This window comes from Rana temporaria (genome assembly GCF_905171775.1).
Source record: "Rana temporaria chromosome 13 unlocalized genomic scaffold, aRanTem1.1 scaffold_625_arrow_ctg1, whole genome shotgun sequence".
Taxonomy (NCBI): domain Eukaryota; kingdom Metazoa; phylum Chordata; class Amphibia; order Anura; family Ranidae; genus Rana; species Rana temporaria.
In genome coordinates, this window is record NW_024404499.1 from 1 (window position 1) to 53,063 (window position 53,063).

At 55.3% G+C, this 53,063-nt stretch overlaps 1 protein-coding gene across 1 annotated transcript; it reads left to right on the forward strand.

The window, feature by feature from the left end:
- Positions 1-7,373: 7,373 nt before the first annotated feature.
- Positions 7,374-52,758, forward strand: LOC120922009 (disintegrin and metalloproteinase domain-containing protein 15-like; the record flags this gene model as incomplete). Its single annotated transcript, XM_040334540.1, is given in 20 exon segments — positions 7,374-7,516; positions 17,208-17,308; positions 26,069-26,142; positions 31,898-31,976; positions 32,090-32,166; positions 32,293-32,536; positions 32,627-32,692; positions 32,769-32,840; positions 36,793-36,962; positions 39,786-39,870; positions 47,073-47,221; positions 47,954-48,131; positions 48,903-48,995; positions 49,154-49,349; positions 50,721-50,829; positions 51,615-51,810; positions 51,991-52,068; positions 52,219-52,330; positions 52,416-52,560; positions 52,662-52,758. Coding segments are annotated over 20 exon segments (2,400 nt in total), but the record flags the coding sequence as incomplete, so codon positions are not given.
- Positions 52,759-53,063: the final 305 nt, after the last annotated feature.

A 53,063-nucleotide genomic window follows, 5' to 3' on the forward strand; every position in this document is an offset into this window, starting at 1 on the left:
CCCTCTACACCATGGATATTATATCATGAGGACCCCCCAATTCTCACCCCCCCCCCTCTACACCATGGATATTATATCATGAGGACCCCCCAATTCTCACCCCTCCCCCTCTACACCATGGATATTATATCATGAGGACCCCCCAATTCTCACCCCTCCCCCTCCACACCATGGATATTATATCATGAGGACCCCCCAATTCTCACCCCTCCCCCTCTACACCATGGATATTATATCATGAGGACCCCCCAATTCTCACCCCTCCCCCTCTACACCATGGATATTATATCATGAGGACCCCCCAATTCTCACCCCTCCCCCCTCTACACCATGGATATTATATCATGAGGACCCCCCAATTCTCACCCCTCCCCCTCTACACCATGGATATTATATCATGAGGACCCCCCAATTCTCACCCCCCCCCTCTACACCATGGATATTATATCATGAGGACCCCCCAATTCTCACCCCCCCCCTCTACACCATGGATATTATATCATGAGGACCCCCCAATTCTCACCCCTCCCCCCTCTACACCATGGATATTATATCATGAGGACCCCCCAATTCTCACCCCTCCCCCTCTACACCATGGATATTATATCATGAGGCCCCCCCAATTCTCACCCCTCCCCCCTCTACACCATGGATATTATATCATGAGGACCCCCCAATTCTCACCCCTCCCCCTCTACACCATGGATATTATATCATGAGGACCCCCCAATTCTCACCCCTCCCCCTCTACACCATGGATATTATATCATGAGGACCCCCCAATTCTCACCCCTCCCCCTCTACACCATGGATATTATATCATGAGGACCCCCCAATTCTCACCCCTCCCCCTCTACACCATGGATATTATATCATGAGGCCCCCCCAATTCTCACCCCTCCCCCTCTACACCATGGATATTATATCATGAGGACCCCCCAATTCTCACCCCTCCCCCTCTACACCATGGATATTATATCATGAGGACCCCCCAATTCTCACCCCTCCCCCCTCTACACCATGGATATTATATCATGAGGACCCCCCAATTCTCACCCCCCCCCCTCTACACCATGGATATTATATCATGAGGACCCCCCAATTCTCACCCCTCCCCCTCTACACCATGGATATTATATCATGAGGACCCCCCAATTCTCACCCCTCCCCCTCTACACCATGGATATTATATCATGAGGACCCCCCAATTCTCACCCCTCCCCCCTCTACACCATGGATATTATATCATGAGGACCCCCCAATTCTCACCCCCCCCCCCCTACACCATTATACATCGGGGGGGGGGGGCAGTAGATGCGACTCTCACTGATTGGCTGTGGGTGGATCTCCGGGGTCCCGGCGTGTGATTGGACGGGGGAGGAGTTGTGGAGTCCGGTGAGAGGGGGGGGGTATGAATAGAGCTGTGTACACCCCCCTCCCCCACACAAAGGGGCCCATTCACAATCACACCTCCAACATGATTGGCTGCTGCCGGGCCACAGAAACTCCGCCCCTAACAAACACTTTCCTACATCTGTCCTATCACACCCCTCCCCCCCAAACAGGAACCATAACTCCTCCCCGAGAACTCCACCCCAAACAGGAACCGTAACTCCTCCCCCGAGAACTCCACCCCAAACAGGAACCATAACTCCTCCCCGAGAACTCCACCCCAAACAGGAACCGTAACTCCTCCCCCCGAGAACTCCACCCCAAACAGGAACCATAACTCCTCCCCGAGAACTCCACCCCAAACAGGAACCGTAACTCCTCCCCCCGAGAACTCCACCCCAAACAGGAACTGTAACTCCTCCCACCGAGAACTCCACCCCAAACAGGAACCGTAACTCCTCCCCCCTAAACAGCAACCATAACTCCTCCCCCGAGAACTCCACCCCAAACAGGAACCGTAACTCCTCCCCCCTAAACAGCAACCGTAACTCCTCCCCCGAGAACTCCACCCCAAACAGGAACCGTAACTCCTCCCCCCCAAAGAACTCCACCCCAAAGAGGAACCGTAACTCCTCCCCCCCAAAGAACTCCACCCCAAACAGGAACCGTAACTCCTCCCCCCAGAGAACTCCACCCCAAAGAGGAACCGTAACTCCTCCCCCCCAGAACTCCACCCCAAACAGGAACAGTAACTCCTCCCCCCAGAGAACTCCACCCCAAACAGGAACCGTAACTCCTCCCCCCAGAGAACTCCACCCCAAACAGGAACCGTAACTCCTCCCCCCAGAGAACTCCACCCCAAACAGGAACCGTAACTCCTCCCCCCAGAGAACTCCACCCCAAACAGGAACCGTAACTCCTCCCCCCCAGAACTCCACCCCAAACAGGAACCGTAACTCCTCCCCCCAAACAGGAACCGTAACTCCTCCCCCCAGAGAACTCCACCCCAAACAGGAACCGTAACTCCTCCCCCCCAGAGAACTCCACCCCAAACAGGAACCGTAACCCCCCCCCCGAGAACTCCACCCCAAACAGGAACCGTAACTCCTCCCCCCTGAGAACTCCACCCCAAACAGGAACCGCAACTCCTCCCCCCAGAGAACTCCACCCCAAACAGAAACCGTAACTCCTCCCCAGAGAACTCCACCCCTAACAGGAACCGCAACTCCTCCCCCCAAACAGGAACCGTAACTCCTCCCCCCGAGAACTCCACCCCAAACAGGAACCGTAACTCCTCCCCCCAAACAGGAACCGTAACTCCTCCCCGAGAACTCCACCCCAAACAGGAACCGTAACTCCTCCCCCCTAAACAGCAACCGTAACTCCTCCCCGAGAACTCCACCCCAAACAGGAACCGTAACTCCTCCCCCCAAACAGGAACCGTAACTCCTCCCCGAGAACTCCACCCCAAACAGGAACCGTAACTCCTCCCCCCTAAACAGCAACCGTAACTCCTCCCCGAGAACTCCACCCCAAACAGGAACCGTAACTCCTCCCCCCCAAAGAACTCCACCCCAAAGAGGAACCGTAACTCCTCCCCCCCAAAGAACTCCACCCCAAACAGGAACCGTAACTCCTCCCCCCAGAGAACTCCACCCCAAAGAGGAACCGTAACTCCTCCCCCCCAAAGAACTCCACCCCAAACAGGAACAGTAACTCCTCCCCCCAGAGAACTCCACCCCAAACAGGAACCGTAACTCCTCCCCCCAGAGAACTCCACCCCAAACAGGAACCGTAACTCCTCCCCCCAGAGAACTCCACCCCAAACAGGAACCGTAACTCCTCCCCCCAGAGAACTCCACCCCAAACAGGAACCGTAACTCCCCCCCCCCAGAACTCCACCCCAAACAGGAACCGTAACTCCTCTACCCAAACAGGAACCGTAACTCCTCCCCCCAGAGAACTCCACCCCAAACAGGAACCGTAACTCCTCCCCCCCAGAACTCCACCCCAAACAGGAACCGTAACTCCTCCCCCCAGAGAACTCCACCCCAAACAGGAACTGTAACTCCTCCCCCCGAGAACTCCACCCCAAACAGGAACCGCAACTCCTCCCCCAAACAGGAACCGTAACTCCTCCCCCCTGAGAACTCCACCCCAAACAGGAACCGCAACTCCCCCCCCCCCCGAGAACTCCACCCCAAACAGGAACCGTAACTCCTCCCCCCAGAGAACTCCACCCCAAACAGAAACCGTAACTCCTCCCCAGAGAACTCCACCCCTAACAGGAACCGTAACTCCTCCCCCAAAGAACTCCACCCCAAAGAGGAACCGTAACTCCTCCCCCAAAGAACTCCACCCCAAACAGGAACTGTAACTCCTCCCCCCAAAGAACTCCACCCCAAAGAGGAATCGTAACTCCTCCCCCAAAGAACTCCACCCCAAACAGGAACTGTAACTCCTCCCCCCAAAGAACTCCACCCCAAACAGGAACTGTAACTCCTCCCCCAAGAGAACTCCACCCCAAACAGGAACCGTAACTCCTCCCCCACAGAGAACTCCACCCCAAACAGGAACCGTAACTCCTCCCCCCCAGAACTCCACCCAAACAGGAACCGTAACTCCTCCCCCCAGAGAACTCCACCCCAAACAGGAACCGTAACTCCTCCCCCAAGAGAACTCCACCCCAAACAGGAACAGTAACTCCACCCCCAAGAGAACTCCACCCCAAACAGGAACCGTAACTCCTCCCCCAGAGAACTCCACCCCAAACAGGAACCGTAACTCCTCCCCCAAGAGAACTCCACCCCAAACAGGAACCGTAACTCCTCCCCCAAGAGAACTCCACCCCAAACAGGAACCATAACTCCTCCCCCAAGAGAACTCCACCCCAAACAGGAACCGTGACTCCTCCCCCAAGAGAACTCCACCCCCGACAGGAACCGTAACTCCTCCCCCAAGAGAACTCCACCCCAAACAGGAACCGTAACCCCTCCCCCAAGAGAACTCCACCCCCGACAGGAACCGTAACCCCTCCCCCAAGAGAACTCCACCCCCGACAGGAACCGTAACTCCTCCCCCAAGAGAACTCCACCCCCGACAGGAACCGTAACTCCTCCTCCCGAGAACAGGAACTATAACTCCTCCCCCAAGAGAACTCCACCCCAAACAGGAACCGTAACTCCTCCCCCCAGAGAACTCCACCCCAAACAGGAACCGTAACTCCTCCCCCCAGAGAACTCCACCCCAAACAGCAACCATAACTCCTCCCCCCAAAGAACTCCACCCCAAACAGGAATCGGAACTCCTCCCCCGAGAGAACTCCACCCCAAACAGGAGCCGTAACTCCTCCCCCCGAGAACTCCACCCCAAACAGGAACTGTAACTCCTCCCCCAGAGAACTCCACCCCAAACAGGAACCATAACTCCTCCCCCCAAAGAACTCCACCCCAAACAGGAACCGTAACTCCTCCCCCCAGAGAACTCCACCCCAAACAGGAAACGTAACTCCTCCCCCACGAGAACTCCACCCCAAACAGGAACCGTAACTCCTCCCCCAAGAGAACTCCACCCCAAAGAGGAACCGTAACTCCTCCCCCCAGAGAACTCCACCCCAAACAGGAACCATAACTCCTCCCCCCGAGAACTCCACCCCAAAGAGGAACCATAACTCCTCCCCCCAGAGAACTCCACCCCAAAGAGAAACCGTAACTCCTCCCCCAGAGAACTCCACCCCAAAGAGGAACCGCAACTCCTCCCCCCGAGAACTCCACCCCAAACAGGAACCATAACTCCTCCCCCAAGAGAACTCCACCCCAAACAGCAACCGTAACTCCTCCCCCCGAGAACTCCACCCCAAACAGGAACCGTAACTCCTCCCCCCAAGAACTCCACCCCAAACAGGAACCGTAACTCCTCCCCCCGAGAACTCCACCCCAAACAGGAACCGTAACTCCTCCCCCCGAGAACTCCACCCCAAACAGGAACCGTAACTCCTCCCCCCGAGAACTCCACCCCAAACAGGAACCGTAACTCCTCCCCCCAAACAGGAACCATAACTCCTCCCCCCAGAGAACTCCACCCCAAACAGGAACCGTAACTCCTCCCCCCAGAGAACTCCACCCCAAACAGCAACCGTAACTCCTCCCCCCATAGAACTCCACCCCAAACAGGAACCATAACTCCTCCCCCAAGAGAACTCCACCCCAAACAGGAACCGTAACTCCTCCCCCCAGGGGCCCCAATACTGACCCCAGAGAACCCCACCCCAAACAGGAAACATAACTCCTCCCCCCAGGGGCCCCAATACTGACACCAGAGAACTCCACCCTAAACAGGAACCATAACTCCTCCCCCCAGGGGCCCCAATACTGACCCCAGAGAACTCCACCCCAAACAGGAACCATAACTCCTCCCCCCAGGGGCCCCAAACAGGAACCATAACTACTCCCCTCAGGGGCCCCAATACTGACCCCGGAGAACTCCACCCCAAACAGGAACCATAACTCCTCCCCCCGGGGGCCCCAATACTGACCCCAGAGAACTCCACCTCAAACAGGAACCATAACCCCTCCCTCCAGGGGCCCCAAACAGGAACCATAACTCCTCCCCCCGGGGGCCCCAATACTGACCCCGGAGAACTCCACCCCAAACAGGAACCATAACTCCTCCCCCCAGGGGCCCCAATACTGACCCCAGAGAACTCCACCCCAAACAGGAACCATAACCCCTCCCCCCAGGGGCCCCAAACAGGAACCATAACTCCTCCCCCCAGGGGCCCCAAACAGGAACCATAACTCCTTCCCCAGGGGCCCCAAACAGGAACCATAACTCCTCCCCCCAGGGGCCCCAAACAGGAACCATAACTACTCCCCTCAGGGGCCCCAATACTGACCCCAGAGAACTCCACCCCAAACAGGAACCATAACTCCTCCCCCCGGGGGCCCCAATACTGACCCCGGAGAACTCCACCCCAAACAGGAACCATAACTCCTCCCCCCAGGGGCCCCAATACTGACCCCAGAGAACTCCACCCCAAACAGGAACCGTAACTCCTCCCCCAAGAGAACTCCACCCCAAACAGGAACTATAACTCCTCCCCCCAGAGAACTCCACCCCAAACAGGAACCGTAACTCCTCCCCCAAGAAAACTCCACCCAAAGAGGAACCGTAACTCCTCCCCCCAGAGAACTCCACCCCAAACAGGAACCGTAACTCCTCCCCCAAGAAAACTCCACCCAAAGAGGAACCATAACTCCTCCCCCCAGGGGCCCCAATACTGACCCCCAGAGAACTCCACCCCAAACAGGAACCATAACTCCTCCCCCCAGGGGCCCCAAACAGGAACCATAATTCCTCCCCCAGGGGCCCCAAACAGGAACCATAACTCCTCCCCTCAGGGGCCCCAATACTGACCCCAGAGAACTCCACCCCAAACAGGAACCATAACTCCTCCCCCCAGGGGCCCCAATACTGACCCCAGAGAACTTCACTCTTCTCCATCTCTGAGGTAATGTGTTCCCGCCCTCTGCACTGTCACTCACCGCTGTTTAGACCCGCCCACCCGGCAAAGACTCCTCCCAGCTCTACTTTCTTAGTCATTAGAGAGACGTTTTACTCCGCCCACCCGTCCGAACTTCCTCACTTTTCAGGTCTAAGCTCCTCCTCTGGAAGGTCAGTAACCAGTCAGCGGTGTGGCTCCTCCCCGGTCAGTCAGTCAGCGGTGTGGCTCCTCCCCCGTGCAGTCAGTGAGCGGTGTAGCTCCTCCCCGGGGCGGGCAGTGTCTCGGTGTAGCTCCTCCCCCGTGCAGTCTGTGAGCGGTGTGGCTCCTCCCCGGGGCGGGCAGGGTATCGGTGTAGCTCCTCCCCCGTACAGTCAGTGAGCGGTGTGGCTCCTCCCCGGGGCGGGCAGTGTATCGGTGTAGCTCCTCCCCCGTACAGTCAGTGAGCGGTGTGGCTCCTCCCCGGGGCGGGTTGTGTATCGGTGTAGCTCCTCCCCCGTGCAGTCAGTCAGTCAGTGGGGTGTCGGTGGTGCAGAGCGGGGAGGATGGGGGGAGAGATCACATCTTCCATCTACTGCTCCGTCCTCATCATACTGATCACCACACCGAGGAGACACCCCACAGGTCAGTGCCGGGGGGAGGGGTGACAGTCTGGGGGTGACAGGGTGAGGGGTGACAGAGTGAGGGGTGAGGGGGTGACAGTCTGGGTGGTGGGGGGTGACAGTCTGGGGGTGACAGTCTGGGGGTGACAGAGTGAGGGGTGACAGTCTGGGGGTTGAGGGGTGACAGAGTGAGAGGTGACAGAATGGGGGTGACAGTCTGGGGGTGAGGGGTGACAGTCTGGGGGTTGAGGGGTGACAGTCTGGGGGTGAGGGGTGACAGTCTGGGGGTTGAGGGGTGACAGAGTGAGAGGTGACAGAATGGGGGTGACAGTCTGGGGGTTGAGGGGTGACAGTCTGGGTGGTGGGGGTGACAATGACAGTCTGGGGGTGACAGAGTGAGGGGTGACAGTCTGGGGGTGACAGGGTGAGGGGTGACAGTCTGGGGGTGACAGTCTGGGGGTGACAGGGTTAGGGGTCACAGTCTGGGTGGTGGGGGTGACAATCTGGGGTTGAGGGGTGACAATGACAGGCTGGGGGGTGAGTGTTGACAGCTGACATGTGATTGGTTCCCGCTCTCTGTGAAGGGTAAACATTTCCAGACCCCAACAGACAGAAATAAAGACCCGGCCGAGTGTCTCCCCCTTCCCCAGCTGTAGAGTTCTCCCCACTTCCTGTCTGATGAACCCGTTGTCACCGGGACAGGAAGTGAGGGGAAATCTCTCTATTGGAACCCCAGACTGCAGAGACAACCTGAAAGGAGATCCAAACCCCTCATGTCTTCTGTCCTGGTGACCCCCGTTCCCCTCATGTCTTCTGTCCTGGTGACCCCAGTTCTCCTCATGTCTTCTGTCCTGGTGACCCCAGTTCTCCTCATGTCTTCTGTCCTGGTGACCCCAGTTCTCCTCATGTCTTCTGTCCTGGTGACACTCGTTCTCCTCATGTCTTCTGTCCCGGTGACCCCAGTTCTCCTCATGTCTTCTGTCCTGGTGACACCCGTTCCCCTCATGTCTTCTGTCCTGGTGACCCCCGTTCTCCTCATGTCTTCTGTCCCGGTGACACTCGTTCCCCTCATGTCTTCTGTCCTGGTGACCCCAGTTCTCCTCATGTCTTCTGTCCTGGTGACCCCCGTTCTCCTCATGTCCTCTGTCCCGGTGACACTCGTTCTCCTCATGTCTTCTGTCCTGGTGACACTCGTTCTCCTCATGTCTTCTGTCCCGGTGACACTCGTTCTCCTCATGTCTTCTGTCCTGGTGACACTCGTTCTCCTCATGTCTTCTGTCCCGGTGACACTCGTTCCCCTCATGTCTTCTGTCCTGGTGACACTCGTTCCCCTCATGTCTTCTATCCTGGTGACACTCGTTCTCCTCATGTCTTCTATCCTGGTGACCCCCATTCTCCTCATGTCTTCTGTCCTGGTGACCCCCATTCTCCTCATGTCTTCTGTCCTGGTGACACTCGTTCTCCTCATGTCTTCTGTCCTGGTGACACTTGTTCTCCTCATGTCTTCTGTCCTGGTGACCCCCGTTCCCCTCATGTCTTCTGTCCCGGTGACACTTGTTCCCCTCATGTCTTCTGTCCTGGTGACACTCGTTCTCCTCATGTCTTCTGTCCTGGTGACACTTGTTCCCCTCATGTCTTCTGTCCTGGTGACCCCCGTTCCCCTCATGTCTTCTGTCCCGGTGACACTTGTTCCCCTCATGTCTTCTGTCCTGGTGACACTCGTTCTCCTCATGTCTTCTGTCCCGGTGACACTCGTTCCCCTCATGTCTTCTGTCCCGGTGACACTAGTTCCCCTCATGACTTCTGTCCAGGTGACACCCGTTCTCCTCATGTCTTCTGTCCCGGTGACATTCGTTCCCCTCATGTCTTCTGTGCTGGTGACTCTCGTTCTCCTCATGTCTTCTGTCCTGGTGACACTTGTTCTCCTCATGTCTTCTGTCCCGGTGACACTCGTTCTCCTCATGTCTTCTGTCCTGGTGACACTCGTTCCCCTCATGTCTTCTGTCCTGGTGACACTCGTTCTCCTCATGTCTTCTGTCCTGGTGACCCCCGTTCTCCTCATGTCTTCTGTCCTGGTGACACCCGTTCTCCTCATGTCTTCTATCCCGGTGACACTCGTTCTCCTCATGTCTTCTGTCCTGGTGACCCCAGTTCTCCTCATGTCTTCTGTCCTGGTGACACTCGTTCCCCTCATGTCTTCTGTCCTGGTGACACCCGTTCTCCTCATGTCTTCTGTCCTGGTGACACTCGTTCTCCTCATGTCTTCTGTCCCGGTGACCCCAGTTCTCCTCATGTCTTCTGTCCTGGTGACCCCAGTTCTCCTCATGTCTTCTGTCCTGGTGACACTCGTTCCCCTCATGTCTTCTGTCCTGGTGACACCCGTTCTCCTCATGTCTTCTGTCCTGGTGACACTCGTTCTCCTCATGTCTTCTGTCCCGGTGACCCCAGTTCTCCTCATGTCTTCTGTCCCGGTGACCCCAGTTCTCCTCATGTCTTCTGTCCCGGTGACACTCGTTCTCCTCATGTCTTCTGTCCCGGTGACACTCGTTCCCCTCATGTCTTCTGTCCTGGTGACACTCATTCTCCTCATGTCTTCTATCCTGGTGACACTCGTTCTCCTCATGTCTTCTATCCTGGTGACCCCCATTCTCCTCATGTCTTCTGTCCTGGTGACCCCCGTTCTCCTCATGTCTTCTGTCCTGGTGACCCCCGTTCTCCTCATGTCTTCTGTCCTGGTGACACCCGTTCTCCTCATGTCTTCTATCCCGGTGACACTCGTTCTCCTCATGTCTTCTGTCCTGGTGACACTCGTTCTCCTCATGTCTCTGTCCTGGTGACCCCCGTTCTCCTCATGTCTTCTGTCCTGGTGACACCCGTTCTCCTCATGTCTTCTGTCCTGGTGACACCCGTTCTCCTCATGTCTTCTGTCCTGGTGACACCCGTTCTCCTCATATCTTCTGTCCTGGTGACACTCGTTCCCCTCATGTCTTCTGTCCTGGTGACACCCGTTCCCCTCATGTCTTCTGTCCTGGTGACTCTCGTTCTCCTCATGTCTTCTGTCCCGGTGACACTCGTTCTCCTCATGTCTTCTGTCCCGGTGACACTCGTTCTCCTCATGTCTTCTGTCCTGGTACCCCCGTTCTCCTCATGTCTTCTGTCCTGGTGACCCCCGTTCTCCTCATGTCTTCTGTCCTGGTGACACTCGTTCCCCTCATGTCTTCTGTCCCGGTGACCCCTGTTCTCCTCATGTCTTCTGTCCCGGTGACCCCTGTTCTCCTCATGTCTTCTGTCCTGGTGACACCCGTTACCCTCATGTCTTCTGTCCGGGTGACCCCAGTTCTCCTCATGTCTTCTGTCCTGGTGACCCCCGTTCCCCTCATGTCTTCTGTCCGGGTGACACTCGTTCTCCTCATGTCTTCTGTCCCGGTGACACTCGTTCCCCTCATGTCTTCTGTCCTGGTGACTCTCGTTCTCCTCATGTCTTCTGTCCTGGTGACACTCGTTCTCCTCATGTCTTCTGTCCTGGTGACCCCCGTTCCCCTCATGTCTTCTGTCCTGGTGACCCCCGTTCTCCTTATGTCTTCTGTCCCGGTGACACTCGTTCTCCTCATGTCTTCTGTCCTGGTGACACTGGTTCCCCTCATGTCTTCTGTCCTGGTGACCTCCGTTCCCCTCATGTCTTCTGTCCTGGTGACACTCGTTCCCCTCATGTCTTCTGTCCCGGTGACCCCCGTTCCCCTCATGTCTTCTGTCCTGGAGACCCCCGTTCTCCTCATGTCTTCTGTCCTGGTGACCTCCGTTCCCCTCATGTCTTCTGTCCCGGTGATACTCGTTCTCCTCATGTCTTCTGTCCTGGTGACACTCGTTCTCCTCATGTCTTCTGTCCTGGTGACACTCGTTCTCCTCATGTCTTCTGTCCTGGTGACACTCGTTCTCCTAATGTCTTCTGTCCTGGTGACACCCGTTCTCCTCATATCTTCTGTCCTGGTGACACTCGTTCTCCTCATGTCTTCTGTCCTGGTGACACTCGTTCTCCTCATGTCTTCTGTCCTGGTGACACTCGTTCTCCTCATGTCTTCTGTCCTGGTGACCCCCGTTCCCCTCATGTCTTCTGTCCTGGTGACACTCGTTCTCCTCATGTCTTCTGTCCTGGTGACCCCCGTTCCCCTCATGTCTTCTGTCCTGGCGACACTCGTTCTCCTTATGTCTTCTGTCCCGGTGACACTCGTTCTCCTCATGTCTTCTGTCCTGGTGACACTGGTTCCCCTCATGTCTTCTGTCCTGGTGACCTCCGTTCCCCTCATGTCTTCTGTCCTGGTGACCTCCGTTCCCCTCATGTCTTCTGTCCTGGTGACACTCGTTCCCCTCATGTCTTCTGTCCCGGTGACCCCCGTTCCCCTCATGTCTTCTGTCCTGGAGACCCCCGTTCTCCTCATGTCTTCTGTCCTGGTGACCTCCGTTCCCCTCATGTCTTCTGTCCCGGTGATACTCGTTCTCCTCATGTCTTCTGTCCTGGTGACACTCGTTCTCCTCATGTCTTCTGTCCTGGTGACACTCGTTCTCCTCATGTCTTCTGTCCTGGTGACACTCGTTCTCCTAATGTCTTCTGTCCTGGTGACACCCGTTCTCCTCATATCTTCTGTCCTGGTGACACTCGTTCTCCTCATGTCTTCTGTCCTGGAGACGCCCGTTCTCCTCATGTCTTCTGTCCTGGTGACACCCGTTCTCCTCATGTCTTCTGTCCTGGAGACCCCCGTTCTCCTCATGTCTTCTGTCCTGGTGACACTCGTTCCCCTCATGTCTTGTGTCCTGGTGACACTTGTTCTCCTCATGTCTTCTGTCCTGGTGACACTCGTTCTCCTCATGTCTTCTGTCCTGGTGACCCCCATTCTCCTCATGTCTTCTGTCCTGGTGACACTCGTTCTCCTCATGTCTTCTGTCCTGGTGACACTTGTTCTCCTCATGTCTTCTGTCCTGGTGACACTCGTTCTCCTCATGTCTTCTGTCCTGGTGACACTCATGTCTTCTGTCCCGGTGACACCCGTTCTCCTCATGTCTTCTGTCCTGGTGACACTCATGTCTTCTGTCCCGGTGACACCCGTTCTCCTTATGTCTTCTGTCCTGGTGACACTCGTTCTCCTCATGTCTTCTGTCCTGGTGACACCCGTTACCCTCATGTCTTCTGTCCGGGTGACCCCAGTTCTCCTCATGTCTTCTGTCCTGGTGACCCCCGTTCCCCTCATGTCTTCTGTCCGGGTGACACTCGTTCTCCTCATGTCTTCTGTCCCGGTGACACTCGTTCCCCTCATGTCTTCTGTCCTGGTGACTCTCGTTCTCCTCATGTCTTCTGTCCTGGTGACACTCGTTCTCCTCATGTCTTCTGTCCTGGTGACCCCCGTTCCCCTCATGTCTTCTGTCCTGGCGACACTCGTTCTCCTTATGTCTTCTGTCCCGGTGACACTCGTTCTCCTCATGTCTTCTGTCCTGGTGACACTGGTTCCCCTCATGTCTTCTGTCCTGGTGACCTCCGTTCCCCTCATGTCTTCTGTCCTGGTGACCTCCGTTCCCCTCATGTCTTCTGTCCTGGTGACACTCGTTCCCCTCATGTCTTCTGTCCCGGTGACCCCCGTTCCCCTCATGTCTTCTGTCCTGGAGACCCCCGTTCTCCTCATGTCTTCTGTCCTGGTGACCTCCGTTCCCCTCATGTCTTCTGTCCCGGTGATACTCGTTCTCCTCATGTCTTCTGTCCTGGTGACACTCGTTCTCCTCATGTCTTCTGTCCTGGTGACACTCGTTCTCCTCATGTCTTCTGTCCTGGTGACACTCGTTCTCCTAATGTCTTCTGTCCTGGTGACACCCGTTCTCCTCATATCTTCTGTCCTGGTGACACTCGTTCTCCTCATGTCTTCTGTCCTGGTGACACTCGTTCTCCTCATGTCTTCTGTCCTGGTGACACTCGTTCTCCTCATGTCTTCTGTCCTGGTGACACTCGTTCTCATGTCTTCTGTCCCGGTGACACTCGTTCCCCTCATGTCTTCTGTCCTGGAGACGCCCGTTCTCCTCATGTCTTCTGTCCTGGTGACACCCGTTCTCCTCATGTCTTCTGTCCTGGAGACCCCCGTTCTCCTCATGTCTTCTGTCCTGGTGACACTCGTTCCCCTCATGTCTTGTGTCCTGGTGACACTTGTTCTCCTCATGTCTTCTGTCCTGGTGACACTCGTTCTCCTCATGTCTTCTGTCCTGGTGACCCCCATTCTCCTCATGTCTTCTGTCCTGGTGACACTCGTTCTCCTCATGTCTTCTGTCCTGGTGACACTCGTTCTCCTCATGTCTTCTGTCCTGGTGACACTCGTTCTCCTCATGTCTTCTGTCCTGGTGACACTCGTTCTCCTAATGTCTTCTGTCCTGGTGACACCCGTTCTCCTCATATCTTCTGTCCTGGTGACACTCGTTCTCCTCATGTCTTCTGTCCTGGTGACACTCGTTCTCCTCATGTCTTCTGTCCTGGTGACACTCGTTCTCCTCATGTCTTCTGTCCTGGTGACACTCGTTCTCATGTCTTCTGTCCCGGTGACACTCGTTCCCCTCATGTCTTCTGTCCTGGAGACGCCCGTTCTCCTCATGTCTTCTGTCCTGGTGACACCCGTTCTCCTCATGTCTTCTGTCCTGGAGACCCCCGTTCTCCTCATGTCTTCTGTCCTGGTGACACTCGTTCTCCTCATGTCTTCTGTCCTGGTGACACCCATTCTCCTCATGTCTTCTGTCCTGGTGACAATCGTTCCCCTCATGTCTTCTGTCCTGGTGACACTCGTTCTCCTCATGTCTTCTATCCTGGTGACCCCCATTCTCCTCATGTCTTCTGTCCTGGTGACCCCCGTTCTCCTCATGTCTTCTGTCCTGGTGACCCCCGTTCTCCTCATGTCTTCTGTCCTGGTGACACCCGTTCTCCTCATGTCTTCTATCCCGGTGACCCCCGTTCTCCTCATGTCTTCTGTCCTGGTGACACTCGTTCTCCTCATGTCTCTGTCCTGGTGACCCCCGTTCTCCTCATGTCTTCTGTCCTGGTGACACCCGTTCTCCTCATGTCTTCTGTCCTGGTGACACCCGTTCTCCTCATGTCTTCTGTCCTGGTGACACCCGTTCCCCTCATGTCTTCTGTCCTGGTGACACCCGTTCTCCTCATGTCTTCTATCCCGGTGACACTCGTTCTCCTCATGTCTTCTGTCCTGGAGACGCCCGTTCTCCTCATGTCTTCTGTCCTGGTGACACCCGTTCTCCTCATGTCTTCTGTCCTGGAGACCCCCGTTCTCCTCATGTCTTCTGTCCTGGTGACACTCGTTCCCCTCATGTCTTGTGTCCTGGTGACACTTGTTCTCCTCATGTCTTCTGTCCTGGTGACACTCGTTCTCCTCATGTCTTCTGTCCTGGTGACCCCCATTCTCCTCATGTCTTCTGTCCTGGTGACACTCGTTCTCCTCATGTCTTCTGTCCTGGTGACACTTGTTCTCCTCATGTCTTCTGTCCTGGTGACACTCGTTCTCCTCATGTCTTCTGTCCTGGTGACACTCATGTCTTCTGTCCCGGTGACACCCGTTCTCCTTATGTCTTCTGTCCTGGTGACACTCGTTCTCCTCATGTCTTCTGTCCTGGTGACACTCGTTCCCCTCATGTCTTCTGTCCTGGTGACACTCATTCTCCTCATGTCTTCTGTCCTGGTGACACTCGTTCCCCTCATGTCTTCTGTCCCGGTGACACTCGTTCCCCTCATGTCTTCTGTCCCGGTGACACTCGTTCCCCTCATGTCTTCTGTCCCGGTGACACTCGTTCTCCTCATGTCTTCTGTCCCGGTGACCCCTGTTCTCCTCATGTCTTCTGTCCCGGTGACACTCGTTCCCCTCATGTCTTCTGTCCTGGTGACCCCCGTTCTCCTCATGTCTTCTGTCCTGGTGACCCCCGTTACCCTCATGTCTTCTGTCCTGGTGACCCCAGTTCTCCTCATGTCTTCTGTCCTGGTGACCCCAGTTCTCCTCATGTCTTCTGTCCTGGTGACCCCAGTTCTCCTCATGTCTTCTGTCCTGGTGACACCCGTTCCCCTCATGTCTTCTGTGCTGGTGACACTCGTTCTCCTCATGTCTTCTGTCCTGGTGACACTCGTTCTCCTCATGTCTTCTGTCCCGGTAACACTCGTTCCCCTCATGTCTTCTGTCCAGGTGACACCCATTCTCCTCATGTCTTCTGTCCTGGTGACACTCGTTCCCCCTCATGTCTTCTGTCCCGGTGACCCCCGTTCCCCTCATGTCTTCTGTCCCGGTGACACTCGTTCTCCTCATGTCTTCTGTCCCGGTGACACTTGTTCTCCTCATGTCTTCTGTCCCGGTGACCCCCGTTCCCCTCATGTCTTCTGTCCCGGTGACACTCGTTCTCCTTATGTCTTCTGTCTCGGTGACACTCGTTCCGCTCATGTCTTCTGTCCTGGTGACACTCGTTCTCCTCATGTCTTCTGTCCTAGTGACTCTCGTTCTCCTCATGTCTTCTGTCCTGGTGACACTCGTTCTCCTCATGTCTTCTGTCCTGGTGACAATCGTTCCCCTCATGTCTTCTGTCCTGGTGACACTCGTTCTCCTCATGTCTTCTATCCTGGTAACCCCCATTCTCCTCATGTCTTCTGTCCTGGTGACCCCCGTTCTCCTCATGTCTTCTGTCCTGGTGACCCCCGTTCTCCTCATGTCTTCTGTCCTGGTGACACCCGTTCTCCTCATGTCTTCTATCCCGGTGACCCCCGTTCTCCTCATGTCTTCTGTCCTGGTGACACTCGTTCTCCTCATGTCTCTGTCCTGGTGACCCCCGTTCTCCTCATGTCTTCTGTCCTGGTGACACCCGTTCTCCTCATGTCTTCTGTCCTGGTGACACCCGTTCTCCTCATGTCTTCTGTCCTGGTGACACCCGTTCCCCTCATGTCTTCTGTCCTGGTGACACCCGTTCTCCTCATGTCTTCTATCCCGGTGACACTCGTTCTCCTCATGTCTTCTGTCCTGGTGACTCGCGTTCCCCTCATGTCTTCTGTCCTGGTGACCCCCATTCTCCTCTTATCTTGGTGTCACCAGGACAGGTTTGGACTCATTCCACAGATCTGGTCTGGATTTGGCTGTAATGACTCCTCTGTGGTGGGGGGGATGGGGGGGGGTTTGGTGTTGCCGGGTGCGGAGCTAGCCGCAGGTAACACCAGGGAGGTGATGGTCACTCTTAGCTCTGAGGGGGCGGGGCAGTGACACGGAATCTGTAGATTTGCAGGCGGTGGCGAGCGTTGTCACCCTTCGTTTGGTTGCACGGATTCTGTCTCCGGAGTTGCCCTTTATTTCATCTAGCGTGTCGTCCGATGTCTTGGATGTTCCTTCTCGGGAATGTTGGCGGAGGGCCGCTGTAGATGGGGGGAGGGGGGTGACTGTATTCCCGGACATTTCCAGGGTTCATAGAGGGAGAAGTCACTGCACAGCTGGACCTGGGTGTGGCCCCTCCCCCTCCAGATGTGACACCCCACCCCTCCCGATTGTCTCTACATTGAGGAATGTGGTGTCAGGAAATTCCCCACAGGGACCCCCCCCCCCCTCATAAGTGCCGCCAATCAGAGCTCTCTGTACCCCCGCCACATTGTATAGAGAATATCCATCCGTCCATCCATCCTTCTGATTGTGTGTCTCGTGTCCCCCATGCAGGTCTGGCGCTCCCCGTCTCTGATCAGACGCCATATTGGGAGGTGTTCCCTCAGCTGAGTGTCGCGGACGGCCATACAGTGACCCCCCAGGAAGTGGTCGGGGTGAGTACCCTCTCCTCCATTCTCCATCTGGATCCCCCCAACCCCCCATTGCCTGAGACATTGTATACATATAGCCGGCTCAGACTGCACAGTAATTGGGCGGAGGGCTCCTTTAAGAGGAGAGTAATTAGGAGGAGGGCTCCTTTAAGAGGAGAGCAATTCGGAGGAGGGCTCCTTTAAGAGGAGAGTAATTAGGAGGAGGGCTCCTTTAAGGGGAGAGATTTGGGGCGGAGGGCTCCTTTAAGAGGAGAGATTTGGGGTGGGGGCTCCTTTAAGGGGAGAGATTTGGGGCGGAGGGCTCCTTTAAGAGGAGAGATTTGGGGCGGAGGGCTCCTTTAAGAGGAGAGATTTGGGGCGGGGGGCTCCATTAATAGGAGAGATTTGGGGCGGGGGGCTCCTTTAAGAAGAGAGCAATTCGGAGGAGGGCTCCTTTAAGAAGAGAGTAATTAGGAGGAGGGCTCCTTTAAGGGGAGAGATTTGGGGCGGAGGGCTCCTTTAAGGGGAGAGTAATTAGGAGGAGGGCTCCCTTAAGGGTAGAGTAATTAGGAGGAGGGCTCCTTTAGGAGGAGAGATTTGGGGCGGGGGGCTTCTTTAAGAAGAGAGATTTGGGGCGGGGGGCTACTTTAAGAGGAGAGATTTGGGGCGGAGGGCTCCTTTAAGGGGAGAGTAATTAGGAGGAGGGCTCCCTTAAGGGGAGAGTAATTAGGAGGAGGGCTCCTTTAAGAGGAGAGATTTGGGGGGGGCTCCTTGAAGAGGAGAGATTTGGGGGGGGCTCCTTTAAGAGGAGAGATTTGGGGCGGGGGACTCCTTTAAGAAGAGAGATTTGGGGCGGGGGGCTACTTTAAAGAGGAGAGATTTGGGGTGGAGGGCTCCTTTAAGAGGAGAGCAATTCGGAGGAGGGCTCCTTTAAGAGGAGAGCAATTCGGAGGAGGGCTCCTTTAAGAAGAGAGCAATTCGGAGGAGGGCTCCTTTAAGAAGAGAGCAATTCGGAGGAGGGCTCCTTTAAGAAGAGAGCAATTCGGAGGAGGGCTCCTTTAAGAAGAGAGTAATTAGGAGGAGGGCTCCTTTAAGAAGAGAGCAATTCGGAGGAGGGCTCCTTTAAGAAGAGAGCAATTCGGAGGAGGGCTCCTTTAAGAAGAGAGCAATTCGGAGGAGGGCTCCTTTAAGAAGAGAGTAATTAGGAGGAGGGCTCCTTTAAGAGGAGAGATTTGGGGCGGAGGGCTCCTTTAAGAGGAGAGATTTGGGGCAGGGGGCTCCTTTAAGAGGAGAGATTTGGGGCGGGGGGCTCCTTTAGGAGGAGAGATTTGGGGTGGGGGGGGGCTCCTTTAAGAGGAGAGATTTGGGGCGGGGGGCTCCTTTAAGAAGAGAGTAATTAGGAGGAGGGCTCCTTTAAGAGCAGAGTAATTACGAGGAGGGCTCCTTTAAGAGGAGAGATTTGGGGCGGAGGGCTCCTTTAAGAGGAGAGATTTGGGGCGGGGGGCTCCTTTAAGAGATGAGATTTGGGGCGGGGGGCTCCTTTAAGAGATGAGATTTGGGGCGGGGGGCTCCTTTAAGAGATGAGATTTGGGGGCGGGGGGGCTCCTTTAAGAGAGATTTGGGGCGGGGGGCTCCTTTAAGAGAGATTTGGGGCGGGGGGCTCCTTGAAGAGGAGAGATTTGGGGCGGGGGGCTCCTTTAAGAGGAGAGATTTGGGGCGGGGGGCTCCTTTAAGAGGAGAGATTTGGGGCGGGGGGCTCCTTTAAGAGGAGGGATTTGGGGCGGAGGGCTCCTTTAAGAGAAGAGATTTGGGGCGGGGGGCTCCTTTAAGAGAAGAGCTCCATCCAGTGTTTGTCTCTCGGGCGTGGCGCGGTGTGGGCGGGGCTGGGACAGGTGTGTCAGGCAGGTGTTGGTTATTAACCCCTTTGCTGTCCCGTCCTGCGATGACATCATCACCTCGGCCTCCTCTGGAAGGAGTGAGACATTTCCTGACCTCACCAGGGAGGGTTCCTTCCTCCCCCGCCCGGGAACAATGAGGGGGGAGGGGCACGCCCACCTCTCACTTCCCAATTCTCGTGTCCCCCCCCCCCCCCACCCTACATCGGCCTCTGTGTATAAAGGAGAACACTGTACACCATGACAGACTCTGCGCCCGACGCACACCATGTGACCTCACATAGGGGGGGCCATGACACAGCATTGGGGGGGGGGGGCTCCATTCTTCCGGAGGTGTCGGGATCCTCCGTTTCCTCTCCAGTGATGAGGAGTTTTCACTCTGATTGCAGATCCTGTTGGAGCGTCCGGAGGGGGGAGGGGAGGGGGGGCTTTATGTTTCCCATGCTGAGTCCCTTTCCTCACTATCTGACCCCCCCCCCCCCCATCCTGAGAGGAGACCAGGGCAAGACACACAGATCCCCCCCCCCCTCAACCAGCTACAGGGGGAGCTCATTAAAGGGTCCATGATTAGGTTCGGGTATTAGGGGGTTGGGGTCAGTTAGGATTAGTATCAGAGTAGGGTCAGGTTCTGATATAAGGGTCAGGTTTAGGGGATTAGGATCAGGGTTAGGAGGTTGGGGTTAGTTAAGATCATGATTAAGGTCAGGGTTAGTGTCATAGTTAGGGTAGGGTCAGGTTCAGATATAAGGGTCAGATTTAGGGGATCAGGGTTAGGAGGTTGGGGTTAGTTAAGATCATGATTAAGGTCAGGGTTAGAGTCATAGTTAGGGTAGGGTCAGGTTCAGATATAAGGGTCAGGTTTAGGGGGTTAGGATCAGGGTTAGGCAGTTAGGACCATGATTAAGGTCAGAGTTTGAGTCATAGTGCAGGGTCAAGTTCAGACATTAGGGTCAGGTTTAGGAGGTAAGGACCATGATTAGGGTCAGGATTAAGGTAGGATCAGTGTTAGGAGGTTGGGGTTAGTTAAGATCATGATTAAGGTCAGGGTTAGAGTCATAGTTAGGGTAGGGTCAGGTTCAGATATAAGGGTCAGGTTTAGGGGGTTAGGAGCAGGATTAGGGTCAAAGTTAGGCAGTCAGGACCATGAGTAGGGTCAAGGTTAGAGTCATAGTTAGGGTAGGGTCAGGTTCTGATATAAGGGTCAAGTTTAGGGGGTTAGGCAGTTAGGACCATGATTAGGGTCAGGGTTTGAGTCATAGGGCAGGGTCAGGTTAAGATATAACGGTCTGGTGTAGGTGGTTAGGAGCAGGATTAGGGTCAAAGTCATAGGGTCAGGTTCGGACATTGGGGTTAGGGGCAGGATTAGGGTCAGAGTTATCAGAGTCATAGTTAGGGTAGGGTCCGGTTCAGATATAATGGTCAGGTGTAGGTGGTTATGAGCAGGATTAGGGTCAGAGTTAGGGTAGGTTCCGGGTCAGATATAAGGACCACGTTTTAAGGTAGATCAGGGTTAGGGAGTTGGGGGTTGGTTAGGATCATGATTAAGGTTAGGATCAGAGTAGGGTCAGAGTTAGGGGGTTAGAATAAGTAGTTAGGACCATGACTAGGGCCAGGGTTAGAGTCATAGTTAGGGTAGGGTCAAGTTCGGACATTAGGGTCAGGGTTAGGGGGTTATAGTCAGGGTCAGGATAAGTTCAGGTTCAGACATTAGAGCCAAGATAAGGGTCAGGGTTTGGAGGTTAGGATCATGGTTAGGGGCTTGGGGTCAGATTAGGGTCAGGTTTAGGAGGTTAGGATCATGGTTGGGGGGTTGGGGTCAGGATTAGGGTCAGGTTTAGGAGGTTAGGATCATGGTTGGGGGGTTGGGGTCAGGTTTAGGAGGTTAGGATCATGGTTGGGGGGTTGGGGTCAGATTAGGGTCAGGGTTAGGATCATGGTTGGGGTCAGATTAGGGTCAGGGTTAGGATCATGGTTGGGGTCAGATTAGGGTCAGGGTTAGGATCATGGTTGGGGTCAGATTAGGGTTAGGAGGTTAGGATCATGGTTGGGGGGTTGGGGTCAGGATTAGGGTCATGGTTAGGATCATGGTTCGGGGGGTTGGGGTCAGGATTAGGGTCAGGGTTAGGATCATGGTTGGGGTCAGGATTAGGGTCAGGGTTAGGATCATGGTTGGGGTCAGGATTAGGGTCAGGGTTAGGAGGTTAGGATCATGGTTGGGGGGTTGGGGTCAGATTAGGGTCAGGGTTAGGATCATGGTTGGGGGTTGGGGTCAGGATTAGGGTCAGGCCTAGGAGGTTAGGATCATGGTTGGGGGGTTGGGGTCAGGATTAGGGTCAGGCTTAGGAGGTTAGGATCATGGTTGGGGGTCAGGATTAGGAGGTTAGGATCATGGTTGGGGGGTTGGGGTCAGGTTTAGGAGGTTAGGATCATGGTTGGGGGGTTGGGGTCAGATTAGGGTCAGGGTTAGGAGGTTAGGATCATGGTTGGGGGGTTGGGGTCAGATTAGGGTCAGGGTTAGGAGGTTAGGATCATGGTTGGGGGTCAGGATTAGGAGGTTAGGATCATGGTTGGGGGGTTGGGGTCAGGGTTAGGAGGTTAGGATCATGGTTAGGGGGTTGGGGTCAGATTAGGGTCAGGGTTAGGAGGTTAGGATCATGGTTGGGGGCTTGGGGTCAGATTAGGGTTAGGAGGTTAGGATCATGGTTGGGGGTCAGGATTAGGAGGTTAGGATCATGGTTGGGGGGTTGGGGTCAGGGTTAGGAGGTTAGGATCATGGTTGGGGGGTTGGGGTCAGGATTAGTGTCAGCGTTAGGAGGTTAGGATCATGGTTGGGGGGTTGGGGTCAGATTAGGGTCAGGTTTAGGAGGTTAGGATCATGGTTGGAGGTTGGGGTCAGATTAGGGTCAGGTTTAGGAGGTTAGGATCATGGTTGGGGGGTTGGGGTCAGGGTTAGGAGGTTAGGATCATGGATAGAGGGTTAGGGTCAGGTTTAGGAGGTTAGGATCATGGTTGGATGGTTGGGGTCAGATTAGGGTCAGGTTTAGGAGGTTAGGATCATGGTTGGAGGTTGGGGTCAGATTAGGGTCAGGTTTAGGAGGTTAGGATCATGGTTGGGGGGTTGGGGTCAGGGTTAGGAGGTTAGGATCATGGATAGAGGGTTAGGGTCAGGTTTAGGAGGTTAGGATCATGGTTGGATGGTTGGGGTCAGATTAGGGTCAGGTTTAGGAGGTTAGGATCATGGTTGGAGGTTGGGGTCAGATTAGGGTCAGGTTTAGGAGGTTAGGATCATGGTTGGGGGGTTGGGGTCAGGGTTAGGAGGTTAGGATCATGGTTAGAGGGTTGGGGTCAGATTAGGGTCAGGTTTAGGAGGTTAGGATCATGGTTGGATGGTTGGGGTCAGGGTTAGGATCATGGTTAGGGGTCAGGATTAGGGTCAGGGTTAGGAGGTTAGGATCATGGTTGGATGGTTGGGGTCAGGGTTAGGATCATGGTTGGGGGGTTGGGGGTCAGGATTAGGGGGTTAGGATCATGGTTGAGGGGTTGGGGTCAGGATTAGGGTCAGGGTTAGGAGGTTAGGATCATGGTTGGGGGGTTGGGGTCAGGGTTAGGAGGTTAGGATCATGGTTGGGGGGTTGGGGTCAGGATTAGGGTCAGGGTTAGGAGGTTAGGATCATGGTTGGGGGGTTGGGGTCAGGATTAGGGTCAGGGTTAGGAGGTTAGGATCATGGTTGGGGGGTTGGGGTCAGGGTTAGGAGGTTAGGATCATGGTTGGGGGTTGGGGGTCAGGATTAGGATCATGGTTAGGAGGTTAGGATCATGGTTGGGGGGTTGGGGTCAGGGTTAGGAGGTTAGGATCATGGTTGGGGTCAGATTAGGGTCAGGGTTAGGAGGTTAGGATCATGGTTAGGGGGTTGGGGTCAGATTAGGGTCAGGTTTAGGAGGTTAGGATCATGGTTGGGGTCAGGATTAGGGTCAGGTTTAGGAGGTTAGGATCATGGTTGGGGGGTTGGGGTCAGGGTTAGGAGGTTAGGATCATGGTTGGGGGGTTGGGGTCAGGGTTAGGAGGTTAGGATCATGGTTGGGGGTTCTTCCATCATTACTGACACACAGAGGACACCTTATTGGATATATAGGGCTGGCCTTAGAACTCATGTGGCCCCTTACAGACCCCCTTGCTGCGTTGTAATTGGCCAAGAATGGAAGGGCCCCTGATGACCCGATGGAGCCCCCCTCCCCCACCAGTAGGTATATACAATGTATCTCTGTACAGGAAGGTCGGGAAGACATTGTCGCGGAATGTCGGGGAATTTTCTCTCCACTAAATAAATAACATTTTCCTGCCGGCGTTCTCCTCCGAGAAATCCCGAGTGTCCTCCTGGAGATCAGTCCAAGACATAGAGAAGGGGCGCCGCACCAAGCGGAGGGCCGCATTGAGAGAAGGAGTGCGGCTCCGAGAAAAGGAGAGCGGCGCCGAGAGAAGGAGCGCCGCGCCAAGAGAAGGAGCGCCGCGCCAAGAGAAGGAGCGCCGAGCCAAGAAAAGGAGCCCCGCGTCAAGAGAAGGAGCCCCGCGCCAAGAGAAGGAGCCCCGCGTCAAGAGAAGGAGCCCCGTGCCAAGAGAAGGAGCCCCGCGTCAAGAGAAGGAGCCCCGCGTCAAGAGAAGGAGCCCCGCGTCAAGAGAAGGAGCCCCGCGCCAAGAGAAGGAGCACTGCGCCAAGAGAAGGAGCCCCGCGCCAAGAGAAGGAGCCCCGCGCCAAGAGAAGGAGGCCGTGTCAAAAGAATCAGCGCCAAGAAGGAGGGCTACACCAAGAGAAGGAGCCCCCCCGCGCCAAGAGAATGAGCGCTGCGCCAAGAGAAGGAGCCCCCCCGCGCCAAGAGAATGAGCGCTGCGCCAAGAGAAGGAGCCCCGCGCCAAGATAAGGAGAGCCGCGCCAAGAGAAGGAGCTTCACGCCAAGAGAAGGAGGGCCGTGCCAATAGAAGCAGCGCCAAGAAGGAGCGCCGCGCCAAGAGAAGGAGCGCCGCGCCAAGAGAAGGAGCCCCGCGCCAAGAGAAATAGCCCCTGCGCCAAGAGAAGGAGCCCCGCGCCAAGAGAAATAGCCCCTGCGCCAAGAGAAGGAGCCCCGCGCCAAGAGAAATAGCCCCTGCGCCAAGAGAAGGAGCCCCGCGCCAAGAGAAATAGCCCCTGCGCCAAGAGAAGGAGCCCCGCGCCAAGAGAAATAGCCCCTGCGCCAAGAGAAGGAGCACTGTGCCAAAAGAAGCAGCACCGAGAGAAGGAGCCCCGCGCCGAGAGAAGAAGCGCCGCACCGAGAGAAGGAGCGCCGCACTAAAACCGGGAGCACTCTGTCAAACCTTTTGAAGCGGGGGGAGGGGCGCGGAGGGTCGGCGTGCGATCTTTGTACGATCGGCAGGGCGGAGCTCTATATATAACGCCATGAATAGGAAGTTCCCTCACAATAAATATTGTTTCCTGGAGCCGCCGATCACTCCTCTCTGGCGGTTCATAGACGATCGGCCCCTCATCTCCGTATCGATCCCTCCCAGCATCGGCTATAGAGAGGACCTGTCACCGCAGTGTGTGCCCCTCCCCCTCCCCCAATGTCTGCTTCTGCCCTCCTCCCCGCCAATGTCTGCTTCTGCCCTCCTCCCCGCCAATGTCTGCTTCTGCCCTCCTACCCGCCAATGTCTGCTTCTGCCCTCCTACCCGCCAATGTCTGCTTCTGCCCTCCTACCCGCCAATGTCTGCTTCTGCCCTCCTACCCGCCAAGGGGGTATAGGAGAGAGAGGGGGGGAGAGAGAGAGGGGGGATAGAAGAGAGAGAGAGGTGGATAGGAGAGAGGGAGAGAGAGAGAGAGGGGGGAGATAGAGAGGGTGAGAGATAGAGAGGGTGAGAGAGAGAAAGGGGGGATAGGAGAGGGGTGGATAGGAGAGAGAGAGAGGGGGGAGAGAGAGAGAAAGGGGGATAGGAGAGAGAGAGAGGGGTGGATAGGAGAGAGAGGGGGGAGAGAGAGAGAAAGGGGGATAGGAGAGAGAGGCGGGAACTGATTACCTTCAGACTGTCTTTCTCTAATGGAAACTCTGCACAGAGCAGGAAAGGGGGAGTGACTCCTCCCCTCTCCCTGTCCCCACTGTGGTCCCCTACCTACCTGACTCCTCCCCTCTCCCTGCCCCCACTGTGGTCCTCTACCTACCTGACTCCTCCCCTGTCCCTGTCCCCACTGTGGCCCCCTACCTACCTGACTCCTCCCCTCTCCCTGCCCCCACTGTGGTCCCCTACCTACCTGACTCCTCCCCTCTCCCTGCCCCCACTGTGGTCCTCTACCTACCTGACTCCTCCCCTCTCCCTGTCCCCTCTGTGTTCCCCTACCTACCTGACTCCTCCCCTCTCCCTGCCCCCACTGTGGTCCCCTACCTACCTGACTCCTCCCCTCTCCCTGTCCCCACTGTGGTCCTCTACCTACCTGACTCCTCCCCTCTCCCTGTCCCCTCTGTGGTCCCCTACCTACCTGACTCCTCCCCTCTCCCTGCCCCCACTGTGGCCCCCTACCTACCTGACTCCTCCCCTCTCCCTGCCCCCACTGTGGCCCCCTACCTACCTGACTCCTCCCCTCTCCCTGCCCCCACTGTGGTCCTCTACCTACCTGACTCCTCCCCTCTCCCTGTCCCCTCTGTGTTCCCCTACCTACCTGACTCCTCCCCTCTCCCTGCCCCCACTGTGGTCCCCTACCTACCTGACTCCTCCCCTCTCCCTGTCCCCACTGTGGTCCTCTACCTACCTGACTCCTCCCCTCTCCCTGTCCCCTCTGTGGTCCCCTACCTACCTGACTCCTCCCCTCTCCCTGTCCCCTCTGTGGTCCTCTACCTACCTGAGCAGTCTCTTGTCTCCTCTCTTAGGCCCCTCCCAGTCACCTGCGGCTCTCATTGGTCATAAATGGAACTCGGATCCTCATGAAGCTCCAGCGGAATCGGTAGGTGTGTTCGGATTATCACTGGGGGGAGGGGGGGGGGGGTCACCCCGAGAATTGGGGGAGGGGGGGGTCACCCCGAAAATTGGGCACTGTGTGTGTGTTGGGGGAGGGGGTGTCACCCCGAGAATTGGGCAATGTATGTTGGGGGAGGGGGGGGGTGTCACCCCGAGAATTGGGCGATGTGTGTTGGGGGAGGGGGGGGTGTCACCCCGAGAATTGGGCGATGTGTGTTGGGGGAGAGGGGGGTGTCACCCCGAGAATTGGGCAATGTGTGTTGGGGAGGGGGGTGTCACCCCGAGAATTGGGCAATGTGTGTTGGGGGAGGGGGGGTCACCCCGAGAATTGGGCAATGTGTGTTGGGGGAGGGGGGGTCACCCCGAGAATTGGGCAATGTGTGTTGGGGGAGGGGGGTGTCACCCCGAGAATTGGGCAATGTGTGTTGGGGGAGGGGGTGTCCCCCCAGAAGTGGGCGTGTCTCTCTGTAGCTCTTCTTTTTCCGCCGCTGAGAACAAATCCCGTCTTTTCGGCGGTCGGATTTCGCAACACCCTGACAACCGTTGTAGAAACGGCGACACAACAAGTCGTAAACGCTCGGACACGCCCCCCGCCCTGTCTGGAGACGATGTCAGGGTGATGTCATCAGATACGGGACCTGAACCCGTCACCCCATCCCCCCCCAACTATCTCTACATGGGGAGTCCACCCAGACTATTCATCTGGGTGTAGGGGGGATGGGTGGCACAGATCTGGGTGTAGGGGGGATGGGTGGCACAGATCTGGGTGTAGGGGGATGGTTGGCACAGATCTGGGTGTAGGGGGATGGGGGTGGCACAGATCTGGGTGTAGGGGGATGGGTGGCACAGATCTGGGTGTAGGGGGGATGGGTGGCACAGATCTGGGTGTAGGGGGATGGTTGGCACAGATCTGGGTGTAGGGGGATGGGGGTGGCACAGATCTGGGTGTAGGGGGATGGGTGGCACAGATCTGGGTGTAGGGGGTTGGTTGGCACAGATCTGGGTGTAGGGGGGTGGGTGGCACAGATCTGGGTGTAGGGGGATGGGGGTGGCACAGATCTGGGTGTAGGGGGATGGGTGGCACAGATCTGGGTGTAGAGGGGATGGGTGGCACAGATCTGGGTGTAGGGGGATGGGTGGCACAGATCTGGGTGTAGGGGGATGGGGGTGGCACAGATCTGGGTGTAGGGGGATGGGTGGCACAGATCTGGGTGTAGGGGGGATGGGTGGCACAGATCTGGGTGTAGGGGGGATGGGTGGCACAGATCTGGGTGTAGGGGGATGGTTGGCACAGATCTGGGTGTAGGGGGATGGGGGTGGCACAGATCTGGGTGTAGGGGGATGGGTGGCACAGATCTGGGTGTAGGGGGGATGGGTGGCACAGATCTGGGTGTAGGGGGATGGTTGGCACAGATCTGGGTGTAGGGGGATGGGGGTGGCACAGATCTGGGTGTAGGGGGATGGGTGGCACAGATCTGGGTGTAGGGGGTTGGTTGGCACAGATCTGGGTGTAGGGGGGTGGGTGGCACAGATCTGGGTGTAGGGGGATGGGGGTGGCACAGATCTGGGTGTAGGGGGATGGGTGGCACAGATCTGGGTGTAGAGGGGATGGGTGGCACAGATCTGGGTGTAGGGGGATGGGTGGCACAGATCTGGGTGTAGGGGGATGGGGGTGGCACAGATCTGGGTGTAGAGGGATGGGTGGCACAGATCTGGGTGTAGGGGGATGGGTGGCACAGATCTGGGTGTAGAGGGGATAGGGGTGGCACAGATCTGGGTGTAGGGGGTTGGTTGGCACAGATCTGGGTGTAAGGGGGTTGGGTGGCACAGATCTGGGTGTAGGGGGTTGGTTGGCACAGATCTGGGTGTAGGGGGATGGGTGGCACAGATCTGGGTGTAGGGGGGATGGTTGGCACAGATCTGGGTGTAGGGGTTGGTTGGCACAGATCTGGGTGTAGAGGGGATGGGGGTGGCACAGATCTGGGTGTAGGGGATGGGGGTGGCACAGATCTGGGTGTAGGGGATGGGGGTGGCACAGATCTGGGTGTAGGGGGGATGGGTGGCACAGATCTGGGTGTAGGAGGGTTGGGTGGCACAGATCTGGGTGTAGGGGGATGGTTGGCACAGATCTGGGTGTAGGGGGATGGGTGGCACAGATCTGGGTGTAGGGGGATCGGTGGCACAGATCTGGGTGTAGGAGGGTTGGGTGGCACAGATCTGGGTGTAGGGGGATGGTTGGCACAGATCTGGGTGTAGGGGGATGGGTGTCACAGATCTGGGTGTAGGGGGGTTGGGTGGCACAGATCTAGGTGTAGGGGGTTGGTTGGCACAGATCTGGGTGTAGGGGGATGGGTGGCACAGATCTGGGTGTAGGGGGTTGGTTGGCACAGATCTGGGTGTAGGGGGATGGGTGGCACAGATCTAGGTGTAGGGGGTTGGTTGGCACAGATCTGGGTGTAGGGGGATGGGTGGCACAGATCTGGGTGTAGGGGGTTGGTTGGCACAGATCTGGGTGTAGGGGGGTTGGGTGGCATAGATCTGGGTGTAGGGGGGTTGGGTGGCATAGATCTGGGCACAGTTGGCACAGACGATGTATCGGTGGGGGGGGGAGGGGTCGGTGACTGTCGGAGGGCCGGATGGGAGGTGTCGGCACAATGAAGGGTGTCGGTGAATTGTACGGAGAATTTCCTGTCGCCCTGCGAGGAGATTTTGGCGGGGTGGGGGGGGGATGGGAAGTAGATGGATGGAGACCCCTGTCCATCCGCAGGAACTTCCCTCTCCACTCAGCTGAAGAAACAACACGGGGCCGCTGGAAGCTGATCAAACACGGGCCCCGCACCGCCCTACAGGGCCCCGCACTGCCCTTCAGGACCCAGCACTGCCCTACAGGACCCCACACTGCCCTACAGGACCCCGCACTGCCCTACACAACCCACACTTCCCTACAGGGCCCCGCACTGCCCTTCAGGACCCAGCACTGCCCTACAGGACCCCACACTGCCCTACAGGACCCCGCACTGCCCTACACAACCCACACTTCCCTACAGGACCCCGCACTGCCCTACACAACCCACACTTCCCTACAGGGCCCCGCACTGCCCTACAGGGCCCCCGCACTTCCCTACAGGGCCCCGCACTTCCCTACAGGGCCCCGCACTGCCCTACAGGGCCCCACACTTCCCTACAGGACCCCGCACTGGACCCCGCACTGCCCTACAGGACCCCGCACTGCCCTACAGGGCCCCGCACTTCCCTACAGGGCCCCGCACTGCCCTACAGGACCTCGCACTTCCCTACAGGACCTCGCACTTCCCTACAGGGCCCCACACTGCCCTACAGCCCCCGCACTGCCCTACAGCCCCCGCACTGCCCTACAGGACCCCGCACTGCCCTACAGGACCCCGCACTTCCCTACAGGGCCCCACACTGCCCTACACAACCCGCACTTCCCTACATGACCCCGCACTGCCCTACAGGGCCCCGCACTTCCCTACAGGACCCCGCACTGCCCCACAGGGCCCCGCACTGCCCTACAGGACCCCGCACTTCCCTACACAACCTGCACTGCCCTACACAGCCGTACAGGACCCCGCACTTCCCTACAGGACCCCACACTGCCCTACAGGGGCCCCGCACTGCCCTACAGGACCCCGCACTGCCCTACAGGACCCCGCACTGCACTTATTACCCCAACACATGGATATTACAGGGGAGACTTCCATGTGTATAACGGAGGAACTCCGACCACAACGACCCCTCCTGATAATATACTGCACACATTCATATATATAAAGTATATAATCGGAACATCAGAAGTAAATATAAAGATTGGGTGTGGGGTGGGGTTTCCCTCCTGTGTGTGTGTGGGGGCTTTTCCCTCCGGGGGTGTGGCTTTCCCTCCCGATTGTGGGGGGGTGGGGCTTTCCCTCCCGGGTGTGGGGGGGTGGGGCTTTCCCTCCCGATTGTGGCGGGGTGGGGTTTTCCCTCCTGGGTGTGTGGGGGGGTGGGGGTTTCCCTCCCGGGTGTGGGGGGGTGGGGGTTTCCCTCCCGGGTGTGGGGGGGTGGGGTTTGTCCTCCCGGGGGTGGGGTATTCCCTCCCGGGGGTGGGGTTTTCCCTCCCGGGGGTGGGGTTTTCCCTCCTGGGTGTGGCGGGGGTGCGGGTGGGGTTTTCCCTCCTGGGTGTGGGGGGGGGGGTTTTCCCTCCCGGGTGTGGGGGGTGGGGTTTTCCCTCCCGGGTGTGGGGGGTGGGGTTTTCCCTCCCAGAGGTGGCTTTTTCCCTCCCGGGTGTGGGGGGGTGGGATTTTCCCTCCCGGGTGTGGGGGGGTGGGATTTTCCCTCCCGGGTGTGGGGGGTGGGGTTTTCCCTCCCGGGTGTGGGGGGTGGGGTTTTCCCTCCCAGAGGTGGCTTTTTCCCTCCCGGGTGTGGGGGGGTGGGGTTTTCCCTCCCGGGTGTTGGGGGGTGGGGTTTTCCCTCCCGGGTGTGGGGGTGGGGTTTTCCCTCCCGGGGGTGGGGTTTTCCCTCCTGGGTGTGGGGGGGTGGGGTTTTCCCTCCCGGGGGTGGGGGGGTGGGGTTGTCCCTCCCGGGTGTGGGGGGTGTGGTTTCCCTCCTGGGTGTGGGGGGGGTGGGGTTTTCCCTCCCTGGTGTGGGGGGGGTGGGGTTTTCCCTCCTGGGTGTGGGGGGTGGGGTTTCCCTCCTGGGTGTGGGGGGTGGGGTTTTCCCTCCTGGGTGTGGGGGGGTGTGGGGTTGTCCCTCCCGGGTGTGGGGGGTGTGGTTTCCCTCCTGGGTGTGGGGGGGGTGGGGTTTTCCCTCCCTGGTGTGGGGGGGGTGGGGTTTTCCCTCCCGGATGTGGGGGGGGGGTTTTCCTCCTGGGTGTGGCGGGAGTGGGGTTTTCCCTCCCGGGGGTGGGGTTTTCCCTCCCGATTGTGGGGGGGTGGGGCTTTCCCTCCCGGGTGTGGGGGGGGTGGGGCTTTCCCTCCCGATTGTGGCGGGGTGGGGTTTTCCCTCCCAGTGTGTGGGGGGGTGGGGGTTTCCCTCCCGGGTGTGGGGGGGGTGGGGTTTGTCCTCCCGGGGGTGGGGTTTTCCCTCCCGGGGGTGGGGTTTTCCCTCCCGGGGGTGGGGTTTTCCCTCCCGGGTGTTGGGGGGTGGGGTTTTCCCTCCCGGATGTGGCGGGAGTGGAATTTTCCCTCCCGGGTGTTGGGGGGTGGGGTTTTCCCTCCCGGGGGTGGGGTTTTCCCTCCTGGGTGTGGGGGGGTGGGGTTTTCCCTCCCGGGTGTGGGGGGGTGGAATTTTCCCTCCCGGGTGTGGGGGTGGGGTTTTCCCTCCCGGGGGTGGGGTTTTCCCTCCTGGGTGTGGGGGGGTGGGGTTTTCCCTCCCGGGTGTGGGGGGGTGGGGGGGTGTGGTTTTCCCTCCTGGGTGTGGGGGGTGGGGTTTTCCCTCCCTGGTGTGGGGGGGGGGGGTTTTCCCTCCCGGATGTGGGGGGGGGGTTTTCCTCCTGGGTGTGGCGGGAGTGGGGTTTTCCCTCCCGGGGGTGGGGTTTTCCCTCCTGGGTGTGTCCGCTTCTTCTCCTGCACTGGGGATCGGAACCTCCCTCCTGTAGTGCAGAGGACGGGTGGCGGCGCATTGTCTGTGAGGGTGTCGGGTCCCTGTGAGATATGGTGGATGCTTGCATTTCATGATTCTCATTTTATTGGCTGGAAGAATCTGTAACTCCTCCTTCCCCCCGCCCCCTTTCTTTTTTTCAGACACCTGACGCCGGACTTCCACACGTTATCCTTCTACCTCCCGGATGGGACCCGTGTGACGGAGAACCGCCCTCAGCGGGTAAGGCCGGGCGTGGGGGGTGGGGTGTAACAGGACACGCTGGTGTGATCCTCCCGCGCGTTTCACCACGTCATCCTAGATTCCTCATTGTCCCCGCTCTCCTCTTATTACAGGTGAGCTGCCATTATCAGGGACGGCTGGCGGGACACGGCGGGCCCTGGAGCAGCCTCAGCCTGTGCGCTGGACTCAGGTAACGACATCACCGACGCGTTTCGACACTCCGCCCACCTGAGGGGCCACTCCCACTCTCCAGAAATAAATTAATAAATGACAGATCACATGTATAGGGGGTGACGTTGTGGTGTCCATGTTGCAGGGGTGTGGTCATTGTGGAGGCGGAGCAGCAGTACAGCATCGAGCCGGTCCCGGGGGATTCGTCCTTTAAGCACATACTTCGACCAATCAGTGACCATCGCAACATCACCTGTGAGACGCAGGACACACCCCCCGGTACATCCACCAATCACAAGACTGGGCGGACGCTGCTAAGTATGGGAGACCCCCAACCCGGCCGGGAGGAACCGGCACCGCCGCCCCCGGCAGGTGGATCCCCCAATCAGGTGAGTGCAGAGAAAGAGGGCGGAGCCGGGAACCCCAGGCTCAGGATCCACAGAAATCTCATCCACCCCCCCACTTTGTGTGTCTTCCAGGCGCAGGGGGGCGGGACCGGCGAGACCAAGTACGTGGAGCTGGTGTTGGTGGCTGATAATAGCGAGGTGGGTGTGGTCACGCGTTGGCTGCGTCTTATGATGGCGTCTCCCCCCCTACTTACCTTCTCTTCCATCTTTGCAGTACGAGTTGTACCACCGAGACCTGGCGACCCTTCACAGCCGGAGCCTGGAGATCGCCAACCGCATGGACGCCGTAAGTCCCGCCTTTATTTATTATTCCGGGTTCAATCGCCTTCTATAGCGCAATAACATGGGGGAGGGGCTTCTACACTGCGTTCATCTTTTCAGATCCGCGAGAATATAAATATATATATATATGTGTATCTATAACTAATAATCTAAATATATATATATATTTGCTAATGTGCAATTATATAAATATATATATATATATATTGGAAGGAACAAAATATACATATTTATTAAACACAGTAAATTAATAACATAAGTAAATAAAAAGTATGAAAAAAAATGATATACATAATTTTTTTTTAAATTATTTAAATTATATTATAAGTGTTCCTTAGTAAAAAAAAAATCGAATTATTAATGATTAAAATAGGTAAAGAACACAAAAAAAAGTAAATAATAAAATATATAAGGGATAAGAAAGGGGTCACTTTATTAAGAAATTATATAATAAGGATTGCTAATGTGAAATTATATAAATATATATATTTGAAGGAAAGAAATTTGAAGGGGAAAAAATATATATATATATTAAACACAGTAAATAGTAAATAAAAAAAAATAAAAAAAATTATATACATATTTTTTTTTAATTATATTTAAAGCGGAATATATATATATATATATATATATATATATATAAAAATTATATTTAAAAAAAAAATAATAATAATATTTATTTATTAATTTTCCTTCAAATGTTTTATTTACTTATGTTCTTTGTTTAATCTATATATATATAAAAATTATATTTAAAAAAAAATAATAATAATATATATATTTATTTATGTATTTATTTTCCTAAAAAAAAATTATTTACTTATGTTATTTGTTTATTCACTGTGTTTAATATATCTATCTATATATTTATATTTATAGATTTATATGGAGATATATATATATATAGATATAGATTAAACAAATAACATAAGTAAATAAAACATTTGAAGGAAAATTAATAAATAAATATTATTATTATTTTTTTTTTAAATATAATTTTTATATATATATATATATATTCCCCTTTAAATATAATTAAAAAAAATATGTATATCATTTTTTAATTTTTTTTTATTTACTATTTACTGTGTTTAATATATATATATATATATTTTTTTTTTCCTTCAAATATATATATTTATATAATTTCACATTAGCAATCCTTATTATATAATTTCTTAATAAAGTGACCCCTTTCTTATCCCTTATATATTTTATTATATGTATTATTATTTACTTTTTTTTGTGTTCTTTACCTATTTTAATCATTAATAATTCGATTTTTTTTTTCTTTACTAAGGAACACTTATACGGTAATATAATTTCCTCATTTGTAGATGAAGTGATCTTTTTACTTGTGTATTTTATTTCTTCTATTTATTTCTTATTTTCTTATTTTTAATTTTGTTATTTAGCATTTTTTTGCTTCATATTAGTTATTTTGATTGTTGATATTTATTCATGTATTGTGAACCCTTATTTTATCATTTGTAGATAAAGTGACCCTTTTAATATTGTATTTAGTTTGTTTATAAATTTTCTTATTCTTATTCTTATTATTTTATGTATTTCTTATGTATTTATTTATTGTTATTTTTAATTTTATTGATTTTATGCGAGTCCCGCCTTATTTTATCACCCCTCCCCCTCTGTGAAGTGGCCCCCTCACTCTCTGGTTTTGGTCCCTCCCCCTCTGTGAAGTGGCCCCTCACGCTCTGGTTTTGGTCCCTCCCCCTCTGTGAAGTGGCCCCTCCCCCTCTGTGAAGTGGCCCCCCTCACGCTCTGGTTTTGGTCCCTCCCCCTCTGTGAAGTGGCCCCCTCACGCTCTGGTTTTGGCCCCTCTGTGAAGTGGCCCCCTCACGCTCTGGTTTTGGCCCCTCCCCCTCTGTGAAGTGGCCCCTCACGCTCTGGTTTTGGTCCCTCCCCCTTTGTGAAGTGGCCCCCTCACTCTCTGGTTTTGGTCCCTCCCCCTCTGTGAAATGGCCCCCCTCACGCTCTGGTTTTGGTCCCTCCTCCTATGTGAAGTGGCCCCTCACGCTCTGGTTTTGGTCCCTCCCCCTCTGTGAAATGGCCCCCCTCACGCTCTGGTTTTGGTCCCTCCTCCTATGTGAAGTGGCCCCTCACGCTCTGGTTTTGGTCCCTCCCCCTTTGTGAAGTGGCCCCCTCACTCTCTGGTTTTGGTCCCTCCCCCTCTGTGAAGTGGCCCCTCACGCTCTGGTTTTGGTCCCTCCCCCTCTGTGAAGTGGCCCCTCCCCCTCTGTGAAGTGGCCCCCCTCACGCTCTGGTTTTGGTCCCTCCCCCTCTGTGAAGTGGCCCCCTCACGCTCTGGTTTTGGCCCCTCTGTGAAGTGGCCCCCTCACGCTCTGGTTTTGGCCCCTCCTCCTCTGTGAAGTGGCCCCTCACGCTCTGGTTTTGGTCCCTCCCCCTCGGTGAAGTGGCCCCTCACCCTCTGGTTTTGGTCCCTCCCCCTCTGTGAAGTGGCCCCTCACGCTCTGGTTTTGGTCCCTCCCCCTCTGTGAAGTGGCCCCTCACACTCTGGTTTTGGCCCCTCCTCCTCTGTGAAGTGGCCCCTCCCCCTCACGCTCTGGTTTTGGCCCCTCCCCCTCACGCTCTGGTTTTGGTCCCTCTTTCTCTGTGAAGTGGTCCCTCCCCCTCTGTGTAGTGGCCCCTCACGCTCTGGTTTTGGTCCCTCCTCCTCTGTGAAGTGGCCCCTCACGCTCTGGTTTTGGTCCCTCCCCCTCACGCTCTGGTTTTGGTCCCTCCCCCTCATGCTCTGGTTTTGGTCCCTCTTTCTCTGTGAAGTGGTCCCTCCCCCTCTGTGTAGTGGCCCCTCCCCCTCTGTGAAGTGGCCCCTCACGCTCTGGTTTTGGTCCCTCCCCCTCACACTCTGGTTTTGGCCCCTCCCCCTCTGTGAAGTGGCCCCCTCACGCTCTGGTTTTGGCCCCTCCCCCTCTGTGAAGTGGCCCCCCTCACGCTCTGGTTTTGGCCCCTCCTCCTCTGTGAAGTGGCCCCTCACGCTCTGGTTTTGGTCCCTCCCCCTCTGTGAAGTGGCCCCTCACGCTCTGGTTTTGGTCCCTCCCCCTCTGTGAAGTGGCCCCTCACGCTCTGGTTTTGGTCCCTCCTCCTCTGTGAAGTGGCCCCCTCACGCTCTGGTTTTGGTCCCTCCCCCTCTGTGAAGTGGCCCCCCTCACGCTCTGGTTTTGGTCCCTCCCCCTCACGCTCTGGTTTTGGTCCCTCCCCCTCACGCTCTGGTTTTGGTCCCACCTCCTCTGTGAAGTGGCCCCTCACGCTCTGGTTTTGGTCCCTCCCCCTCTGTGAAGTGGCCCCTCACGCTCTGGTTTTGGTCCCTCCTCCTCTGTGAAGTGGCCCCCTCACGCTCTGGTTTTGGTCCCTCCCCCTCTGTGAAGTGGCCCCCCTCACGCTCTGGTTTTGGTCCCTCCCCCTCACGCTCTGGTTTTGGTCCCTCCCCCTCACGCTCTGGTTTTGGTCCCACCTCCTCTGTGAAGTGGCCCCTCACGCTCTGGTTTTGGTCCCTCCCCCTCTGTGAAGTGGCCCCCCTCACGCTCTGGTTTTGGTCCCTCCCCCTCACGCTCTGGTTTTGGTCCCTCCCCCTCTGTGAAGTGGCCCCTCACGCTCTGGTTTTGGCCCCTCACGCTCTGGTTTTGGTCCCTCCCCCTCTGTGAAGTGGCCCCTCACGCTCTGGTTTTGGTCCCTCCCCCTCACGCTCTGGTTTTGGCCCCTCCCCCTCTGTGAAGTGGCCCCCCCTCACGCTCTGGTTTTGGTCCCTCCCCCTCACGCTCTGGTTTTGGTCCCTCCCCCTCTGTGAAGTGGCCCCTCACGCTCTGGTTTTGATCCCTCCCCCTCTGTGTAGTGGCCCCTCCCCCTCTGTGAAGTGGCCCCTCACGCTCTGGTTTTGGTCCCGCCCCCTCACGCTCTGGTTTTGGTCCCTCCCCCAGTTTTTCCGGACGGTGAATATTCGGGTGGTCCTGGTCGGGGTGGAGGTCTGGAGTCAGAAGGATCGGATATCGATCAGTTTGGACCCGGCGGAGACCCTGAACCACTTCCTGTCCTGGAGGAAGAAGGAGCTCCTCCCCCGAATCCCGCATGACAACGCCCAGCTCCTCACGTGAGTGGTCAGCATTGGGGTCCGGTGTAGACATGTGACCCCCGGGGAGGCGGAGTTTATAAGTGGGCGGCCTTCTACCTTTAGAACTGTGGCCCTCGATCCCCAATCATTGGTGTCAGAGGGATAGTGGCCCCCAATCATTGGTGTCAGAGGGATAGTGGCCCCCAATCATTGATGTCAGAAGGATAGTGGCCCCCAATCATTGATGTCAGAAGGATAGTGGCCCCCAATCATTGGTGTCAGAGGGATAGTGGCCCCCAATCATTGGTGTCAGAAGGATAGTGGCCCCCAATCATTGGTGTCAGAGGGATAGTGGCCCCCAATCATTGGTGTCAGAGGGATAGTGGCCCCCAATCATTGGTGTCAGAGGGATAGTGGCCCCCAATCATTGGTGTCAGAAGGATAGTGGCCCCCAATCATTGGTGTCAGAGGGATAGTGGCCCCCAATCATTGGTGTCAGTGGGATAGTGGCCCCCAATCATTGGTGTCAGAGGGATAGTGGCCCCCAATCATTGGTGTCAGAGGGATAGTGGCCCCCAATCATTGGTGTCAGAGGGATAGTGGCCCCCAATCATTGGTGTCAGAGGGATAGTGGCCCCCAATCATTGGTGTCAGAGGGATAGTGGCCCCCCAATCATTGGTGTCAGTGGGATAGTGGCCCCCAATCATTGGTGTCAGAGGGATAGTGGCCCCCAATCATTGGTGTCAGAGGGATAGTGGCCCCCAATCATTGGTGTCAGAGGGATAGTGGCCCCCAATCATTGGTGTCAGAGGGATAGTGGCCCCCAATCATTGGTGTCAGTGGGATAGTGGCCCCCCAATCATTGGTGTCAGTGGGATAGTGGCCCCCAATCATTGGTGTCAGAGGGATAGTGGCCCCCAATCATTGGTGTCAGAGGGATAGTGGCCCCCCAATCATTGGTGTCAGAGGGATAGTGGCCCCCAATGATTGGTGTCAGAAGGATAGTGGCCCCCAATCATTGGTGTCAGAGGGATAGTGGCCCCCAATCATTGGTGTCAGAAGGATAGTGGCCCCCAATCATTGGTGTCAGAGGGATAGTGGCCCCCAATCATTGGTGTCAGAAGGATAGTGGCCCCCAATCATTGGTGTCAGAGGGATAGTGGCCCCCAATCATTGGTGTCAGAGGGATAGTGGCCCCCAATCATTGGTGTCAGTGGGATAGTGGCCCCCCAATCATTGGTGTCAGTGGGATAGTGGCCCCCAATCATTGGTGTCAGAAGGATAGTGGCCCCCAATCATTGGTGTCAGTGGGATAGTGGCCCCCAATCATTGGTGTCAGAAGGATAGTGGCCCCCAATCATTGGTGTCAGAGGGATAGTGGCCCCCAATCATTGGTGTCAGAAGGATAGTGGCCCCCAATCATTGGTGTCAGAGGGATAGTGGCCCCCAATCATTGGTGTCAGAGGGATAGTGGCCCCCAATCATTGGTGTCAGAGGGATAGTGGCCCCCAATCATTGGTGTCAGTGGGATAGTGGCCCCCCAATCATTGGTGTCAGTGGGATAGTGGCCCCCAATCATTGGTGTCAGAGGGATAGTGGCCCCCAATCATTGGTGTCAGAAGGATAGTGGCCCCCAATCATTGGTGTCAGAGGGACAGTGGCCCCCCAATCATTGGTGTCAGAGGGATAGTGGCCCCCAATGATTGGTGTCAGAAGGATAGTGGCCCCCAATCATTGGTGTCAGAGGGATAGTGGCCCCCAATCATTGGTGTCAGAAGGATAGTGGCCCCCAATCATTGGTGTCAGAGGGATAGTGGCCCCCAATCATTGGTGTCAGAAGGATAGTGGCCCCCAATCATTGGTGTCAGAGGGATAGTGGCCCCCAATCATTGGTGTCAGAGGGATAGTGGCCCCCAATCATTGGTGTCAGAGGGATAGTGGCCCCCCAATCATTGGTGTCAGAGGGATAGTGGCCCCCAATCATTGGTGTCAGAGGGATAGTGGCCCCCAATCATTGGTGTCAGAGGGATAGTGGCCCCCAATCATTGGTGTCAGAGGGATAGTGGCCCCCAATCATTGGTGTCAGAGGGATAGTGGCCCCCAATCATTGGTGTCAGAGGGATAGGGGCCCCCAATCATTGGTGTCAGAGGGATAGGGGCCCCCAATCATTGGTGTCAGAGGGATAGTGGCCCCCAATCATTGGTGTCAGAGGGATAGTGGCCCCCAATCATTGGTGTCAGAAGGATAGTGGCCCCCAATCATTGGTGTCAGAGGGATAGGGGCCCCCAATCATTGGTGTCAGAGGGATAGTGGCCCCCAATCATTGGTGTCAGAGGGATAGTGGCCCCCCAATCATTGGTGTCAGAGGGATAGTGGCCCCCAATCATTGGTGTCAGAGGGATAGTGGCCCCCCAATCATTGGTGTCAGAAGGATAGTGGCCCCCAATCATTGGTGTCAGAGGGATAGTGGCCCCCAATCATTGGTGTCAGAAGGATAGTGGCCCCCAATCATTGGTGTCAGAGGGATAGTGGCCCCCCAATCATTGGTGTCAGAGGGATAGTGGCCCCCAATCATTGGTGTCAGAAGGATAGTGGCCCCCAATCATTGGTGTCAGAGGGATAGTGGCCCCCAATCATTGGTGTCAGAGGGATAGTGGCCCCCCAATCATTGGTGTCAGAGGGATAGTGGCCCCCAATCATTGGTGTCAGAGGGATAGTGGCCCCCAATCATTGGTGTCAGAGGGATAGTGGCCCCCAATCATTGGTGTCAGAGGGATAGTGGCCCCCCAGCGCAGTGGGCGTGTTCTCAGGTTCCAGCCCCGCCCCCTGTATATTATATGTCCTCTGTGGTTCCTTCCAGCGCGGTGACGTTTTCCGGCTCGGCGGCGGGAATGGCGGCTGTGGGATCCATCTGTACATCCGATCGCTCCGGAGGGGTCAGCACGGTGAGTGATGTCACTAGAGCCCCGCCCTCATCTGCCCCTGGGAGCCCCGCCCCCATCTGCCCCTGGGAGCCCCGCCCCCATCTGCCCCTGGGAACCCCCCCCCCATCATCTGCAAAGGGGAGCCCCGCCCTCATCTGCCCCTGGGAGCCCCGCCCTCATCTGCCAACGGGAGCCCCGCCCTCATCTGCCCCTGGGAACCCCGCCCTCATCTGCCCCTGGGAGCCCCGCCCTCACATGCCCCTGGGAGCCCCGCCCTCACCTGCCCCTGGGAACCCCACCCTCATCTGCCCCTGGGAGCCCCGCCCTCATCTGCCAACGGGAGCCCCGCCCTCATCTGCCCCTGGGAACCCCGCCCTCATCTGCCAACGGGAGCCCCGCCCTCATCTGCCCCTGGGAACCCCACCCTCATCTGCCCCTGGGAACCCCGCCCTCATCTGCCCCTGGGAACCCCGCCCTCATCTGCCCCTGGGAACCCCGCCCTCATCTGCCCCTGGGAACCCCGCCCTCATCTGCCCCTGGGAACCCCGCCCTCATCTGCCCCTGGGAACCCCGCCCCCATCTGCCCCTGGGAGCCCCGCCCTCATCTGCCCCTGGGAACCCCGCCCTCATCTGCCCCTGGGAACCCCGCCCTCATCTGGCCCTGGGAGTCCCGCCCTCACATGCCCCTGGGAGCCCCGCCCTCATCTGCCCCTGGGAGTCCCGCCCTCATCTGCCCCTGGGAACCCCGCCCTCATCTGCCCCTGGGAACCCCGCCCTCATCTGCCCCTGGGAGTCCCGCCCTCACATGCCCCTGGGAGTCCCGCCCTCACATGCCCCTGGGAGCCCCGCCCTCATCTGCCCCTGGGAACCCCGCCCTCATCTGCCCCTGGGAACCCCGCCCTTATCTGCCCCCGGGAGCCCCGCCCTCATCTGCCCCTGGGAACCCCGCCCTCACATGCCCCTGGGAGCCCCGCCCTCATCTGCCCCTGGGAACCCCGCCCTCATCTGCCCCTGGGAGTCCCGCCCTCACATGCCCCTGGGAGCCCCGCCCTCATCTGCCCCTGGGAACCCCGCCCTCATCTGCCCCTGGGAACCCCGCCCTCATCTGCCCCTGGGAACCCCGCCCTCATCTGCCCCTGGGAACCCCGCCCTCATCTGCCCCTGGGAGCCACGCCCTCATCTGGCCCTGGGAGCCCCGCCCTCATCTGCCCCTGGGAGTCCCGCCCTCACATGCCCCTGGGAACCCCGCCCTCACATGCCCCTGGGAGCCCCGCCCTCACCTGCCCCTGGGAACCCCGCCCTCATCTGCCCCTGGGAGCCCCGCCCTCATCTGCCCCTGGGAACCCCGCCCTCATCTGCCTGCATTGCATAGAGAAGCACAGAGACCCGGTGATTATGGGAATGAATGTTCAGGGATGGAGTGCAGAGTGTAGCCGCCTCCCCCCGGACCCCCCCATCCCCCCCCCCCCCGGGGCCCCGGGCTCCTCAGATAAACTCACACATCTCAGTGTTTAGATTGGAGAAACTATTTATATCAGGGAAAAAATACACCGGAACGGCATTCCTCTCTGATTGGCCCCCGGGGGCCCCGCCCACCATTCAATGAGCCGCTTGTGTCTTCCTGGGCTTCAGCGCCACCTGGAGGCCGGCTCAGAGGTCTGCACCCTTCCTACACAAGGAAAAAGTATTCATACCCCCTCTATAGATAGAGCATGGAAAAAGTATTCATACCCCTCTATATACAGGAAAAAGTATTCATACCCCTCTATATACAGGAAAAAGTATTCATACCCCTCTATACACAGAGCCTGGAAAAAGTATTCATACCCCTCTATACACAGGAAAAAGTATTCATACCCCTCTATACACAGGAAAAAGTATTCATACCCCTCTATACACAGGAAAAAGTATTCATACCCCTCTATACACAGAGCCTGGAAAAAGTATTCATACCCCTCTATACACAGAGACAGGAAAAAGTATTCACACCCCTCTATATACAGAGACAGGAAAAAGTATTCATACCCCTCTATATACAGAGACAGGAAAAAGTATTCACACCCCTCTATACACAGAGAGAGGAAAAAGTATTCATACCCCTCTATACACAGAGGCAGGAAAAAGTATTCACACCCCTCTATACACAGAGACAGGAAAAAGTATTCATACCCCTCTATACACAGAGCCTGGAAAAAGTATTCATACCCCTCTATATACAGTGCCTGGAAAAAGTATTCACACCCCTCTATACACAGGAAAAAGTATTCATACCCCTCTATACACAGGAAAAAGTATTCATACCCCTCTATACACAGAGCCTGGAAAAAGTATTCATACCCCTCTATACACAGGAAAAAGTATTCATACCCCTCTATACACAGAGCCTGGAAAAAGTATTCATACCCCTCTATATACAGTGCCGGGAAAAGTATTCATACCCCTCTATACACAGGAAAAAGTATTCATACCCCTCTATACACAGAGACAGGAAAAAGTATTCACACCCCTCTATACACAGAGACAGGAAAAAGTATTCATACCCCTCTATACACAGAGACAGGAAAAAGTATTCACACCCCTCTATATACAGGAAAAAGTATTCATACCCCTCTATATACAGGAAAAAGTATTCATACCCCTCTATACACAGGAAAAAGTATTCATACCCCTCTATACACAGGAAAAAGTATTCACACCCCTCTATACACAGGAAAAAGTATTCATACCCCTCTATATACAGGAAAAAGTATTCACACCCCTCTATATACAGAGACAGGAAAAAGTATTCATACCCCTCTATACACAGAGACAGGAAAAAGTATTCATACCCCTCTATACACAGGAAAAAGTATTCACACCCCTCTATACACAGAGACAGGAAAAAGTATTCATACCCCTCTATACACAGGAAAAAGTATTCATACCCCTCTATATACAGAGACAGGAAAAAGTATTCACACCCCTCTATACACAGAGACAGGAAAAAGTATTCACACCCCCCTATACACAAGGAAAAAGTATTCATACCCCTCTATATACAGAGACAGGAAAAAGTATTCACACCCCTCTATACACAGAGACAGGAAAAAGTATTCATACCCCTCTATATACAGAGACAGGAAAAAGTATTCACACCCCTCTATACACAGGAAAAAGTATTCATACCCCTCTATACACAGAGACAGGAAAAAGTATTCACACCCCTCTATACACAGAGACAGGAAAAAGTATTCACACCCCTCTATACACAGAGACAGGAAAAAGTATTCACACCCCTCTATATACAGAGACAGGAAAAAGTATTCACACCCCTCTATACACAGGAAAAAGTATTCATACCCCTCTATACACAGGAAAAAGTATTCATACCCCTCTATACACAGGAAAAAGTATTCACACCCCTCTACACACAGGAAAAAGTATTCATACCCCTCTATACACAGAGACAGGAAAAAGTATTCATACCCCTCTATACACAGGAAAAAGTATTCATACCCCTCTATACACAGGAAAAAGTATTCATACCCCTCTATATACAGGAAAAAGTATTCACACCCCTCTATATACAGGAAAAAGTATTCACACCCCTCTATACACAGGAAAAAGTATTCATACCCCTCTATACACAGGAAAAAGTATTCATACCCCTCTATACACAGGAAAAAGTATTCATACCCCTCTATACACAGAGACAGGAAAAAGTATTCATACCCCTCTATACACAGAGACAGGAAAAAGTATTCACACCCCTCTATACACAGGAAAAAGTATTCATACCCCTCTATACACAGAGACAGGAAAAAGTATTCATACCCCTCTATACACAGGAAAAAGTATTCATACCCCTCTATACACAAGGAAAAAGTATTCATACCCCTCTATACACAGAGACAGGAAAAAGTATTCACACCCCTCTATACACAGAGACAGGAAAAAGTATTCATACCCCTCTATATACAGAGACAGGAAAAAGTGTTCATACCCCTCTATATACAGAGACAGGAAAAAGTATTCACACCCCTCTATATACAGAGACAGGAAAAAGTATTCATACCCCTCTATATACAGAGACAGGAAAAAGTATTCATACCCCCCTATACACAGAGACAGGAAAAAGTATTCATACCCCCTCTATAGATAGAGCATGGAAAAAGTATTCATACCCCTCTATATACAGGAAAAAGTATTCATACCCCTCTATATACAGGAAAAAGTATTCATACCCCTCTATACACAGAGCCTGGAAAAAGTATTCATACCCCTCTATACACAGGAAAAAGTATTCATACCCCTCTATACACAGGAAAAAGTATTCATACCCCTCTATACACAGGAAAAAGTATTCATACCCCTCTATACACAGAGACAGGAAAAAGTATTCACACCCCTCTATATACAGAGACAGGAAAAAGTATTCATACCCCTCTATATACAGAGACAGGAAAAAGTATTCACACCCCTCTATACACAGAGAGAGGAAAAAGTATTCATACCCCTCTATACACAGAGGCAGGAAAAAGTATTCATACCCCTCTATACACAGAGACAGGAAAAAGTATTCATACCCCTCTATACACAGAGCCTGGAAAAAGTATTCATACCCCTCTATATACAGTGCCTGGAAAAAGTATTCACACCCCTCTATACACAGAGACAGGAAAAAGTATTCATACCCCTCTATACACAGAGCCTGGAAAAAGTATTCATACCCCTCTATATACAGTGCCTGGAAAAAGTATTCACACCCCTCTATACACAGGAAAAAGTATTCATACCCCTCTATACACAGGAAAAAGTATTCATACCCCTCTATACACAGAGCCTGGAAAAAGTATTCATACCCCTCTATACACAGGAAAAAGTATTCATACCCCTCTATACACAGAGCCTGGAAAAAGTATTCATACCCCTCTATATACAGTGCCGGGAAAAGTATTCATACCCCTCTATACACAGGAAAAAGTATTCATACCCCTCTATATACAGGAAAAAGTATTCATACCCCTCTATACACAGGAAAAAGTATTCATACCCCTCTATACACAGGAAAAAGTATTCATACCCCTCTATATACAGGAAAAAGTATTCATACCCCTCTATACACAGAGACAGGAAAAAGTATTCATACCCCTCTATACACAGAGACAGGAAAAAGTATTCACACCCCTCTATATACAGGAAAAAGTATTCATACCCCTCTATATACAGGAAAAAGTATTCATACCCCTCTATACACAGGAAAAAGTATTCATACCCCTCTATACACAGGAAAAAGTATTCACACCCCTCTATACACAGGAAAAAGTATTCATACCCCTCTATATACAGGAAAAAGTATTCACACCCCTCTATATACAGAGACAGGAAAAAGTATTCATACCCCTCTATACACAGAGACAGGAAAAAGTATTCATACCCCTCTATACACAGGAAAAAGTATTCACACCCCTCTATACACAGAGACAGGAAAAAGTATTCATACCCCTCTATACACAGGAAAAAGTATTCATACCCCTCTATATACAGAGACAGGAAAAAGTATTCACACCCCTCTATACACAGAGACAGGAAAAAGTATTCACACCCCCCTATACACAAGGAAAAAGTATTCATACCCCTCTATATACAGAGACAGGAAAAAGTATTCACACCCCTCTATACACAGAGACAGGAAAAAGTATTCATACCCCTCTATATACAGAGACAGGAAAAAGTATTCACACCCCTCTATACACAGGAAAAAGTATTCATACCCCTCTATACACAGAGACAGGAAAAAGTATTCACACCCCTCTATACACAGAGACAGGAAAAAGTATTCACACCCCTCTATACACAGAGACAGGAAAAAGTATTCACACCCCTCTATATACAGAGACAGGAAAAAGTATTCACACCCCTCTATACACAGGAAAAAGTATTCATACCCCTCTATACACAGGAAAAAGTATTCATACCCCTCTATACACAGGAAAAAGTATTCACACCCCTCTACACACAGGAAAAAGTATTCATACCCCTCTATACACAGAGACAGGAAAAAGTATTCATACCCCTCTATACACAGAGACAGGAAAAAGTATTCATACCCCTCTATACACAGGAAAAAGTATTCATACCCCTCTATACACAGGAAAAAGTATTCATACCCCTCTATACACAGGAAAAAGTATTCATACCCCTCTATATACAGGAAAAAGTATTCACACCCCTCTATATACAGGAAAAAGTATTCACACCCCTCTATACACAGGAAAAAGTATTCATACCCCTCTATACACAGGAAAAAGTATTCATACCCCTCTATACACAGGAAAAAGTATTCATACCCCTCTATACACAGAGACAGGAAAAAGTATTCATACCCCTCTATACACAGAGACAGGAAAAAGTATTCACACCCCTCTATACACAGGAAAAAGTATTCATACCCCTCTATACACAGAGACAGGAAAAAGTATTCATACCCCTCTATACACAGGAAAAAGTATTCATACCCCTCTATACACAAGGAAAAAGTATTCATACCCCTCTATACACAGAGACAGGAAAAAGTATTCACACCCCTCTATACACAGAGACAGGAAAAAGTATTCATACCCCTCTATATACAGAGACAGGAAAAAGTGTTCATACCCCTCTATATACAGAGACAGGAAAAAGTATTCACACCCCTCTATATACAGAGACAGGGAAAAGTATTCATACCCCTCTATATACAGAGACAGGGAAAAGTATTCATACCCCTCTATATACAGAGACAGGAAAAAGTATTCATACCCCTCTATATACAGAGACAGGAAAAAGTATTCATACCCCCCTATACACAGAGACAGGAAAAAGTATTCACACCCCTCTATACACAGAGACAGGAAAAAGTATTCATACCCCTCTATATACAGAGACAGGAAAAAGTATTCATACCCCCCTATACACAGAGACAGGAAAAAGTATTCACACCCCCCTATACACAGAGACAGGAAAAAGTATTCATACCCCTCTATATACAGAGACAGGAAAAAGTATTCATAACCCCTCTATACACAGAGACAGGAAAAAGTATTCATACCCCTCTATAGACAGAGCCTGGAAAAAGTATCCATACCCCTCTATATACAGAGACAGGAAAAAGTATTCATACCCCTCTATACACAGAGACAGGAAAAAGTATTCATACCCCTCTTTATAATCATGTTCTTTCTTGTTTGGCCCCTCCCCCACAGGATCACTCGGTCTCCATCCTGGGCGTGGCCTCCACCGTGGCGCACCAATTGGGCCACAATCTGGGGCTGAACCACAACGCAGCAGACGGGAGGTGCGGCCAACCCAACACCGGGAAATACTGGATCATGGAGCAGGGGACCAGGGCGGGGTGAGTGGTGACCCAGAGTAGAGCTCCTCCCACTGCAGGGGGAGTGGTGACCCATAGAGCTCCTCCCACTGCAGGGGGAGTGGTGACCCAGAGTAGAGCCCCTCCCACTGCAGGGAGAGTGGTGACCCAGAGTATAGCCCCTCCCACTGCAGGGGGAGTGGTGACCCAGAGTAGAGCCCCTCCCACTGCAGGGGAGAATGGTGACCCATAGAGCTCCTCCCACTGCAGGGGGAGTGGTGACCCAGAGTAGAGCTCCTCCCACTGCAGGGGTATTGGTGACCCAGAGTATAGCCCCTCCCACTGCAGGGGGAGTGGTGACCCAGAGTAGAGCCCCTCCCACTGCAGGGGAGAATGGTGACCCAGAGTAGAGCTCCTCCCACTGCAGGGGTATTGGTGACCCAGAGTAGAGCTCCTCCCACTGCAGGGAGAGTGGTGACCCAGAGTAGAGCTCCTCCCACTGCAGGGGACATTGGTGACCCAGAGTAGAGCCCCTCCCACTGCAGGGAGAGTGGTGACCCAGAGTAGAGCCCCTCCCACTGAAGGGGGAGTGGTGACCCAGTGTAGAGCCCCTCCCACTGCAGGGGGAGTGGTGACCCAGAGTAGAGCCCCTCCCACTGCAGGGGGAGTGGTGACCCAGAGTAGAGCCCCTCCCACTGCAGGACGGGACTGTGACACACAGGGATATGTGGTCATGTGACGTGTGTTGATCATGCGCGGTGTCTGTGTTGGTAGGTACATGCCCGGGTTGGAGTTCAGCAGCTGCAGTCGGATGGAGTTGGCCGCCATCTTCAATGAAGGAGGAGGGAGGTGTCTCTTCAATGTCCCCGCCCCCTCCGCCGTGTTCGGGAAGCCGCAGTGCGGGAATCTGGTGGTGGAGAAAGGAGAGCAATGTGACTGCGGACTGACACAGGTGAGACCCGCCCCCTGAAATCACCCGCCCCCGAAATCACCCCGCCCCCCGAAATCACCCCGCCCCCCGTTCATCAAAGAGGGGCCCGCCCATCGCCCCCCGAAATCACCCCGTCCCCCATTCATCAAAGAGGGGCCCGCCCATCGCCCCCCGAAATCACCCCGCCCCCCATTCATCAAAGAGGGTTCCGCCCATCGCCCCCCGAAATCACCCCGTCCCCCATTCATCAAAGAGGGTTCCGCCCATCGCCCCCCGAAATCACCCCGCCCCCCGTTCCTCAAAGAGGGGCCCGCCCATCGCCCCCCGAAATCACCCCGCCCCCCGTTCATCAAAGAGAGGCCCGCCCATCGCCCCCCGTAATCACCCCGCACCCCGTTCATCAAAGAGGGGCCCGTCCAAAACCCCCCCTGAAATCACCCCGCCCCCCGTTCATCAAAGAGGGGCCCGCCCATTCCCCCGTTCCTCAGAGGGGCCCGCCCATCGCCCCCCGAAAGTTGGCCGTCCCTTCTGCCCCTCCTTTCTGTTAAAGCTCCCAAGGCGGCTTCCCCTTCTGCCCCTCCTTCCTGGTAAAGCTCCAAAGGCGGTTGTTCCTTCTGCCCACCCCTTGGACCTCTTTCCTGGTAAAGCTCTGGAAGTGCCCTTACCTTCTGCCCACCCCCTTGGGCCCGGCCCTGGCCATTCATGAGGCACCGCAGACCCCAACCCCATGTCCCCCCAGTCCTTCGTACATTATGGGGCCCCAGTTGAGTGTTCTTCTTCTGTCCCCCGCAGGAGTGCGCGGACCCGTGCTGCAACGCCTCCACCTGCCAGTTGGTGGGCGGAGCCGAGTGCGCCTCGGACGGACTGTGCTGTGAGCAGTGTAAGGTAAGTGCGCCCCCCTGTGGTCAGCTATGGTGACTTCTCTTCCTCCAGTCTGAGGAAATGTTACCCCCAAAGGGAGGGGCCACAGCGGGGGGGGGCACAGCGGGAGGGGCCACAGCGGGGGCCTTGTTTTCCTTCACCTTTCTCTCCTCTCTCCTCAGATAAAACCAGCGGGGACTCTGTGCCGGGAGCCCCTCGGGGACTGCGACCTCCCGGAATACTGCACCGGGGCCACGCCCCACTGCCCCGCCAACACCTACCTGCAAGACGGGGAGACCTGCGCCCGAGGACACGCCCACTGCTACGGGGGGGAGTGCCGCACTCTGCAGAGCCAGTGTCAGAGCGTGTGGGGCCCAGGTGAGGAGTGGGCCCCCAGGTGGGAGGGGCACATGAAGGTCACTATGTGAAGGGTGGGGATGTGTGTGGGGCCCAGGTGAGGAGTGGGGCCCCCAGGCGGGAGGGGCACATGAAGGTCACTATGTGAAGGGTGGGGATGTGTGTGGGGCCCAGGTGAGGAGTGGGGCCCCCAGGTGGGAGGGGCACATGAAGGTCACTATGTGAAGGGTGGGGATGTGTGTGGGGCCCAGGTGAGGAGTGGGGCCCCCAGGTGGGAGGGGCACATGAAGGTCACTATGTGAAGGGTGGGGATGTGTGTGGGGCCCAGGTGAGGAGTGGGGCCCCCAGGTGGGAGGGGCACATGAAGGTCACTATGTGAAGGGTGGGGATGTGTGTGGGGCCCAGGTGAGGAGTGGGGCCCCCAGGTGAGGAGAGGTCCCCCAGGTGAGGAGTGGGGCCCCCAGGTGGGAGGGGCACATGAAGGTCACTATGTGAAGGGTGGGATGTATAGGGGGAGGGAGGTGAGCTAGAGTATGTGAAGCCCGGACGAGCCCCCAAGTGGGAGGGACACAGAAAGGGGGCGTATTCACCTTCAGAGGGAGGAGAACCAGGGTCAGAGCTTGTGGGTCCCAAGTAAAAATGGGGCCCCCAGGTTGGGAGGACACAGGATAGGAACATCCAACCTTCTTAGTGAGGCAAACCAATGTCAGAGCGTGTGGGGCCCAGGTGAGGAGCGGTCCCCCAGGTGAGGAGGGGTCCCCCAGGTGAGGAGCGGTCCCCCAGGTGAGGAGCGGTCCCCCAGGTGAGGAGCGGTCCCCCAGGTGAGGAGGGGTCCCCCATGTGAGGAGGGGTCCCCCAGGTGAGGAGGGGTCCCCCAGGTGAGGAGGGGTCCCCCATGTGAGGAGGGGTCCCCCAGGTGAGGAGGGGTCCCCCAGGTGAGGAGGGGTCCCCCAGGTGAGGAGCGGTCACCCAGGTGAGGAGGGGTCCCCCATGTGAGGAGGGGTCCCCCAGGTGAGGAGCGGTCACCCAGGTGAGGAGGGGTCCCCCATGTGAGGAGGGGTGCCCCAGGTGAGGAGGGGTCTCCCAGGTGAGCAGGGGGCCCCCAGGTGAGGAGGGGGCTCCCAGGTGAGGAGGGGGCCCCCAGGTGAGGAGGGGTCTCCCAGGTGAGGAGGGGTCTCCCAGGTGAGGAGCGGTCCCCCAGGTGAGGAGGGGTCTCCCAGGTGAGGAGGGGTCTCCCAGGTGAGGAGGGGTCTCCCAGGTGAGGAGCGGTCTCCCAGGTGAGGAGGGGTCCAAAGCTACATAAACCAGCTGGGGGTCCGGGTGAAGACCCCAGGGCCCCGGACACACCTGAACGGAGCAACCAATTAAATTGCACCCCCTTACCTTTTGCAGGGTCCTCCCCGGCCCCCGAGGCTTGCTTCAGGAAGGTGAACATGAGGGGGGATCGGTTTGGCAGCTGTGGGCGGAGACTCAACGGTACTTACCTGCCCTGTTCTCCGAGGTATGTACACCCGGGGCCAGTCCATGTAGAGACCCCCATCTATAGGTGACCAATGGGGACCCTCCTGGTGAGATCCCAGCTCCGCCCACCTTCCACCCCCATTATAAAGGGGCCCTCCCCACCTTCCACCCCCATTATAAAGGGGCCCTCCCCACCTTCCACCCCCATTATAAAGGGGTTCCCACCACCTTCCACCCCCATTATAAAGGGGTTCCCACCACCTTCCACCCCCATTATAAAGGGGCCCTCCCCACCTTCCACCCCCATTATAAAGGGGTTCCCACCACCTTCCACCCCCATTATAAAGGGGCCCTCCCCACCTTCCACCCCCATTTTAAAGGGGTTCTCACCACCTTCCACCCCCATTATAAAGGGGTCCTCACCACCTTCCACCCCCATTATAAAGGGGTTCTCACCACCTTCCACCCCCATTATAAAGGGGCCCTCCCCACCTTCCACCCCCATTATAAAGGGGTTCCCACCACCTTCCACCCCCATTATAAAGGGGCCCTCCCCACCTTCCACCCCCATTATAAAGGGTTTCCCACCACCTTCCACCCCCATTATAAAGGGGTCCTCACCACCTTCCACCCCCATTATAAAGGGGCCCTCCCCACCTTCCACCCCCATTATAAAGGGGTTCTCACCACCCTTTCATTTATATTATGGAGAATGTAAGACCCCAAGATCGGTTGGAATTGAGGGGCAGGTCCTCCAAGCGCCCCCCTATGATGATTGGCCGGTCCCTTATGGCCCTCCCCTGACCTCTGACCTCTGTCTTGCAGGAACGCTCTCTGCGGCACCATCCAGTGTCAGGGGGGGAGCGATCAGCCCCTTGTGGGTTCCGGAGCCAAATCCGTCACCGTGAAGGTCACCGTCAACGGGTCGGAGGTCTCCTGCCGCGGCACCAACTTCAACCTCGGCGAGGACGTCTGGGACCCGGTCCTGGTGAAGGCGGGGACGGCGTGCGGTCCCGGGAAGGTGGGTGTGGCCTGTGATAGACCCGACGATCGATGGTGGATACCAAGTTATTCCAGTGCTGAGGGGCCAATCCCAGGGATGGTTATCGCTTTGTGGGGGGGGATCCTCATAATGGGGGCGGGGATTGTTGGACGTCCGGCCCCCTCACGCCAGGGACTGACCCCCATCGTCTTCTTACAGGTCTGCGTGGACCAGCAGTGTCAGGACGTCGCGGTTCTGAAGGCGCTCACCTGCCTGAGCAAATGCAGCGGACACGGGGTGAGGAGGGGGAGGGGCTCTGTCCTGTATATTCCCAATGTACCGGGAATCATGTGACCCGAGGCGGCTCCATGTCTGTCTGTTCCATGATGTGTGTCTATGTCTCCCGCTCTCACTGTCTGTCTCGTGTTCCCGTTCCGCCCCCTCCAGGTGTGTAATAGTAACAGAAACTGTCACTGTGAGCGCGGTTGGGCGCCCCCGGACTGCGGCAGCTCTGGCGATGGCGGCAGCGTGGATAGCGGTCCCATGGCTCTGGAGCGCGGTCAGTATGCGGCGTTGGTTGCTCTGTGACGCCCCCCGTTCTGTGTGCCCCCCGCCTAACGCGTTTCCCGTATTTCTCCATACAGGGGGCGGCTCCACCTCCGTCACCATCCTCATCGTCCTCGTCCTCCTCCTCGTCCTCATCCTGGGCGTCTTGTGCTTCGTGAAACGCGTCGCCCTGCAGAGGAAGATCTCCGGCGTCTTCAGCAACAGCAGCAAGTGCCAATACCGGTGTGTGTTCCCGCCTTCCTGGGATGCTCCGCCCCAAAAGGGGGCGTCTGACGTCTATATAAGATGTATTCACTTCTCCCCTCCCCTCTCTCTCCTTACAGAGTGACGGAGACCAGCAGCCAGCTCCGCCCACAGCGCCCTCCTCCGCCCCACCGGACTCAGAGTACCGAGCTGCAGGTCATGTCTGCCAGAAACCAGGTGAGCAAAGCGCAGAGCTCTCATTGGCTCCGCCCCCAAACATGAAGGTGGGCGGGGCTCCAAAGGTGGGCGGGGCTTCTCTCTGACAAATGTCCTTCCTAAAAATAAAGGAGTGCTGGACGGCCCTGCAGTGGCACAGCCCCGCATCGGCTCCACGTTTTCTCTTGGGTCTCGGTCTCTAGAGCAGTATGGGGGAATGGGCAGAAATTTTCCGCCACGCTGGCAGATTTCTGTATGTGGTGTCACAGGATTTCCATCCCCCGCCCATTTATTTCTCTGTCATTCCATTAACAACTCTACTATTC